Here is a 70854-nt window from a genome sequence, read left to right on the forward strand (position 1 = left end):
CCATCCCATTGAACCTTTCAAAGCAATGCAGTCACGTGGCCTGCTGAAGAAATCTTTGTTCCTCAAGGTTAAAAATAATCTGACCAAAGACGTGAAGACTGGGCGGCAGACCAAGTTCCCAGGTACAAGCACAGCAGAAATAGGAATGAACCAAGCAATAATACAGGTTGAGACACAGGGAAGTCCACCTGGGCATCTGTGATCAGCAAGCATGCGACCAAGCTCTTAAAATAACAAGCTAGAGGTTCTGGGGTGTTCAGCTGGACCTGCATTAGAGAAATCCATGATTGAACCAGCTTTTTAATTCACAATTGAAAAGCCCTGGCTTGTAGCCTATCACATTTGGACTAAGAATATCCTAGCATAGAGCACAGACCCGGCTTCCCAAAGCACTTGGGTGAAACCAAGGACTTCACAATGTGTGGGGAGTCACAGGCAGGGATACCTTCCACCAGACCAGGTTACTCGAAGCCCCATCCAGCCTGGACTTGAACACTGCCAGAGATACAAACAAGTCCTTTTCATAGTTCAGAACTTCAGCAAGAGTTTTACTTCAAACTGGAGGAGGTAGAGAAGGAGTTTTGCTGCAGGAGCCCTGAGGCTCAAAATCCTGTTCCCCAACATAACATCCAAGTTGTTAGGAAGCAGTGCATGCAGGAGGGTGGTTTCCCAGTGCCTAGGCAGACACTGAGAGTGGGATCCAGGACCAGGAATTCCAGGGAAGGGTTGAGGGAAGGTGATAACAGCCTGCGACTGCTCCACACGCAGCTACACAGATGATGGGGCCAAATTCTTCTTGATTATGGTAGATGCTATAACATGAGGCACCAGCCACAAATTGCACTTTGGGAGGTTTGGGTTGAGCATCTCCTTCAAGAGGTGGGTGTACAGCCCCAGGATGGGTACCCAGAGAGGCAGAGGAGGTGGGTTTTGAGATACAGCCAAAGACATGGCTGAGCTGACCTGGTATTGGTGATGCTCTTGCTTTGAGCCAGAGGTTGAACCAGAGACCTTCAGAGGTCCCTCCCAACCAGCATTTCTCTGATTCATCACCTTGGGATGTAGAGCGTTCAAATACCTTCATGGTTAGGAGGGAGCTGAGAAGTTTTGCATGTCCACATCTTTGGTTCAGGTGCAAAAAGCTGAAATGAGACATTTACGTCCTTACTTCTGGCAAGCTTCTAAGACTCTACACTTTATTTCCAAAGCAACTTAAACACTAAAGTACCTGCTGGCTTCCCACAAGACCTTCCTTACTGATTTTTGAAAGTGATCCATGCTTTTTCTCTCTCAACAAACCAGGTCCGTGTTTCAGGGTAGATATGTCGTTTTAACCATGGTCAATTGACATGGCCTCGTGTTAATGCAAATCAGGTACATTTTCTTTCCTTGGAAAGATAAAGTGATGTCATGTTTTAAGAGATTCTGGTGGGGAGATGTACAAGTATCCTGAACTTTGCTATTGAGATTAAGGTTATCTCACCTGCCATTTGCCCTGCAAGCCTGCCTAGATAATCATTACCTTGGCCAAATTTCATTCTGTGAGGGCTGCTTCTTCTAAGAACTTCGGTATTTCTTCACTGGGGGATATAAAAGAACATGAGTCCAACAGAACAGACAAACCAAAGAGGTTTTATCTTTCATCATTGATCAGAAATCAGTTGATTGCATTTCCAAATTTGCCAGCAGTGATCCATAGTCCGCAGTTATCCAACACACCGAAGCTGGGAGCACAGATATGTTATATCTATCCACAACAAGTAGAAGAGGATACCTGCAGAAAGCAACTTTGGTCTCAGATGTGTGTGGGGCTGTTCAGCTTGGAGAAGAGAAGCTGCGTGGAGACCTCAGAACAGCTTCCAATATCTGAAGGGGGCTACAAGGATGCTGGAGAGAGACTCTTCATCAGGGACTGGAGTGATAGGACAAGGGGTGATGGGTTCAAACTTAAACAGGGGAAGTTCAGGTTGAAAGAACCTGTGAATTATCTCATGAGTTGCCTATGAGAATGGTTTGGGTTGGAAAGGACCTTAAGATCACCCAGTTCCAACCCCCTGCCATGGGCAAGGACACCTCACACTAGACCATGTCGCCCAAGGCTCTGTCCAGCCTGGCCTTGAACACTGCCAGGGATGGAGCATTTACCACTTCCTTGGGCAGCCTGTGCCAGTGCCTCAGCACCCTCACAGTAAAGAACTTCTTCCTTATATCAGATGATAGAACAATATTCAGGTTTTGTTTCAAGTGTGAACCTCATTGCCCATCATGTGAAGAGAAAGGGCCCTGAACTGCCTGGAGGAGCAGCCAGAGGTCTAGGACATGAAAGCTTGGGAGGCACACGTGTGCTTCCATGGCCAGAGGACACGGTGAGGGGCAGGGAGGTGCCAGCTCCAGCTGCTGCCAGGACCTGTCCTGATAGGTCAGTCACCACTCTCCCCATGAAGAAGACACTGAAAAGGGACATGTGGCCCCACATGACCCCAGGTCATTCACCCAGGGCAGGGAAAACATGACATGCGGTTCCCAAGGTGATGTCATTCCTGTTGGAATGCGAGGGATGAAAGGGGTATTAGGGAAATTGCTGAATCAACCTATATTCTATGAGTGCCTCTGAACCTTCCTGGCCCCCTCCATGGTGCGGAGGGGTGATGTTCCTTATGGATACCCTTCAGCAGAGGTTTTCCCTCTCCTGCTTCATCAGTCTGCCTGGACTAATTAACCAGAAGCTGAGGCTGAATGTAGCCCGAGCAGCATCACTGGGCAGCACAAAGAGACAAGGTGGCAGCAGCCCTGGGCTGAGCCTGCAGGAGCAGGATGTGTGGCTGCAGAGGGCTCTGACAGCATCTCCAAACTGGAAGGAGATGGGTTTTTTCACGCTTATCCATGATTTCAAAAGGTCGAAGATGCTGTGAGAAGGTAGACTGGAAGAATTGCAAAGAGAAGAAGGAATGTGAGTGAAAAGGGGGAAAATCCCTGACTTTGGGAGGGAGGAGGGATTCATTCGGGCAGAGGATGAGATGGGAGCAAGAAGCTATGCCTGCGAGTCCAGACCCAGGGGATGGATGCTCAGCCAAGGGGACCGCACTGGGAGAGAAGCCCAGCCCTTAGCCCTGCTTTAGAGGAAGGAATGAGGCTCAGCTTGGAGGCTGTTGCTGGCCCTCCTTTGATGTGGCTTTCGGGATAAACATGGCTCTGAGGACCAGAATGCTCCTTCTGTGCACGAGTGACTGTGGCTCCTCTGGGGAAAGGAGAGGGAAGCGGGGTTAGTGGTGGCTCCTGGCAATAGCCTCAGTAGATCACTAATGGCACCAGACCATCTATCCACACGAAACCCCTTTCTTGGAGGCAAGGCCGTAGGTGATGGAGTCTGAATCATACTGCAGTCTTCAGGATGGAAGCCTGGATTTGATTTTGAGTCGTGTTTGTTCCTTGGGAGACAATGATTAGTGGTAAATGCTCCATCCCTGGCAGTGTTCAAGGCCAGGTTGGACAGAGTCTTGGGCAACATGGTCTCATGCGAGGTGTCCCTGCCCATGGCAGGGGGTTGGAACTGGATGACTTTAAGGTCCTTTCCAACCCAAACCATTCTATGATTCTATTCTGTTCTACCATTCTATGATTCTATGATTGTAATGATGACTTTGTGACTACAGCTACATCTGGGTTACACCAAAACCCATTGTTACAGCGGACCATGAGGCATGTGAAGGAGTGAGCAAGCCAATGTGCAGCCGCTACTTTTCATGTCAATGCTAAAGACCCAGCGTGCACACATCAGTGAATAGAAACCCCATCAGTTCATCCCCTGGAGCCATAACCATAATCTTCCATCACTTTCTTCTCTTCCAGAGGTGTGCTCGCAGGCTGCCAGCTGATAGGTGATCTGGCTTGTTCCTCTGATAATCAATCTCTTTGATCACTTTATTTCCCATTTGTTTACGGATGCCACGTTGCTGCCCCCATAAAATGGGCTCATGGGATTTTCCCTGCCCCCACGTTGTAAATCGAGGTCCGTAAAATGTACAACAATTTATCACTGACCATTGCCCAGTTTTATGTTAATGTTTGAACAGGGCCATAAAACAATTACATCATCTTACCTCTGACCAACTTTTAAGGCAAAAGGACCTTATAAAACCAAGCTCTATTCACCAGCAAAGCACCTTCTCTTGTGTTGGGGGCACAGAGAGCCTTTCCACCATGAGCTTCACTGGAAAGTATGAGCTCCAGTCCCAGGAAAACTTCGAGCCCTTCATGAAATCCATAGGTAAGTGCCTGCATGTGCTATGTGCTGCTTTGCCTCTGCAGATCACGCTGGTATTTGGGGGTCCAACTAATGCGCTGATGATGGAGACTGAAAACATCTCTTAGATTTCCTATTTCTGACTGTCTTCCTGCAGTTGTTGGGGTTTTTTTAATGCATGTGCATGGAGGTGTGGTCTCGAGACAGAAGAGAAAGCATCTCCCTGGCTGGTGGCTGGAGGCCAAAGGATGCTGGGTGAAATATACGGCTTGCAGGAAAATGGTCCTAGCAGGCTCTGCAGCTGCAGCAGAGTGCTGCACACATGTGATAGCCCAGCAGGACCTTGGTGGGTCAGGGAGACTGCAGATCTGCTCCATCAAGCTGTAATATTTGAAGGCAAGCAGGACATCGCTCAGCCCCCCATGCTGCTGCTCAGCGATGCTGCGAAGCACCAGATTCCACCATTCATCAGAAAAATCATAGAATTCCAGACTGGTTTGGGTTGGAAAAGACCTTAAAGCTCATCCAGTTCCAACCCCCTGCCACGGGCAGGGACACCTTCCACTAGAGCAGGTTGCTCCAAGCCCCTATGTCCAACCTGGCCTTGACACTGCCAGGGATGGGGCAGCCACAGCTTCTCTGGGCATCCTGTGCCAGCGCCTCAGCACCCTCACAGGGAAGAGCTTCTTCCTTATATCTAACCTGAACTGCCCCTGTATCAGTTTGAACCCATCACCCCTTGTCCCATCGCTACAGTCCCTGATGAAGAGATTGGTGAAGAGATAAAAATAGTTGGGGTTCTTTAAATGCTTAATGATGAATGTGGCTAACTACATTTCCACCCATGTCCATGCCAGGGAACATGTTCCTGCAGGGATTCAGGACGCTTTGCACTATTTCTGCACAGTTATGTGCTGGATGGAGGGGCTCTACCTGCCAGATCAGATGCTATATTTTTGGAGAAGACTTTAGTGAACTGGTTCTGAGGAACCCTGAATAAAACCCCACTTGGTTCCCTTATCCTGCCTCTATTCCATTTTTCTCTGCTTGCCAGAGGAAGAAAGAAAATCAGGATTCTTGCTATCTGGTGCTTAGGCAGGGAGGTAACTGTTCTGCTCCCAGCCAGGTCGGTGAGACAAGGGAGATGTCTTAGTTCCCACACATCAGGATGACAGTATTTGTTATTCTTCTTCCCCAACAGGCTCAGGGCCATGTGGCCTTTGGGAACCATCATCATTGCAAGGTTTTTCCACACTGGAATAGAAATCCTTCCAGTTGTGCATCACCAAATCCTGCCACATTCATTCATTCATTCATTCATTCATGGGAGTTGGAACTAGATTATATTAATAAAGGACATTACATTATATAATGTCCTTTCCAACCCAAACTATTCTATGATTCTATGATTTAGCAGCAGCAGTGTGCCTACTGATGGCTCCAAGGTCCGCCTAATGTCTCCTGTTCTTGGGCAGGGGTTCCTGATGAACATATCCAGAAGGGAAAGGACATCAAGAGCGTCTCAGAAATCGTGCAGGATGGGAAGAAGTTCAAGATCACAGTGACCGCCGGCACCAGAGTGATGCATCAAGAGTTCACCATCGGGGAGGAGAGCGAGATGGAGATACGATCAGGGGAGAAAATCAAGGTGAGTGATCAACTCCTCCTCTGCCAGGGCTGCAAGGGCTCAGGGACATTAAATTCCCTTTCCAGCCATTCCCTCTGCACTTGAGCAAAGGGAATGACCTGACCATTAAAGCTGACACAGGGAGAAGACCTGGGTAGTTCTGCAGCCTGGTTCTGTCTCTCTCAGTTTGCATGCATGATTTCATGTAATGGGAAGGGGCTAATTGCTGAAACAATGTCTGCAGATGTAACACCCCTGTCCTGTTCCCTGCACGTCCTCAGCAAGTCTCTTAGGGACTCAGTCCTCAAAATAACAGTCTATTTCTGAGCCACCTTCCTGAGAATCTCAGAACCTGAGACTCTGAAGTTCCCACCTCTTTGTTTTTACATTGCAAGCTCCCCAAGCAGCACTTCTGCAGATGAAGCCTTGCATTTCTAAATATTGAATTTCTACTTTAATTTCCAGTTTGGAAAATACTGGAAGAGTGTTTTAATATCCCATTTGTAAAAGAAGAGGAGAGATGCTTTGGGGTATTCTTTTCCGACAGCAAAAGGTCTCCAAGATTCAAGGTGGAAAAGGGTTGACTTTCTGTCATGTTGCAACACAAAACATACCCCCACCTACATTTTGTTGACTTAAAGGCAGTGCAGGAAAGTCAGCCAATAAATCATAAACCAATAAATCTCTCCCTTCAAGTCCCAGTGGCTGCTAGCGTCTCTGCTAGCTTTTTCCACTGCTTGTGCTTGCACTGGGTCAAATGATCTGACAAGGTGAGGAGTTATCACCCTTGAAACCAGGCCAGCTCCCACTGCTGGACATTAGTTTGCAATAATTCCTAAAATGTCAAGACAGTTGCCTCTCACCTCTACCTCAGGAGGAGAGGATATTGCAGGGATGGATGGAATCAGGAGGGATGATCACCAAGGAAATGCCCCAGTGGTCTCTGGGAGCTGTACTTGCTGTACCATGATTTCCAGCATCACTGAAATCCCTTGTGCATAAACTAGGGAGAAACAGCTATTAGAAGGGTTTCACTCTCCATAGATCAGCAATTCAAGGGCAGATGAACCATTATAGCTGGGCAGGCAGAAGAACAGAAGTGGTTTTGCTGGGTTATTTATTTGAGTAATTTCAGTGATCGGTGATTGCTGCCCCAGAGGTGCTAGTGCTTTTAGATGTGCAGCTCCTGAGGGGCAGAGACCCAGTAGATGTGCCTGTCCCTCTGAGAGCTTTCCAGCCATGAGATTTTGAAAGCTCCTTAGTTTCCCACCTTCACCAAGACTCCCCCCATGCTGTCACCCAGCTCCCTGTCACCCCATCTTAAAGGAGGTTGCTGCAATAGGTGGGTGATGGAGAGGAGATGAGATGTCCCAGTGTCCCAGTTCTCTCCTTGGAGGAGTGCAGCTCCTCTTGGTCTGGGTGCTGCATGAGGAGCTGTCCCAAGGAGCATCAGGGCTGCATGGAGGCACCAGCATTAGCAGGGTGAAGAGCCTTCCTTGTTCTCCTCCAAACACTCATGTGTTGGTGTGATGTCAAGGGATGCCAAGGATCCCTGCTCTGGCATATAACAGTGCAGAAGTGAGCCTCAATGTGAAGGGGAAAGAAGTAGGTACGGTGCCAAAACCACATCCCAAGTTAAAGATCCACACCCTTCTTGTGCTGTATTCACCACCAGCACAACCCTCTCTCCTCCTCCTCTCAGGAAATCCAAAATCACCAGGGAGCAGCTTTCTCCAAACAGCTTGCGGAGGGAATGGTGGCAGCTCAGTGCAGGAGAAGGACAAAATGCTGGTGTTGAGATGGTCTCCAGCAATAACATGAATGCCTTTGTCTCCTCTTACCAGACTACTGTTCACATGGAGGGTAACAACAAGCTGATTACAAACCTGAAAGGGGTCAAATCTGTCACTGAACTCAACGGAGACACCATCACCCATGTAAGTGTAGAAGAGAAGAACAATGGCTGAAGTAATGGTGCATACAGCTGTCTTTAGTGGTCTGGCCCTAGAAAGCCTATAGAGATGGTGGGGATCTTAGGGAGGTGTTGGGGATGAGCCCTCAGGCTCTGCAGCCAAAGTGATCAGTTGGCCAGGCGCTGAAGGCGGTTTTACATTATAGTCTGATATAAAAGGTACTCTTTAACACACCAGTCGGCATTGCTGGTCAAAGTTTCATGTAGTGAGGGCACGTTCTCCACAACCCGGAGGTAGAGGTATGTGTCTGGGCCTGCCACTTTTAAAGAAGAGGTGCAGCAGACTTATCCCATTTGAGGGATTATCCAGATTATCCCTACTTGTTTTGGGGTACTCATGAAGAAATCCCAAGCTTTAATAATGCAGTTTACAGGAGATAGACTAGGGAGCAGTCCTGGTTTGATTTGTAAGGCCAGATCCTTTTCAAGTAGAGTATGGAGCCAAGTACCATGATGATCCTTATGGGTTGCTTCTCATTTGAGATATTCCATGATTCTGTGGAAAGCTGACACTCTCCATTTGTTTTTCAGACTATGACCAATGGAGACATCACCTACAAGAGGATCAGCAAGAGAATCTAGAAACTCTGCACACATCAAAATCGTTTTACTGTGTAAAATGTGCCTATTAAAGTAAAATTTGTATCAAAGACCTTTTCATTATCATCAACCTCTTCACTGTTGCTATAAAGAGATGCAACCCTCCAAAACTCACACAAGCCCTGGTAGAAATCAGGCAACTGGCTGAGCCAAGGCTGTGCTGATGGTGGTGAATGGAGCTTGGCAAAGCAACCCTCTGACATGTGGTCCATGGTGATGAGTGCTCTTCCAGCCCCTTCCTGGTGCCAGCATCTTGCTGGAGACGTCCCAGTGGGTCATGCACCCACAGCTACCCTGTCTGGGTGGATGGAGGACCACTGGGAAGGGAAAGAGCTCTGTTCCCTTTCCTTACTAACATGGACAAAGTGACCACAAGGTAACTGGCAGGGCCAAAGGATGGGATGGTTTAGGTGGGCTCAAGGTAGTGTTAGTGATCCTGCCTGGAAAGCTGTCTTGGGAAAGCAACCAGCATGGAGGCAGTTTGGGTGTCCAAACCACCATCTTTATCCACACACCTCTGCAGCAGGATCCAGCCCTACAGGCTCTGGCCACTCCATCCCCATCTCCTTCCCATCCCTTCTCACTAGACAGTGTTCAAATGTCCAAACCACGTCTGATAAATTGGGTTGAACTGGAATTGAACACTTCTTCCAGGGGGAAATACAGGGGTTTTTCTCCTGGTGGGAGATGGACAATGGTTGTTCACAGGGTAGACACAGAAGGAGCACCAAAGTCACCACTACGCTCTTGTTTGATGCTGCAGATTAGGCGGAGGTGTGGTTTTCTGATGCACACAGGAGAGGAAACTCTTCTCTTTAGCTGCCTTTTCTAAGACCTGTGCTTGGATGATAACTGGGAATTGTCACTGGAAAATGGGTGTATGGCTGGTGTGATACACCAAGCTGGGAATATGTTCTTAGAACTGCTCAAAGCTGATCAGGATGCTAGGAAAACCCAAGTGCTTCCTCACCTCCTCCTGCAAACCTAACACATGCCACTAAAGGACCAATTTATCCTCACATGCATCTCTCCCATGACTCCTGTCTCCTCAGTCTTTGTGTTACAGGTCAACATAGGACAAGGGGTGATGGATTTAAACTGACAGAGGGGAGACTGAGATTAGATATACGGAATAAGTTCTTCCCTGTGAGGGTGCTGAGGCGCTGGCACAGGGTGCCCAGAGAAGCTGTGGCTGCCCCATCCCTGGCAGTGTTCAAGGCCAGGTTGGACACAGGGGCTTGGAGCAACCTGCTCTAGTGGAAGGTGTCCCTGCCCGTGGCAGGGGGTTGGAACTGGATGAGCTTTAAGGTCCCTTCCAACACAAACCATTCTGTGATTCTATGGTTGATCCTAATGCTGAGAACTGAACCAACACGGATTGTCACATTGGGCATCAGATGGGCACCCCATGCACAAATGAAAGGGCTTAGCTCAGCCGCACCTAAAACCAGATGTTGATCTCCAGTGAACTCATCTTAGATCTGGACAAACATCAGCAAAATCACTTGAGACATTTCAAAAAGGAAAAGCCCTGGTTTTGTTTTCTTGCTGTTCTGCTGAGGAACAGGTAGGGGCTTCTTGAACATCTCTTTCCATCTCTTGGCTGCCACTGACTGTGAAGCAAACCAGTTGGATTTGGAGATAGACGGGCAGACAGCAAAGACCTTTTATATCTAGAAATCCAACCATTGCCTTTAGACTGTTCCTTAGCTCCACTGGCTGCCCACTGGCAGCTGATCCATGGACTATCCATATTTTGCTCAGTGAAAAATGGATGAAGCACCTGTCTAAGCTGAAAGGCAGCACTGGAAGGCATTGGAGTCCCCAGCTCACTGCTTCTTCAGTTAGAGCAATGCACACAGCCAGTGCCCCACACCAGTGCAACTGGCTTCTGGCACAGACTCATCCTCTGCCCATCTGCTGCCATCACTGCAGATATGTTCTGATTTTTAACTAAGGAGACTCATTTACCCTTATTAATTTATCCTGATGTAGGAATTCCACTTAGTCTCACTTACAAAGCGCCCACAGTTTGATGTGGCACCAGCATCAACTATAGATGGGTTTTTCAGCAGTTTTTCATCAGAAAAACACCACTTAACACAAAACACCATCTGTGGGTCTTATTCAGTTTGCACTCAGTGCCCACAGGCATACAAGACATTTTGAAACCAGCTTCCCACATTTACCATCCCTCGGGCAACCACCCGTGGACATCACTGGAAAGAAATGATGTTATCACAAAGAACTGATGGAAAAAAAGACCAAAAACCACTTAGGAAAGAACCCATTAAAATTTAACCAAGGATTTGAGGATTAGGACTTTTGTAGAGAGAAACAGGCCTCCAATAAGAATGCAAATAATTATATAACGGGGGGGTTTGCTTTGATTTTTAATGCTAGTGGTAAAAAAAGGATGTTGTTTCCGTCAAGACCTCTTCTGCTTTGAGCCCTTAGAAGATGTTTCAGGACTCTCCCCCAGCAGCCCATGCTGTCAGATTGGTGCCACTGGAAATGATCCTTGTGGATATATCACATATAACATTCCCAATGATCAGAGGTGCAGCAGGTGGTGTTATGTCACAGGCATGAATGTGTGTCAAGCTCAGGGTTTATTCCTTCTTGTGGAAGAGGCCTGGTGAGGTCTCATTGCTGGGTTCAGGCATGACTTGAATCTTTTGGTTTTTGAGGGCAGCTTCCCTCATCTTGTAGTACATGAACTCATTCTGCTGGAACATGCGCAGCTCCATCTCCGTCTGGACACGCATGACCTGAGGGACACAGCAGGTGGCAATCAATGATGCAGGAGATGTCAAAGCAACTGAATAACACACTGCCTTAAAATGGGAACCATCCAGAGGGGTTAGAACTAGATCATCTTAAGGTCCTTCCCAACCCAAACCATTCTGTGATTCTATGTCGTAGGCAATGTAATGACTGATGCACCTTACTCTAAGCGTCCCACCAACAGGACCAAAGCCAAATGGATACAGATACCTAGTTCCATTCTCCAACTTGGTTGCCTGTGTGCTGTGAAGATGAAGAAGGCATCAGCCCTCCCTGCACCCAGCTCTTGCACAGGCTGCTGGGAAGCCTCATGCTCCCAGACCTGATGCAGGACTTAGAGGTGATGCTGTGCAGAGCCAGGGAGGGAATGTGCATCCCATTCACACCCTGGGGCTGACCCTTGGTGTGACCCAGCACTGGGGTGGGGGGCACCTCATGTGGTGGAGGAGGAGGAGGAGGATGCTCAGCCCCTCTTCAAACACATCACAGTTGCACCCCCTGCACCCCAGGATTCACCATGAGCCAAGTCATTCCTTGTGCTGCATTATAGCAGATGCTCAGAAGGGATTTTAGGAAATCTTTTTATACCTGTCTGTATATTCAGTTTATTCAACCCTTGCTTTAGGAGCACAGAGATAAGCATATGCCATATATCCACTATCTTCCTCCTAAGGTAAGTGGGAAGGGAAATATAGAAATGGAGATGCTGGGGTCTCACCCTCTGCTATACTTAGGGAAACAGTCAACAGACAGGTTGGCTTTAGGTACTAGATATTCATTTTTCTGGTGATACAGAATTGCACTAATAAAGGTTATAACTCTGCTATAATGGTTACTAGGACACCAACAAAGGATGTCATTTGGTATTGCGTAATTTTTTGGCTAATAAAAGAGAATGCTGTAGAGCAAACAGGTCACATTAGGTGAGTTAAAGGCTGAAGAAATTATAAACCCCCAGCTGGAATTGCAAATAGTTCCTCATAACTGAGCAGATGTAATTCCCTGGGATCTGCAGCTCTTGACCTCAGCTAGGAAATACTCTTAGCAGTCATTTGAGGGAAAAATACATTGCAGCTTACAAGGACTGGGGAGTGGTAAATAAAGAAGAATGGACACTGTTAAAGAAAATCACTGATAAAGAACCTCTATCATAAGTACTTTGATATAGTCAGATTGCAATGCCATCCATCTGAGAGCAGTGAAATCAGGCTGTTTGAAGAATGGGAGGCTCTGTCCTTGGGCACAGCAGTTTCAGAGGAGATTCAGGGGCTCAGTGGTCATTTGTAATGTATGTCCTGGTGCAGGATTAAAGCTATTTTTCAGGGGTGAAAACAGTAACACATTTCCCATCAGACTGGCACAATCTAGAGAACATCACAGTGTTAATAAGAAGCGGCCAGCATTGATACATCTCTCAGCTCTTGTGGATGGGTTGTTTCTATATCTTGAATGTAATTTTGCCCAGACAGACAGCAGAGACAACACAGAGATGACACCTACCTCCAGGTCTTTGGTAATTGGGTGGGAAGGTCCATGGGTTATCAGGAGAATGGCATAGGCTTTACAGATCAAGCCATGCCCAGCCTCAATGAGGCCAGCATGCCAGTGAGTGACTCCGGCCCGCATCACGGCCATCCCCAGCTGTGCGTTGTTGGGATGGTATATTTTCCTGGAAAAACATTGACTAATTTGAGTTCAAGGAAGATCCAGGTTCCCAAATGTTCCTCAGTGACATACATTTGCCAGAGAACTGACTGTTTACTCAAGTGAAAAGCCTATTGCATTTGGTGCCACTGAAATGGGCAGCCCTGCTTAGAAAGGAGCAGGCATGAGTTATACGAGGACATGAGTTATACGAGGACATGAATTGTGAAAGAGGATGAACAACCTGCAAACAGGGAAGTTGGAACCTGGGTTGGAGAATGCCAAGCCCTATCATTCCACATTATTTTGGCAGAAACAAAACCAAGATCTGACCCTACAGCCAAAATGGCATCAACTTGACTTCAGTCACTCAGTGAAGAGCCTAAACTGATAATGCAACAGCCACCAGCTTCTCATTCAAAGTGGGGAGAGAAACAGGTGGTTCCAAACCTACAGAAACGTTCATCTCATGCCCTGGAGATGCATCTCTGCCTCTGGGGACTGTCAGATCTCTCCCCTATGGTCAGTATCTAAGGTGGGAAAAGTGGAACCTGCCCTCTGCATCCAACTTTAGAAGCCGAGGCAGAGTTAGAAGCTGCTTGGACTTACCCAAAAACCTGCCTTCAAGGGCTTATTTGGCATATTGAACTGGCAGGTCTTAAAGCAAGGAAGGGAATTACTGCAGTCCTCACTCTGGTCTGAAACACTGAGGAACTAGGAGGGAAGCAATTTCCTCTGTGTCATTCAATTAGCTCAGTGCCAGGGCTGGGACATGAAGTGGCTTGTCAGGCCTGAAAGCCAGGGAGGTGACTCTGTCACCCCTCTGAAAAAGAACAAAATATCACAGGCCTTTTGGGGTAGAACTGACCAAAAATACAAGTAATGGGTATGAGATGTTTTTAGCAAGAGGGTGAATGAAATGATAAAATGGACTTTCCTCTCTTTGTCTATGGTTTCCATCATTTTTTAATTTATATTTTTTCTATTTAATACTCATCAGTCCTGTAGTAAAACCTCAGTAATAATAAAGCATATACTTTTTATTGTGAGGTATGCCCTGGATCTACACGAACTAAGCCTGAATTTCTTTATTCTCAGTAAGCTTGTACCACAGGACTTGTGTGTACTAATGAGCCAAGCCAAAAATCCATGTATTATTCAACAGTGAAGGGATATCTTGAGTGACAGCCATTTGACATCTCTTCTCTTTGCAAATTCTCCTTCCTGCAGCGTGCAGGGGAACAGACCATCCCCTGCAGTGGCAACCTCTGTCCTGTGCCCAGGCTCTCTGACTTGCTACCAGGGCAGTCCTGAGATGCTTCCAAGAAAAAACAGAAGACGTACCCATACCCAAACCATTTGCCAGTTACAGTTCAGTAAATCAAGGTGTTTGGGAGCTCTTATGCATTTAAGAAGGGGTCTTCCTCTATCTATGATTTAATCAGGTCCCAGCCTGAATGCCAGAACTGCTGCTCTGATGGGAGCAGACTAAGAAAATCATTCCTGTAACACACTGCCTAACGTTGTGTAACCACAGAGAGCTGTCAAAAACAGGGCACAGACATACATGTAGCCATCCACCATCTTCTTGGCATAGTGAGCTGCTTCCTCAAACATCTGGAGGTAGGAGAGCACCTCAGAGGCAATGCTGAGGATCCTCAGGAGGTAGATGTTCGTGTCCCCCAGCACAGGCTCCTGTTTCTTCAGGCACTCGCGGCACATCTTCACAACCTGCACCCAGAGGAAGCAGGGAGAAGAAGGGCAAATCAGAGCAGCTTCAAACCTGAAGCTGCCACACCAAAGCCCCGTGGGTTGCATGGTCCATACCACTCCTAGAGGCCAAGTCAGCCTCTGTGAAGGTTGGGGAAGATAGGAAGATAGGATGCTTTGGTTTGTTGAAACATCAGCCTAGCAAAGTGATTTATGCTCAAAGCTTTGCCTCTCAGGGTTACATTCATAAAACTAGTGAGGAAGAAGTGATGTCAGCTGCTCAGGAGAAGAAAGACTCCAGGAGGTTGTGTTTTGCCAGATACCAAGTGCCTACAGGACTCTCATATCTCAACACCATCCACCCAACATCTTACAGCGCTTAATGCAATGAATGCTCTGAATGACCCCATGGAGACATGGAGCTGCCTGTCTGCTCAGCTGTGTCACATCTGCACCTAGCCATGACCCAGTGTCTAGATTTCTACTCTGGGGGGCTTCAGCCTTTTCCCAAAGTAAGTTCAAACTCAGAGGCTGTTGCTCGGCCTGAAGCTGTTACACTCTGAAGAGAACAATTAAATACTTCCTGGGTCAGCAGAAGAGAGGGAAAGGACAAAGTGACTTGAGTTTTCTCACCCTTTGCCCTTGTGATCCTTGCTCTACGTGGGATGTGAGTCTCCCACACCCATCCTCAGCACCCAACAAATGAGCAAGATGCAGGAACCAGGAGGTGAAGAGAAGATCAACACAGGCAAACATAGTCTACGGTTTGATGTGCAAAGTCTGCTGACTGTCCTGTCCCTCTGTACCTGACAGAGCTGACTCATTACACATACCCTGTAACTCATGTTTTTTGCCTAGAAGGCCCTTGGTTTAACACTTGTGTCAGTTGAAGGTGCTGGAAGTCACCTGAATCTCCTTGTATCACCACTAAAATATAAATCAATCAGCCTGGGATGTTGTCTCAGACACGGTTGTGCTTTACATAGGGCAGAAACAGCGTCAGCTTCTGCAATTTGAGCTGACAAGAGGGCAAGGAAATACATGGGTATGTTCATGTTACAGCAGTGGGGGTTTGTTTCATCCTTAAATCATTGACATAGAGAGGGACAAGACCTGCTTTCCCTGGCAGTGCATGTACAGCAAGAGAGCAAAAGCACTGGGACTCACCTCGTGGTAAAGACCCTCCATGCGGGCCTTGTTGATCTTCTCCAGCGTGTCCTTGGAGAACTGGACTACCTCCTTCACTGTCTCTGCAGAGGGCTGGGGGCAACATCAGGAAAACCAGTGAGGAAAATGTACTTCCTGACACATGCCAAAATATCCTGGTTGAAGGGATGCTTGGTCTGCAGTCTGGGAACCCAATTCAGCTCAGTGGGATGCTTCTCACACCACCTTCCTATTGCTTGTTGTATATACCAGTGTGCCTCTCAGACCCCTCCAAGACAAGGCTGAAATGGTCCTGCAAGAGTGTTGCTCATCATGGTAATGTCCATACACATCTGGCATGCACAACTGGGTTAATCAATTCTTCACCCCACTTCTCTTCCCCTGAAAAGGGACAGAATTGACCTTGGACCTCGGAGGTCTCTCGAGATGCCAAAGAGGCAGTTGGTGTGTATGAGGTGCTCCTAGGGCAGCTGCCTTGGAGAAATGAGGGTCTTGAATGAAAGATGGGTGGAAAAAGGATAGGAAAGATAACTAAATTGTACCCACTTTGAGAAATATTGTCTTTAGGTCTAAACACCATCAGAAGGTTGACCTAAGATTTCAGCTGCACCCTGAGAGCAAAATGTGTCTTGACGCACACCTCACCATGTATTTGAAGACACGACACACGCCTGGCAAAACACTCACCAGCTCATCATTAGCTGCCTCCTCCTCCTTCATTCAATGCTGAAATGTAACATTATGATACTCAGCACCATCATTCATCTTCCTCTTTTCTGAGCCTTTCAAACTTGCCTTTTCAGACTATTCTAGCTATCATGACCTTCCTTTTTGTAAATAGGAAATCTGAAATCAGCCCAGGACTGACTGCAGGAGCTTGCAGGAAAAGCTTGGTTTTGCAAGGGACATGCAATAGAAGCAGAGCGTGCGTATGTGCCCAGCAGCCAGGAAGGACCCTTGGGTGCGCATCGAAAGCAGAGACCCAACATTGCAACAGAGGATGCAAAGATTTGTAGCCAGGACCATAGGACTGTCCTGTTGCCTTTTTAATACATCTGGTCAATCAGATTTTTGAGGAATCTGTGAAATTCAGCAAGCTGGGATAATCTCTCAGAAGTTTAGTATGGAAGGAAAACCAGTAGCTTTTCAGAGCCATATACCCCCCATCTATTTATGGATACATATGTGTCGTGGTCTAAGCCAAGAATGTAACTCCCATGGGTTGAGATAAGAACAGACAATATGTCTGTGTTATGATGTATTATTTTATATTATTAGACTGAAGCTCTCATAGCTAACCAGGTTTTGGCAGCTGTTTGAGCAGCACACAGGGTGTCCTAGAGCACAGAGCACATTCAAAGACAATGTTAATATCAGTGCAAATCAGATCGCTATGCTATGTGAGTAAAGACTCTCAGAATAGGCACTTTAAACGGCACTTCCACAGTGGCTTTGTCTAATAAACATCTTACTGCATTTACTAGATCCCTAAGTCTATTGCCATTATAAACAGGGGAACTTTCTCCCAAGTAATAAGTGATAGGATAAGATGAAACGGCCTCAAGCTGCCCCAGGGGAGGTTTAGATGGAGATGAGGAACAATTCCTTCCCCAAAGGGTGCTCAGGCATTGGAACAGGCTGCCCAGGGCAGTGCTGGAGTCACCGTCCCTGGAAATGCTCACAAACCATATAGGCAAAGCCCTCAGTGACACGAGTTAGTGGTGGCCTTGGCAGTGCTGGGGTAATGTTGGACTTGGTGAACTTAAAGATCTTTTCCAACCTGGTCGATTCTATGATTCTATTTGGAAGAAGTGAAGGACTAGAGGTCAGAGCGGCTGTTGAGGATGTAAGCTGTCAGTCCTGCATGTATTCATAGCATCGTTTCCATGCAGCTGTGAGCGTTGCTGCTCTCAGGCACGTGAGCCTGGATTCAGACAACGTAACACAGCCGTGCTCTGCACATGAGGTCAGCCTGGATACTCATTGTATGTGCAGGGAGTGTATTTTTAATAGCTGGAATCGTGCACCTTGCACAGTTACAGGCTTTTCCTGCATGAGCACTTCAGATGGTGGAGGACATTTGCCCAAAAGTGCCTGTCTTCCTGCTGTGTGCTGCAGAGCAGCTCTAATGCTCACAAAAAGGGGATGGTGCATCTCACAGCTCAGTCGGGGCTTGATAGAAAGTGTTCTGTGAGAGTCAGGATTTCTTTATGCCATCCACTGGAGGAGGTGTTAGAAAATACTTCTATGGAAAGTCAAAAATGCTTCTGCATCCGGCACTGAGCTCTGGAACAGCTTTACATTGCAAGTGAGGCACTTCAGTAGTCAGTATTAGCTGTAAAATGAAGCTTGATAATTTGATATTGGGATTATATAGCAGGGTCTTTTGCACTAAATGAGAACCTGACTCAGCAAATAAAGGGTTTCCTCAAGTCCCATGTTCTATCTCCTATGGGAACTCCCTGATACCAGTTCGATCCTGTTTCTCCAAACCATTCTTAAGGAGAGACTGCAATATCCATTCTTTCCTGGCTGCCACCTATATGAAAGCAGGGCCACAGGACTGAGCTTGGCTTTCTGGTAACTGCTGAGGCTGAGGCTTTTGTACCCTTTTCCTGGTGGCAGTGCTGCTCTGAGGTGATGGTTCCTCATCCCACCTTTGCTGTTTGGTCTTGACCCACATCAGGCCCTGAGCAGTACTCTCTGATTCACTTTGTGACTGCTCAATCATGCAGATCAATGACTTGATAATACACTAAATTACCCTGTCTCGCTTTGCCTTCCCTTATACACTTTGTAAAGCTTCCAGGAGTAGAAACCTCCTAAGCTAACGCTGCCACAGGAGACCAAAAAAAATATCAGCAATTACATCCTTGGGCTAAGGACTGTTCCAAGAGGAACCAAAAAGAAACACTTAGAGCTACCAGCACGCTCATAGACTGGAGCTGCTGGCCAAGCAACACATCCCACTGCCACCAGCAAGACACCGCCTTACAGCCTCCCACCCCATGACTTGTGAGACCTCCCAGGAAAACACGGCTTACTTAAAAATGAACAGTCAAACATGTCAATTCTTCACAGTCTGCCCACAGCAACCAGGCACAGATGTCAAGAGATGGTGCCTGTCCTTGTGACAGGCTTTTATAAGGAGGGACTGGAAGTTGAGGTTTTCCACCTTCGTGGAGCCAGTGTGATGGTACGTGTGTTACAAACCATACAGCCTCAGCAGCGCTGGTTAGTCCTGTCACCATGAATCACCTGCAACACATTTTCCTTTCTGCTGTTCAAAGATTTGATTCCTTTTCAGTTCCTCAGAGAAAAAAACCAACCTCAAAATCTAAATGCCAGCATTTTTCTCAGCTCTAGACCTGATTTTTAATGTTTTATCATTCTGCCTGTTGATGGACTTTTAGGTTAGAGCCAAAGGCAACTTTTCTGGGCTTTTTTAAAGTAAAAACTGCACTTATGTTGATAACAGGGATTATAGAATCATAGAATCAGAGAATGGTTTGGGTTGGAAAGGACCTTAAAATTATCTAGTTCCAACCCCTTGCCATGGGCAGGGACACCTCACACTAAACCATGTCACCCAAGGCTCTGTCCAACCTGGCCTTGAACACTGCCAGGGATGGAGCATTTACCACTTCTTTGGGCAACCTGTGCCAGTGCCTCACCACCCTCACAGTAAAGCACTTCTTCCTTATACCTAACCTGAGCTTCCCCTGTTCAAGTTTGAACCCATCACCCCTTGTCCTATATCACTACAGTCCCTGATGAAGAGTCCCTCCCCAGCATCTTTGTAGGCCCCTTTCAGATACTGGAAGCTGCTCTGAGGTCTCCACGCAGCTTCTCTTCTCCCGGCTTGGCTGTGCAGGGTGGGTTTGAATTGGTGTTGTGCTCAATCGAGGTTCAGTTCTGTTCTCACTTTTTACATTGGCATTAGTCAGGCTTCTACCAAAATCTGACTCTTTCCTATTGAGTGTCCCTGGGCTGAGGAACCACAGAGACACACAGAGACACATCCACCTCCGGGTTTGGACACAGCGGGACAACACATACCTTGCTTTCCCCCTGCTTCACCGCCAGCATCAAGTCATCCTTGATCTGCTTCTTGCAGTGCTCACAGGAGCAGTCGAAGTAATACTGCTTCTTGAGCTGCTTCCGCCGCTCCTCGCTCACGTTGAGGAAATCCACATAGGAAACAGACAGCTCAGTCCCTGGAGAAATCTTGCTCAGTGCCCGCAGCTCGATCCTGAGTGCAAAGGAGATGAGATGTGGACTGGGAGAAGCAAAGGTGCAGCCATAGAGCCGTCAGGGACAAATCCTGCCTCAGCCTTGCAGAGCCCTTGCCCTAAGGTGCTGCTTTAGCTCTTCAGAGAGACAATGCAGAGATGGACAGCAGTTTGGTTAACTGAATACAGAGTAAAACATGGTCACACCAGTTTCTCCTGCCCCTCTGCAAGTCCCTGGCAGGGTTATGTAAGGGTCTGAGCTATAAACAGATTATGGTCCATTACTGGGCTGAACATAGACATAAACTTCTGCAGGAGATCTGCAGAAGAAAGCCCTAAGATCAGGAATACCCAACAAGCCTTGTAAAATGCTGAGTTTGGACTTTGGGTCTTTTTTTAAGTACTGCTTTGCATGCTACCTGCACATCCCTGGCCAGAGTCCCAGATCCCAAGCTGTGCTGCCTTCAGTTTCATTTTCACTTGCAAAAGTTAAGACAAATTCCCTCTAGGTGCTGGATAAGAGATGCCCTCACCCTGTTCATGCATCTCTACATAAAGGCTTAGAAGCAATTCTCTGGAAATTGTCTATTTTTGAATAGCTCATTTGATCTGATGCCTATTGCTACTATAAACCACAACTCAATTGCCAGTCTGCGTTACTAAGCCAAAATCCATGGCAAGCCCTTTGTGACAGGCTTTTGGAAAGGCAGACCTTTGCCTCTACCTTTCCCTCATGTAATTCCCTGCAAAGGTCTTCAATAATGTGGACACTCAAAACTATTCCCTTGCTGTTTCACTCTACAGGCTAAATCTCCCAGTTCCTCTGGGCCATCTCTCAGTTGTAGGGGCTGGACAGGCTCAACTGAATGAAGAATTTGGCCAGAATGGGAAAAAATGTCATCAAATACTAACTGAGAGGTGGTGCTTCTGTATCCATCTACTCCCCCATCTACTAGTGGCTCTACCCATGGTTAGAGATAATTCACTGCACTTGAGACCAGTGATATTGGGCTCTCTGCTCAGACCCATTAGTTGGTTACACAGATTTTTGCAGGTACAAATACTTACAGGTTATCAAAATGAAGGAAGTCCCATGGTCTGATCTCCCACCCTACCATGTGGTCCATCAGTCCTGGGACTCCCTCACTGTGGGCAGCATGATGTGATCATCCTCCTGCTGAGCTCAGCAGCGTGTCTGATGTACACGCCTGCTATGAGATGGACTTGGGGGGATCTTCTGGCTCCCACCTGAACATGAGGTGCTTTAGAGGGACCCAATGAAGGTCTCACCAAAGGCATAAGTGGCATAGGACTCAAAGGTCTCACCTTTGCTACACTAAAAGTAAGTCTTTTTGGAAGGACATGACTTTTTCTGTGTGATCATATTTCTACAAAGGGATTGTAATTCCTTTGCAATTCCCTTTTCATTCCCTTGTAATTCCCGTTACAAGCTCTCAGCTCCAAGGGCGCAGCTCTGAGCTCTTCAGCTGTGCTAAAGCTGCTGTGAAAACAACTCTCTGAGGCTGGTCTTCACCTTCTTTGTGTGTTAGATCATAGCAACAGTATATTTCATACAAAACTTATCACTAAACATGCCGTCGTCACGAAGGGCAGCTCTTAGTTATGTCGCAACCACAGGAAAAGGACAGCTGGAGAAAGATGCAACCTGCTACTCCAGGAGAAAGTGCATGGAAAAGAGCAATTCCCATCAGAAAGGTTGACACATACACACATTCCTGTTCACGCTCGATGGGATCCTCGTTAAAGTGAGTCATGCAACCAGAGAAGCAGAATCAAGCCTCTGACTTTTATGATGCCCCTGATAGCCTAAGCACCACAGGTATATTTTAAGCAGCCACCCCTTGTGTGGAGGAGATTGACAGCATTTGGGATAAGCCTGGAAACACATGGCATATTTTAAATACTATAGTTAAAGAGACACTGTCAGCCAAGAGCACCCCACCAAGCTTGTCCTGTGCTCTTCCCCCAGTGCCTGCCCCAAGCACTAAGGACCTTGAAAGCACACACACAGACATAGTGTGCCTGATTGATAGCTCAAAACTCAAATTGCCTCAAAATAGCAACTCTAATCAGAACTGAAACTCATTTGCCCCTTTTTATCCTATCTATAGTGCACCAAGAAAGTGTCAGTGGTGAAGAGCACTTGGAAAGTATTTCATATCTTATTTGAGGAAATGGTGTGTTTGCTTGAAGCTAATATTTAAAGACAACAGTGTCCCTTTAACAGGGCTAACTAAAATATACCACATGCAGTGAGCTAAGCAGAGAACTTTTCTTTCTTTACATTTATTTTTGTGATTTCTTTAGTTTGGATCAGGTAACAGTGGCATCATTAAAAGGTAAAACATTAATCAGGTATTATGATAAAAGAGGATGAAACCTACATCTCACAGTACTGCTACTGTAGGCAAAGGATTCAACAGGCACTGTTTGTTGCAGAAGAAACGTGGACTATTTAGTATGTCAGTAATGCAACCATTTCTCATCCTCTAACACACAAGGGTTTATTTTGGGCTGTACGAGATTAGCGAGACCTTGTTCTGACTTTCACGCTCTTGCCGTAGTCAGGGGAGGAGAAATGAGAAGTGGAGAGGGGAAATACTGACAGGGAGGAAGCCAAGGGAGAGGATGGGAAGGCAGAGAGGGAATTCACCATAGGAGAGACAGTCACAGTATTACCACTATCGTTTTAATGTACTACAAAATGCAGAGTTAAGTGAGGTTTGGGTTTAGTGGGGCTTTACATGGGGGAGAAGTGAACCCCCTGGGGCTGTTTGCAGCTTTTCCATTAAACACAGGACATGAGGGGTACAGGGCAAGGGGGGAGGACGATGCTTTCGAGACCGACCCACCTCATCTGTGTGTGGAACATTGATCTTACAGCCTCATGACTGAAAGACAAAACAAACATCTGCAATTTACACAGGCGCAAGTACAACAAAAAAATGGGTACACGGTGTAGGGCATCAGGACATCATCCTGACAGGAGACAAGGGGTTCCCTGTGCCTGGCTCATGCTTCGTTGCATGAGAGCTTCACTTCTGCTATGCAGCTGCCATCACTGAATTGCCCATCACTGGGCCATGAAGGATTTGGTGGAGAATTGCCCCATGCTGTGATTTTAGGAGAGGCCTTGGCCAGGGAATGTGCAAAACCCACTTCTGAGGTTTGGCAGGCACAAGGGGGCTAGTTCTGCACAGAAATGTCTCCCCTGACATTGGTAGTCGTGCTCTCTAAAACACAGTTTGAAATGGAAATCAGACTGGGATAGCAGCAGCAAGGACTATGCTCTGTGTCATGAGTTTAGTGGGTCCTCAAGTCCAGTATTGTGCCTTGATAGACACAACAGGGGCTTATCATCAGGCTTGCATAGGAAGGTAAGAAATCTTCATAATTCACTTTGCCAATAACCAGATGGTCAAGTTTGAAGTCAGTAACAGGATACATGTGGGAGCTTCAACAAGCTGCCAGGCAAACAAAATGCCATTCCTCTACTTACCACCCAGAAATTCAGACTTATCACTGCTAGTTCCTCCTCCACTTCCCAGGCTGGCTGGAGAGGCTTTCCATCATCCCACTATGGATCTGATCCAGAGCAATTGGCTATCAGAGCACAGACTCCAATCTAACTTTGGATCAGACCCTGTTTCCCAACATAAGTCATCCTAATGCAGTTTTGTTTTCACTTTGCTCGTTTATCAGCTGATTGATAAACGCTTGTGTAGTTTTATCAGGTAAAACCAGCAGCGACAACTGGAGTGCACAAGCAATGTGTTAGTTCAGGAAGGGGAGGCTGTGGGGTTAACTTAGAGCACTAAGGTTTGGTGAACATGGGAATTTGTTTCCACAACCTTAGTGGAAAATCTGGATGAAATACTGTGGCTGTGCAGCTTCTGGCAAACAGTTTTCCCACAGTCAATGTCTTGAATGTGATGCAACTTGATGGATCAGCCACAGCTTATACCTGTTATGTCCTGGAGGCTGGGAAGGACAGAACATCTATCCTATGGGCTGCTCCAAGCTCTGAGAGCAGCAGCCTCCACTCCCAGCTCTGTTGAAACGTTCCTGCATTTCCCACTTAATCTCTTTCCATCTCATATATCCCACAGAAGTTTTCTTACAGCACTTGGGTGGGAATGGGGAATGCCCTGTGGCTTCGGGCATCCTGCACTTGCACGTGACTCGGTTTGAGGATAACAGTCCCAATTGTCATGAAGATCCCATTGCTGAAGAGTTAATAAGTGATTAATAGAGATGGAACACTCACAAAGATGAGGGTTGTGTTAGGAATGGTTATAAACACATCAGCAAATAGTGATACACAGATGATTGCAAGCTTCGGTTATGAAAAACTCTTGGACTGTGGACCTGATATAATCTTTAGTAATTTATTAATCATAATTGTTCCTTAAATAAAGCTTTAATATAAGGGGTAGTCTAGGCAGCTACTTAGTGCTTTATCTGCCTATTGTAAGTCTGGTTTCAAACCCCACAGAAGCCAGGGAAAAATCCATCTCACTGGATTTGGGATCAAATCTTGTGTATTTGTTTAGTGCATTGGACAATAATGAGAGAGAAAACAGTTCCTCTTTAAAAAGAAAATCCTGAAATATCTTTTTCTGAGCTAGAGAAGGAAACAAGAATGGGATGACACTGTGGAGTTAGTTGAGTCTGCTGAGTTGCCTGTTAGGATGCATCGTCACTGTGCCTGAGGAAAGAAATCCACTCACTTGCCATTGTTGAAGATGACGGTACAGTTGGGCCAGCAGTCATGGTTGACCTGGCAGAGGTTGGGGAAGATTCCCACTCCAACAGCCTGCAGTCCTCTTTGGTCACTAAGAGTAAAGCCGTTGCAGCTGATCTAGTCCCAAAACATAAGAAGGAAGAAGCATTAAAAGAGAAAAAGCTGAACTCGGCTACATTCAGGATTTCTCAGTTCCCACTGATGCTTTAGAAGAGGTATATCTGCAGCATCCCATCTCCAAACTTCAAGGAGAAAGGAGTGCCTACAAGACCACTGCAGAAGGTAGTTGTAGAAACAACATCTTTAGTTGGGATAAAACAGAATAGAAGCAACGCAGGACTCACGCAGATGGACCAACCCAGAGCAGAGCTGAGTAAATGTTGCAGAATATTTGCTGTTAATATTCATTTGGGATGTCTAAGATAACTTGGGGCTGACCATGCACTGGTTGCCTTAGATTCACGTCCTGCCAATAATGCAGAGAAAGGTCACGGGAAAATGAATTTGAGGCCATTCAAGCAGAGTCCTGGCAGAAAGCAAAGTTCACGCTTATTAAAACAGGTATCAGTTAGAAATTAACCTTGAGAGCTGCATTCAACCTGGTCATGTTTGCTGCTGGCCCACAGAGCTTATAAAAACAAACTACTACTGTTTGAGTCCCAAATCATTTTCAGAATGACTACTTTTGCATGACATTTATACCAGGAATGAATTATTACACTTTCCTATACCATGCATTATTATCACACATGAATGGAAAAGATTTTAGTCGCAGACACTGCAAAGGAAGTATTTGCAAAGGAAAATGTGATAGGATTTAATAGTGTATAATTAAAGCAAATAATTAACTTGGCTGCTAATTATTTTACTCTGTTAATAGTTTTATTTCCTTTCTTAACTGATTCTGTACTTCATCTGTACTTCCTTACTTCTGCATGGGCAAGCTGTGCCAGTCACTAGCAGATAGATCTGCCTGCACTCATTGAACTGCAGGGAGATCTTTTCTTCGCAGGGTGGGTACCAAAGGATGCTGTATCCCCTCCCCATGCAAAGCCAACTTCTCCACCACACAGCCATCAGCAGAGGTGCCAGCAGAGCATGTGTCTTGTCTCAGCTCACCCTGGTCCTTTTGGCAGTGCTGTTAGCTGTGGGGTTAGTGCAGCTCGGGATACACCAACTTGTACCAGAGCAGCTCAGCCTGAACTGGCTTCTGGGAATTTCCCTCTCTGCTACACTGAGGACAAAAGTTTGCAGTTAAGAAGTTAATAATGGATATTATTAAATATATTTAGTATATTTTACCTATTTTAAATATACAAAGTGTGCATTTACAATATGCATGTAAAAAACGCACAAAATATACAAGAGACATCAATGTATATACTAAAACAGAACTGCTATCTTAAAATACATTGTAAGTATATTTACCAAAAATATGTTTAAATATATATTTATATGTGTTTGATGCAGGTGCACAGATATATGTAAATATTTATCTCCCGGGTGAATAGAGCTGCCCAGTGGGACCTGCGGTGACAATGCAGCACCTGCAGTTGAGCAAACCACTTGCATGCATGTTTAGGCAGATCAGATATTTCAGACAATGCCTTTGCCGTGCCTCAGTTTCCCAATGTCAGTGCAGAAGTGGTGCAGATGGGGAATGGGCAGTATTCAAATCACCTGCAGCAAATGCTGGTCCCAATAGCTATGGCCTCTTAAAGGCAACAGAGGGATGAGTTCAGACATCCTCAACTCAGACTTTCTCTGGGAAGCTGGCACTAAAAGCAGCCCCCCATTTGCTCTCCCCCTCCCTCCAACATACCACTCCAAACACGTGGGAGATGTACTGCATGCCGAACTGCTGGCTCTGGGGTGGCCAAAACTCGAGGAAGCTCTGCACATCAGCATGGAGCTCCTTCTTCTCCTCCTCTCCAAAGTTGTCCACGTGGTTCTGCAGGTCATCAATGGAGACCAGGCAGCCCTCTGACAGCCCGCTGCCTTCCCTCTCTATCTTCCACATGATGCGGGCAGCCAGCCTGGCCAGAAGAGAGCACCACACGTTAGCATCACCACCCACTGCAAGGAGATGGACCAAAGGACCATTAAAATCCACTTCATGGGTGGGAAATTGTGTGCAGATAGGCCAAGACAGGCTCAGTACTGGATGGCTGATGGCTGGCCACCATCCACAGGAAAGGGAGATGCAGGGTTTTGCCCCAGCATCTATGTTCTCAACTGCAGAACATAAGCTCCCAGCCCTCTACAACGGCTCTCATTTCCTTGGGGGTTCCTCTTATTTTCTTATGACAGAGCCAAATCAATGTATCCTATAGACAAAATGGGGATGAGCCCATCTCCTCTTCCACTTTTCCAGCTACTCCCCACTTTCCCACACCTCCTAAACCACCCCAGGCAGGTTTGCCTCCCCACATTCAGCTGCAGTAGAGCTTTTGGGGCCCAGCACCAAAACCAAGAAAGCAGAAGCACGACCCTCGCACACCCCAGATGCTCCTCCAGGTTCCCATCCCCTCAGCTCAGGGATGCTCCTGCCCTTTCCCAAACCATCTCCCACCTCCACCCTTTCCACATCAGGCCACTCAGCTCTTCCTTGCCACCCTGTCCTGTCCCACTGTCCCCAGGCTCAGCCCCTGGGGACCAGCTCTCACCTGATGTTCTCGGTGGGTGCCTTGCCGTGCTTCTTGATGGCTGAGCACTCATTTTTGTGGTTGAGCCAAGCCACCCTCTGGCAGGTCCGGTCGCAGTAGTGGGCAAACTTGCACTGGCCGCAGCGGTGGAGCCTCTCCTGCCTCTTGAAGCAGGTATGACAGATGACGTGCGTCAGGCTGGAAGGACACAAGGACACATTAGCTCATACCTCAGTGAAGGGCCAGCTCCACACAGCAAGGCTCCTGCCCGCTTTGCATCCCTGGGCTCCTCACAGCCACTAAGGATGGACCCCACGAGGGATTTTGGGAGGATGAAGAAACATCCCACCAGGTTATAGAATCATAGAATGGTTTGGGTTGGAAAGGACCTTAAGATCATCTAGTTCCAACCCCCTGCCATGGGCAGGGACACCTCACACCTCACCATATCACCCAAGGCTCTGTCCAGCCTGGCCTTGAACACTGCCAGGGATGGAGCATTCACATCATTCACATCATCAGCACACACAATTTCCTTGGGCAACCCATTCCAGCGCTTCACCACCCTCACTGTAAAGAACTTCTTCCTTATCTCTAACCTGAACTTCCCCTGTTTAAGTTTGAACCCATCACCCCCTGTCCTATTGCTGCAGTCCCTGATGAAGAGTCCCTCTCCAGCATCCTTGTAGCCCCCTTCAGATACTGGAAGGCTGCTCTGAGGTTAATCCTTATGTACTTGCTCAGTGCTGTCGCTTTTCTGTCTGGCTATGCCAAAGAGACAAATATATTGTTTAAAGGAGGACAGCAATAAAGCATTCCCTAGCTCTCAGCCCTCTTGTCTGCAGCTCATCTGCTCCTCCTCAGCCCTGTCAATAGGATTCTTAGTCTGTTCTCATTTGTCCCATGCTGAAGCACCAGCCAGCCCTTTGCTGAGCAGGAAGCAGATGTCTCATGAGTCTGTGGCTCAGGCGAGCACCAGGAAGAGTGTGAAGGCAAAGAGCCAGCCTGAGAGCTTCACCTGCCTGCAAAGGCCTCTGGATTTGGCTCAAGTGAACACCCCACGAGCATTAAGGCTTTCCTGGGCCCCAAAGGGACCAGGTCACAAAATGGACCGATGGCCACCACTGTGCCCAAGGGACTTGGGAAAATGCTGGGTGAGAAGGATCAAAGAGGAGCATGGCTCTGAGCCATCCTGACTGCTCTCCTGAGCTTTCCTTAGGCACAGGCACACTGAAGGGAGAAAAACATACATCAGAAATGCTCTGCTAGTGAGCAGACCAGAGGTGTTTCATGATAAAGAAGACTGATAGATTGAAATGACTGCATAGGGAAGCCCTGGTTATATGCTGCTTGAAACCAAGATGTTTCCATGGATTAAAAAGCAGCTTTGCTTGTCACTTCTTTTTGTCGTGGGGCCAGAGGTATAGCTGTACTGGAGACACTGCACTGGGCAATTGTGGCTTTGTGTTGGAAATTACATGAGGAAGCCAACAGAACAGTCTTCTTCAAGGTAGATCTTCTCACCACAGAGTGTTTTATGTGTTCTCTTCCTTCCTTTGATCTCCTGCATGTCTCCTGCTGTCCACTATCAGGAAACAGCAGCACAGAGCCCCCGGTTGTGTTGGTTTGGGGCTCTCCTAGTCCCAGTGACTCCAGACAGATGCTCAGCATGGATTAGCAAAGGTCTGAGGCTTCCATCCGCTCAGCAGATCCCTAGGGATGAGTGCCGATGGACACAAGTGGGTTTTCAGCTGCTCAGGGATGGACAAGAAACACCAAACAGATGAAAGCAGGAAAGATGAACTCTCAGGAGCTTGCAGAAGTAGGACGTGGGGTGGGCTGGCTGTAATGCCGAGTTTAGGGAGCAGCACTTGCATTTATGCCCACCATAGGATTGTATTAATAAATCCAGGGGATCTTTCATCCTCACAAGGCTGGTATGTTGCTGAGCAGAGAACATCAATGACTTATTGACACTCTGTGATGCAGATATCAGTGATGCAGAATATGCCACCGATGGGGATGTTGTTAAGCACTAAAGATAATGATCACAGTGCTTGATGTGAGGATGTGGTCTGCTCTCGGGGCATGAAGTCCTCCCTGTTTGGTCTGGCATCAGCTTTAGCCCTGTACTCTTTAATTTACTTACAGCCTTCCCGCAGATGGGCTGGTGATGCAGATTTCTGCTCCAAATCCAGAAGCCTGACACGTCTTTCTCTGGTGCCAGCAGTAGTAAGTGCTGCTCATTGCCTATTCCTGCTCCTGGCTTTGTGGTTTAGCTAAGTGGTTACTGTGAGTTAGGCAGTCATGGGAAACACCTTTCAAAAGGAGAAGGCTTCTTCTTTGTGGGGTTCCAAACCATGTTTCCAAGCAGCATCCCACAGTTGTATGTATGTGACTATAAGACTATAAACAAGGCCAGGGAAGGAATGCAGCAAAGGATGCTGATGAAGAAGTCTAACCTCATGTCCTCCCTCTGAGAGCGTCCAGAGTCCCAGATCAAGGGGAAACCTCCCTCATGTGCCCTTTTCACATGTCCAGCTGCTTGCTCCTAGGACTTAATTCATTGGGAAGGAGGGGGAGACACTTTGTGCTCCTGCCCAAACAACACTGGGACTTTCCGCTTGCCTGATTTTGTGTCCTCAGCTATCTGCTTCTTCGGGCAAGTGCCCACTTTGTCTCTGCCTCCAGCCAGGCCTAAAGTACAGGAAAACTTCAGTTCTCATCACTTAGACACTGCTGGTCCCTCATTGCAAAGAGTTCACTGACCACAGAGGCTTCATGACCAAGGGAACACTATCATTGTCCGCAGCCCATAGTGGGGAAACTGAGGCACAAGGATCACATGAGGAGAATGTGCCGCAGGTGGGAATCAGCCCTACAGCCCCAGAGTACTCCCAGACTGCCCTGCCGCTCCAATATACAGATATATGCATATAAACATATGTATGCATATTTATATCAGAGTACATTTAAAACGCACTGTCATTCCCCTGGCAGTACTGTGTGAGCTGCTGATACAATCCACCCTGCACCTTGGCTCTTGCAGGATGAAGAGGACTGTGATTTAAAGCAGGACAACCTGCAGTAGACAAAACCATGCGCAAACACGAGGTTTGGAAAATAACAGTGAGCAATGCCGGAGGGAGCCCAACGCAAGGCAAGCGCACGGGATGGGGCCAGGGGAAGCATGTCTCTGGGAAGGGGGATGCATCCAGCTCCATTATGTCAAACGGAAGAGCTGGGCGCCAGTGAGAAATGTGAGGCTGTGCTCTGTCAGCTGTCAAGTCAGGGGGGCAGAGAGGTGCAAGAGAAATTACACTCCTTGTAAGGCAAAGGAGAGCCAGAGAGAGATGATAAATCCCATGCGGTTACATCGTGCTGGGAAGCACAGGGATATATCTTGCACAGGGAATGCGGTTCCTTCCTGCTGCCTGCATGTTTTGAGGTAGTCAGAAAGCAAAAACGCAGCTAAACAAGTTTCTTTGTAGAAAGGAATGGCAGCTTGGAGAGGAACGCAGTGCAGCAAACCCCAAGTCCTCAAATGGGGGCTTGTATCCCCTCAGCTCACTCTCAGAACAGAAAAATACTGGAATGTTGGCTTTGCATTTTGCTGTTTACGACATAAGGTGTCCAGAGCTTCCAAAGCAAACCCACCTGGTGGAACTTACTGCCTAGAAAGTCCTCTGATGCAGAAATGCACAGAAAAAGTTCTACAAAACTTTCCAGGAAAGGAAAGGAACAGTTCATGTGGTATCGAAACTGCAGCCACAATTACTCATAGGTAATCTGATTGGTATAAGAAATACAGCATTTCTCACAAAACCCTCATGGGATCCTTCATGCTCAGAAGTGGTTTAAAAGAAGACTGGATTTATTGATAATGTGCATTACCAGACTCCAGAGGCCTGGGCTCAACTCTTGGCACAGTAAAAAATCGGGATTCAGAGGTATTTGAGATCTATTGCCTAAATCTCCAATGAACATTGCTCGAGCACTGCCTGACCCTGCAAGCACCTAAATCCTCCCAGTGCCCCTAAGCAGTCATTCAAACTCCTAAGAGGAGTTGTCTAAGTTTGTTGTCTAAGAGGACCTCAGAGATGGACACCCCAAAAGGCAATGGCAAAGTGGGGCTCGCCCTTGGCCCCAGTCTGGACTTTACACCAGGCTCTGATACCACATATCCTGGAGGTAGACCAGACCAAGGACACTAAAGGCTTGCAGTGGTCCACAGCCTTCCCTCTCACCCCCTCTGCCCGAAGGACAGGAGGAGCAGCCTGAGGTTAAACCTAAGTCTCTCAGAAGGTCTATAAAACCTTCTTTGCTTGGCCTAGAAAGTGTTTAACACAACCTGAAGTGGCTCCAGGTAGTCCAGACTTCCTCTCCCTGTAGACAGAGCAGCCCATGTGTGGTCAGGGTGCTGCATGGCCAGGCAGCACTGAGAGTTTCTGGAGAGAAACCTGGGTAGGTACCTTCTGGTGTAACACCTACCCAGGAGCTCTGGAGGTTTGAACCCTCATGGACTCAGTGCTCAGCTTCCCTTGCTTTAACACAGGGTCAATACAACAGCTTTCTGCTGTGTTTGTGTACGCTATGGCCTCTGGGGTCATCTCCGTCATCTTCCACACCTAGTGAGAACTACTTTTTTCCACCCTGCCCAAATCTTCATTAGCACAGGGATGTCTCCAGCTCATCAAAGCCTTGCAGGTCAGGGATTTAGGGCTGACTTGGGGGGCAGAAACCACTGACTGACTCACAATATTTCTGGGGAGCCTTAGGTTTACTCGGCCTCTCATCCAAGCATCGACCAAGCTGAACTCTCAGGGGCTCTGAGCTCAGACATTACGTAGATGAGACGCACAACTACTACTAATCCTGGATGTAGCTACAGTCACAAAAGCAACAATTCAATGTGCCAGCCAACAACTACGAGACATGACAGAGTGTTTTCAACTAAACCAAGGCTCCCGCAAGCATGGCTCTCAGGGAAAGCAGAAGAAACAAATAGCTCTTGTGACTGCTTGGATTGGATTCAGATGGATTAAGATCTGTTGGACCTGCCAGGACAGAGGGCTGAGCACTGCCACAGGAAATATATTACACTCATCTCTGAGACATGCACAACCCAAAGATATGCCGATCATTTGACATCCAGCACCCATAGCATCTCATTCACTGATCTGGAAAAGCCAGGTGAGACGGCTATAGGGGAAAGGAATAAAGGAGGATTTCACTGAGTAGCTAATGGACATGGTGAGAAGCTCACAAACTATTTAACATGAGTTTATTCTATTCTGTACATCATAGATGATACACACAGATGACCTGGCAGTGTTCAAGGCCAGGTTGGACAGAGCCTGGGGCAACAAGGTCTAGTTTGAGGCATCCCTGCCCACGGCAGGGGGTTGGAACTAGATAATCCTAAAGTCTTTTCCAACCCTAACTATTCTATGATTCTATGACTTCACTTACACCTAAGTCCACCCATTTCATATTTATTATTGGCTCACATCTCTCTCCTCAATATGTCCTACAGAGGACAGCATAAGAATTGCCTAAGATATGGGCAAAGTCCGCTTGGCTTTCAAAGCAGATGCTGTAACACTTCATTAAACACAACAGCCCAAGGAAATCCACCAACTATTTCAGCAGTGAAAGGAAAACAGAGGTATTCAGTAGCTGAGGATACCTATAATGTTGAATTATCAGCACAAGAATGGGTTTGCTCCTTTAAGAAAAGGGTTGGAGCTTAGTACTTTTATCTTTAAATGTCGAGGATGACACATCCTAGTTTGTCTGATTTGAGTGGAGGACTTATTTCAGACCATTTTATTTTTAATCTTTCATTACAAGATTTCTCAGCCTCCTTTTAGAGGTGTGGGGGAGCTTTTCCTTAAAAAAGCCAAGTTTTCTCCCAGGTTTTATTTAAGCTTTTGAACAAATGAGATTAGAAATTAAAAAATCAAACCCCAGTAAATTTTAAACAATGTGAAGATGAACACGTCAGCTCTCAGTTCTTATTTGTATCAACTCAAAGAATGTTTCCATAATCTTTTCAGAGTCATCCTGTAATGGAAAATTCTGCATTTCTTTATCCCTAGGTCATCCCAGCTACATGGAGCTACCCTCATTTCCCTTGGAAGATGTTTTGGGCCTGCTTTGTACATCAAAAAGGAGCACAAAAATTGCATGATCTTGTGTTTTTAGCAATGTGTAGATCACTCATCAAGCAGATCTTCAGGTGATCTTGGCTTCCTACCACACGACACTGTTTGCCTTGACTACTGTCTCTCAAACCCCACTGGTTAAAGAGCAAACCTGCTCTTGATGAAGGCTCTCAGAGATATATCAGGCATCCCCACGCCCATAGGAAATGTAAACTCTTACAGCTTGAGAGCCAACTGACATGCCAGAGGAGAAGGTCACATACTGTACATTGAACCCAAGGCAATAGAAATGCCATCGTCCCAAAGGTGAGGAAAGGAAACCTTGAAAGAGAAAGTGAAGAGGGAAGGAAGGATTAAACCCCCACATGTAAGCAGAGCGCTAGAGAAAGCTTCAGTGAGAGATAACGTCAATAGGGAATGCACAAGGGCTTTGCAAATCGAAAAATGACCCCAACATAGGCAAAGAATCCCTTGAGAAGATATATTTACAACCTTCTGCATCTATTTTAGGGCAACGCAGGCCTGACACTAGTGTTTTCTCAGTGTTATTTCTGCTGATAACAGCAAGGCTTATTCAAACCCAGATCAGAGTCTGCGCCTGCACTTTATCCAAACAGCAAAATATCACACTGAGTTCTACACCCTCTTTTAATCAGTATTCACAGTCTCTAAACAGTCTGCTTTAGTTCAGGCAGAAGTAACAGGCTTGATGTAGGAGTCAGCATCGGGTAACCACTATGTTAAAGCAAAAGGTTATAGAATCATAGAATAGTTTGGGCTGGAAGGAACCTTTAAAGGTCATCTAGTCCAACCCCCCCTGCAATGAGCAGGGTTAGTTTGTGAGTCATACCCTGGGCTTAAAATCTAAGAAACTATGAGCTGCCAGCTGCCTGTAAGAACTTTCTTTAGCTTCACTTTGAGTTTTACGTACTTCTGGACTAAAGGTCTCTGGCACTGGGTAAGAGACTGCTGCTCAGATGACCATCACTGGGCTGAAGAGTACAAGCCCTACCAGCATTAATGACTTCAGGAGCCTTCTGGGACCTTTGGGGTCCCTGTGACCTTCAGGGGCTTCCAGGGTGGGATGAAGCTTGCAGATTTAGACACCTAAATGTGCTCATCTGTACCCTCAGTGCCGCAGCAGAGATTCCATCAAAATACTCAGTGGGGTCTGGAAAGTCACTCAGTTCAAAGGTAGGTGTCTGAGTTCAGTGCATATTATAGAGCAACACTGATTGTAATGAGCACTAAGGGCTGGATTCACTTGCCAGGACATAGGAGCTTAGTGTTATTTTAGGCTCTGCAAGGACATCTGGCCTGAGAGGAGGCCTGATTCTCATAAATCCTGGTTTGTACCTGTCATCCCTAAGAGGATGTCTCAGACACCCCAGGGCATCTCAAATGACATTAAACACCTACAGCAACTGAAACCTGCCTATAGCTCTATGCAAACACAACAGACCTTAGTTTTGGGTGTCTTCACTTGCAAGCTGAATCTCAAAGCATATTGCTGGACGTCACATCACCCTGTAGGTTGGTGCAGTTAAATTGATGGATTGCTCAGAGTATAATGGCTGATTATACAGTTTTGTCAAAGAAAACATTTCTCCTTTCCCTGGCAAAATACAATTCTCAGCACCTGCTCAAGCTCAGCCTCCTACTGAAGGGCAGGCTTGGGTGACAGCCTCAGGTCCAAATTGCTTCATCAGTTCCTCACATCATTATATAGAGATGGGTCTTTGCGTCATTTAAGCCCAAAGTGCAGTATATCCATACTTTCTGCTGTGAGCACCTAACACTGGTTGCCAAGATCAGTTGCTCAGGTTCCCTAGATCCCTGTACAGTCAGGGCAAAGAGGTTTTTTCTTCTGATAGTTTCTCAGAGGATGAAAGGCAGGTTTCTGCTATGTAACAGCCTATGAAGGGGTTTCTCATTCACACTCCTGAAGTTAAACATCTATAGCAGATAATGCAAATATTTCATTTCATAATGATGTTCTTTGCCAGGTCAAGTGATGATTTTATGGGGCTCCCCATTTCTGAACAGTTAACACCTCCCATCTCTTGACAGCTTTGTGCCTTGACTCAAACACAAGTTGCTTTCCATCCTGTAGTAAGGCCAAACCAAGAAAACCATGTTGTATCTCTGAAGAGCTGCTCCCTCCTAACCTGAAACAGAGACCTTCACATCACCTGCTGTGTTGCCACATCACATGAAGACACACAGGAAGTACAGTGTGGCCACTGCAGCATGGTTGCTGTCCATATACACCACATACAGAACTTGATTTCAACAGCAAAATCAGGGGTAGTATTTCAGGGCTCAGCATCCACACTGGAACCAGACTTCCCAAAGGACTGAGCTCTTCAAAGGGCTGCAAAGACCAACTCTGCACTCTAATGATTCTATGGTGGCCTTTATATATAAAAAAAGCTGAGCTCTATGGAAAATCTGGTCACGTATTTGGTGGGACCTGAGCCAAAAAATTAAACCCACCAATCACTCATACATGAACTCCATTTCCATAGTGAACATACACCCTATTTCAGCAAGAGATGAAGATGCTGAGTTGAATTAGTATGATGAAAACTGGACTTCGAGTTTCCCAATGCAGGGTAAGACCCTTTTTAATAATGTAGACTCAACACTGATTTTAGGATCTATACATGTATGTTTGTGGGCAAGGAAAAACACGTGCCTCTTCACTGGACTCTCCATCCATGCAGAGGCAACAGCAGCTCTTGCTGGGCAAAACCAAGCACCATGGCCTAGCATGGATTTATCTTTGCAGATCCTATAAGGATGCAGGTTATCCTGCTTTGATAGCAATCAATTCAGTGGGGTTTTATGCTATTGATTACCCTGGGACAGCAGCAGAAGTTACCTTCAAAACCAAAGCCCTGTGTGTTGGGGGAAAGTGTCAGGGTAGTTTTCACAAGAAAAACGTGTGTTTCCATTATATCCCCTGCCAAGCATTAACCAACCAGCATTTAGTTGGCACTGTCTGCTTTGGAGATTTTGGGAATTCGTTTGTCCGCTGACGTATACGAAGTGCTTTGAGATGATGTGCCACGGGAGGGTAAGAGTCCATTACTATTGAACAAAGAAGCAGCAGAGAGATAAGAATGACTGAAGCCATCCCCTCAAGACAGAGAAGAGATGTATTTACTTTGCCTTCTCCCTGCTCAATGTCTGGACCTGCCCTTTGGGAGCTAAACAAACCCAGCCTGGGGAGGAAGGGAAGCCCATCTCTCCCATCCCAGGTCTTTTGTTGGAAACCCAAGCTAAGACACAGCCTGCAGTGTAAGAGCCGATGTAGTGATAGTTTCTCCCCTTAGCTCCCATTACACAAGTGACATTTGAAAACGCAGTGAAGATGTAGCTCTTCACCATGGGCAGCTCTACTCTGTGCATGATGCTCGCAACATTTCACACAGAAGGAAAGCAAATTCCCAACCAGCCATCGTAAGTCAGAATGGTTTCAATGGTTTAAAAGATAATGAGTAATTTTAATAAGGCATATGGGAGAAATAATTGTCCTTATGTGCTTCTGAAGTAAACGGTATCACAGTAAGATTCCAGTTAGTGACACAAGTGAAACTGAAGTACAAGACTAAAAGGACACGTCAAGGAGAGATGGTTTTGTCACTAACTACTGTAATTAAACTCAGGGTTAAGAATTCAAGAACTTAACATTTTAAAATGAAAAAGATGACATTTTTAATGTGAGCTCTTGAAATGATGAATTAAAATCAAAACTAAAAAGTGTCATTGCTGCTATTGTAAAGATTCATAAACACATTCACCCAGTGACAGTGGAAGGGCAAGGAAAAAGTGAATGAAAGACACAAAAGGAACCTTATTTCCTGCTCTGCCCATTTAATCCCCAATTCTCTGCTATTGCCAGCTCACACAGCAGCACGAATCAGCTTCTGCTACAAGATGACCAGGATTAAAACAGCAGCATGAGCTCTGCTTGCACTCCAGATGTTGTTAGAGGAGCTGATCCCATCAGGGAAAGCTCAGCTAGGCAGGATCACCCACTGCCTATTTAGTGTGCAGAATATTCACTAGTAACTGGCAGTTTAGGCAAAAAATCAGTCTCAGGACTCACCATGACACCTTTCAAGAAAGCTCATAAATATGCTAAGCCCTGAATGAAACCTTCAGCTGACATCCAGCTCCTCGGTATAAAAGTTTGGAGCAAACTGTTCTCAGTTAGTGCATTTTAAGGGTGAACAAATTCCATTCATGTCTGAGGCTTTATTCTAGATTTATTCCATGGGAGATTAAGATAGAAATCAGTTCTCTGTGTCTTTTAGTTTTCAAGGTATTTAAGTGAATCTTCCACTGTTTTGAAGGGCAGAAGCAGGCACCCACCAGCCACATGAGCAGCACAGGTTGATCAGATGTTGTTCATCCTTGAGACAAGCAGTAAGAAATAAAAATGCATTTGCACCGGAATTCGTTTTCTGGCTACACCAGTGTGAACAAACATTTAAAACCAGTCTCGTGCAAGAATGAAAGCAGAAACCTGTCTGCTGTTAACTCAGCTAGCTATAAATATAACATCACTTTAACACAAACAGTATCACTCACAGATCCCCACTAGCTTCTAGTTTGAAGACAATAGGCAATGAAGCTGCGTGTACAGCTGGGAGGTGCTAGAAGTGAGCAGAGCACAGTGTAACTCGACTTTGTCACGCATCATGCATTGGAGGCTTCAGCAAAGTCAGTTTGGGATTGCTGTACCTGAATTCCACCAACTCCTGGCAGTACACCAGAGGGTAACATGGGTCTGGTTTGGTGTGACACTAAATACACACAACTTTCACCACGTGTGGTAAAAGCTGATGGCACTGAGCACCTTACAAGATCACATCCTGGAAACAGATTGCACCATATTGAATGCAAAAAAAGCTGATCTGAGCCCTCAGAAGCACATTCACTGGGAGCTCTGAATGTGTGTCTACAGAAGTGCTTCTGATTCCCTTCACACCTTCCTCTGACATTGTCCAGACCCTTCCAGACTTTTACACTCCCGGCCAGATGAAATTCTGCATCAAGATTCCTTTTGGTCTTTGTTTTAAAAGTGCGTTTTCTCTTACCTATCAAACACCACGGCTGCATAGGCTGGCTCCGCAAAGATGACATCCCCAGGCAGGAATTCCTTCTGGGCTTTCAAGCCCCTGCCTTTGCCTTCAGACGTGAACACTTCAACCGACTCCATTTCCCCTTTGGTCATCCCAGGGACCCCAAGGCTTGGAAGTGGGTATCTCGGAGCAAGCCAAATCTCCTGTTACTCCTGTCAACTTCAACGTGCTGCTAGACCACGCTTATAAAAGGGCTGGGCTCCCCCCACCCCTGGCCACACCGTTTCCCATAGGAGGACAAGGGGGTGGGAGCAGGAGGGGCAGGAGGAGAAGATCCTCCACACAATGTCACCAAACTACGCAGGGAATGCACAGGGCTGGGACTTGTGCTTCATTAGGAAACCCCTCTCTGAAAAATGACGTTTGGAATTGTTTCTCCCAGCTACAAGCAGTTGTATATGTTACGGCTCGGATTAATTTATACTCTCCCATTGGAGAGGGAATATATTCTCTTTGCAGGGTATTTTTAGCAGCCACATGCTTCTGTCTCTCAGGAAGCAACAGCTGAGGCAGTGGGACGGGGAGGGCTGGTATGCATATTTCCGACCCCTTTCCACTGTCATCTGGCTTTTTCCAGAAATTAAACAATGCTGCTTTATTTTTACCCTCTAGGAGATGGAAAGTGTGTTAAGAGGCAGGGATAAGAGTGAAACACATGCCTTGAAATCCTCAGCATCATCTGTCGCCAACGGAACCTGGAAAAGGGGAGTCACTTCCCAAATGGCAGAGGGTGTATGGAGCAGGAAGGACAACAGCAGTTCAGCACAGGCTGCAGAAGCAAGCAGGACATCTTAGGTACTTATACAATTCTGGATGCACTAAACCTTTGCATTTGAGAGCTCTCCCCATCTCCAGTGCTCAGCTGTGGAAGAAATGGGAGAATCTGAGCCACTTGAGTGGAAAAGGAGGGTCCACTGAGACCAAATCCATGAGAAGCCAGGCCCTGGCTTTGCTCTCTGCCCCCAGCACTCAGTACAAGTGTGGGGAGACGCAAGGGAAGGCCTCCACGTGTAAGAGAAAACCTCAAACCCAGCCCAGGCTGTCATTCAGCATTTCTTTATCATTTAATAGCACTTTGCAGGGCTGGTTCCTGTTAATCTAACCCTCCCACCCTTAGGAAACCTGATGCTATTTCCTCCTGGATCTCTAAGCACCACACAGATATCAGCGTTTACAAATCTCTTCCCAAACCTCTCTGCTCCACAGAAAACCTGTCTGATTAACAGGGAAAGTGAGGTGCAGAGAAAGAAAAGGTAATTTCTTTCACAGCCAAGGGCATCCCATGGCTGGGAAAGAAACACTTCGTCTTGCCAAGGCAATGGGAAGGATCGCTGTGCTCTTCAAGACACAGAAGTGCTCAGTATCTTGTGCTATAAGCTTCTGGCAATTTTCCTTGCCTGCAAATGAAGCACAATATTGTGCTTCAGCACAAATATCCTGTGTTATAGTTTGCCTGTGAGTGCCAAGCACAAACGATATCAATCCACAATTCCATAAATTCAGGGTGATCCGGGTCTTCATGTGGTTATGAGCAATCCTCTTGAACAACCAGACTCCTCACTTATCCCAACAACAGCCAGAGCTGTTGCAGAGCCATCAGCATAAACCTCCCAGTGCTTATGCTGTTCAGTGTAGAAAAGTTACTACAGGCAATTAGCACCTACATGCAATTACAGTTTTAATGTCAAGGATCTGCTTGTGTGATATGTGATGTCGGGATGCTCTGGTCTCATCTGTCAGCCCTGTTTAACTTCCCCTGGGTATAAGCGCCTTTTAGATACGTATATTTGCCAGTAGTACTTCAGCGCCTCAAAATTAGATGCTGCTTCTTTTTCTCCCTCAAAAAAAATACATTCTGGAGTATAGCTGTATTGCACCCAGTCATTAATCACACTAAAAACTGTTTCTAATTCCCATAACGAAGAGAAGAGAAGAGAAGAGAAGAGAAGAGAAGAGAAGAGAAGAGAAGAATAACAAAGAATATAAGAATATATCTTTTCAAACTAACCAAGTAAAACCAACAGATTTAAGTCTTTCTAGGACAGAGTTACAGGAGACCAGGTCCCTGCATGGGCAGACACCTGTGGTGTACCCAGTACAGTGCACACCTCATGCTTTCATATCACAAAATCCCACATTTTGGCTGAGATAGAGTGTAATAAAAGTGTCATTTCTTCCATTCCAGCCTCGTGAATGCCACGGTGGTGGGTGCTCAGCCAAGTCATATCAGAAGAGATCAGCTATCTGGTTTGCATCACACCCTTCGTACCACCAGGCCACGGTTTCAGACCCAGCTATGTGCATAAAAACAGTGGTAAAACTGTCGATCTGAAAATAAACCCAAAACCCAACACCAGGAAAGTTGGAGAGGGGCTGGATAATGGGGATTCCTGCTTTTTAAAGACCAGTTTGGAGCAGTGAACCTACTTTCAGCCCTTGGAAACACTGAATTTCAAAGCCAGTGGGAGAAGTATATGTAAGTTTTGGAGCGCCAAGCAAGGGTGACCCTTCAACATCAGGTTCTTCTGTGCACTGGGTCTATCTGCATACTGGGCTGGAGGAGCAACTGGCCCCGTCCACCTGACAGGAGAACAAACAGCACCCTCTACTGCCCTCTGAAAAGTCATCCAACGCACACTTCCATCAAATTTAATCACTGCAGCTTCGTGCTGTGTTGAGCGGTACTCGGACCAGCCGTGAATTAGAGACAAAAAAGAAGGGAAAACTCCTGTGTCGTGCAGGTGCTCCTTGGACTCACCCTGTCACTATAATTGAACTTCAGACATTAAATGGGATCTGGATGAACACCCTTTTTGGGGTGACAGTGGGGAAAATTTGGGGAAATGGAGTGTAATGGAAGCAGAGAGGAATTCAGTTACTAGGCAGATATTAGGCAGTTACTAGTAGTTACTAGGCAGGCACTAAGCTACTAGTCTAGATACTAGACTAGTAGTAGTTACCAGGCATTTACTACAATGTTACTAGACTCTTACTAGTAGCTCCTGAGCAGTTACTAGGCAATTACTATGCTTTTACTACTAGTTACTGGGCAGTTATTAGGTACTAGTAGTTCTGAGGCATTTACAAGGCAGTTACTAGTAGTTGTGATGCAGATACTAGACTAATACTGGTAATTACTAGTAGCTATTGAGCAGTTATGTGGCAGTTACTAGTAGCTGTGAGGCAAATACTAGGTTGATCCTAGTACCTATTGGGCAGTTATGAGACAGAAGGAGTGAGGCAGATACTAGGCTGATACTGGCAGTTACTAATAGCTATTGGGCAGTTATGAGACAGTTACTTAGCAGTTGTGATGCAGATACTAGGCTGATACTGGTAGTCACTAGTAGCTATTGGGCAGTTAGGAAGCAGTTACTAGTAGTAGTGAGACATATACTAGGCTGCTACTGGTAGTCACTAGTAGCTATTGGGCAGTTATGAGACAGTTACTACCAGTTGTGTGGCAGATACTAGGCTGTTACTGATAGTTGCTAGTAGCTATTGGGCAGTTATGAGGCAGTTACTAGTAGTAGTGAGACATATACTAAGCTGTTACTGGTAGTCACTAGTAGCTATTGGGCAGTTATGAGACAGTTACTAGCAGTTGTGTGGCAGATACTAGGCTGTTACTGATAGTTGCTAGTAGCTATTGGGCAGTTGTGATGCCCATACTAGACCGATACTGATAATCACTAGTAGCTATTGGGCAGTATGAGGCAGTTACTTGTAATAATGAGACATATACTAGGCTGCTATTGATAGTCACTAGTAGCTACTGGGCAGTTATGGGACAGTTACTAGCAGTTGTGATGCAGATACTAGGCTGTTACTGATAGTCACTAGTAGCTATGGGGTAGTATGGGGCAGTTGCCAGCAGCTATTAGCAGCTGCAGACAGTTCCAAGCAGTCCCTCCTCAGCCTGGCGGGCTATGGACCCTGAAGGGAGGCCGGGCCGGGCCGGGGCAGCCACAGAGGGCGGGTCCCGCTGGGTTACGGTGCCGCAGCGCGGGGGGCGGGTTGATAGGGCCCGCGGGGCCGGGGCCGGGTGCGGGCGGCCCGCGGGGCGAGCTCGGGGCGGCCCGTTAAGGTCGCAGCCGGCCGCGGGGCCGTTCAGGGCGGCTCCGGCTCCGGCTCCGGCTCCGGCTCCCAGCCGGGGCCATGGCAGCGGAGCGGGGTGAGGAGGCTCCCGCCCGCCGCAAAGGTGAGTCGCGCCCGGCCCGGCGGAGCCACGGGGGCCGTGAGGGGAGGTGGTGGCAGGGGTCTGTCACCGTGTGGTGGCGGTGTGCTACAGCCGTTCCCCCTGTGAAATAACGTGTGTTCTCATGGTGCCAGCACTGAAAAGTGATGGGAGTGTGGTGCCAAAGGAGCAAAATGCAATCGTAGAATCACAACAGTTTGGGTTGGAAGGGACCTTCAAATGTCAGGTAGTTCCAGCCCTCTGCAGTGTGAGCCTTGTCTGTGTTTTCATGTGGAAGGAGCAGTATGGTGTCAGCAGTAGACCCAAACTGTTTGGTATACAGCTCATAAAAGTCAGTCTTCTATTTAATTCTATAGGGCAAAGAGAGCTTGTTATATCCTCATAAATTAAACATGGCAAATAGGTTGTTCTTATATACCAGAGCTGTGATGCTGAGCCCTGGAATTGAACCTTAAAGCAATGGGAGCTTTCCACGTCCTCTCCTTCCCAGATAGGACAGGACATCCTCCTGCTGAAATCCAGCAAATAGCACCCCAAAATAAGTAGTGAGCTTCCAAGAATGCCGAGCCATTCAAAATGGGTATAAAACTTCATGTTGAAAGACTTTGGTCAATGGTTTATAAGCATTATCAGTTGGAAAATGAAAATCTAGTTAAAAAAAGAAAAACCACACACTTAGCAATGCATAAACATGGGGGGTTTTAGAACAAATATGTGAAACATCCATTAACAGAGGTTTCCCCATTGTCTGTTAAATTTAGTAGTACTGTTGAATAGAAATAACTGCAGTGGAATTAATCACTCTCTCTAAAACACTGACAGCTATTTTAAACAGCTTTCTGGAGGGAAAAAGCAGCACAAGTATGTGTTCTCTTCAAAAGAATATACTGGAGGCAAGTTAGGAACCCAGTCTTGCTGTGTTTAGGTTTTCAGTTCCATTTTTCACACCTATTTCTTCAACTGGATGTCATGTTCCTGAGCTCCAAAACGGGCTTTGGTGCATTAGCAGCAAAGCCTTTAACTTTAGAAGTATTCCGTCCTCCTGGGAATTTCAAGGGAATTTAAAGGTCTGGAGGTTGTGTTTCTTAAATTCTTATTGTCCAGAATATTGTCACACCCTTATTTTTAGTGCACAGCTAGTGCAGGTTTTGTCATGAACCAGACACAAAGGATTAGTGGCTATGCTTGTCGGTTCCTACCTGTGCCAAACAGAGCTGTGGAACTTAATATATGGTTTGATAGCTTGTTGGGGAGGAAAGGTATCCTTTTCTTAAAGAAAACTGACAGTAACTTTTGGCTTTGGAAACTTTCTGTGGCAATAGTTCTTGCACACTTTACACACTCAAGCCCCTTGGGGTTTTTTGTTTGTTTCTTGTAGCCTAAGGGGTTTCTTTTGACTCAGTGGCAACAAGATAAAAGCCCTCGGTACCTGTGAGAGTGTAGTTAATCTGTAGTTACAACCATGCATCCTTCTTCTAGACTCAGTTTACAGTGTGCTCATGCTATAAATGACTAATTTTCCCCTCTTCCTCCTAGTCTACACATCATCACTAATGGAGGAGGGGTGGAATAGTAGGGTATTAGTTCACTGATTATATGTTTCTCACCCCACATTCCACATGCCCCTCTTAAATAGCCCTGAGAGTAGGCTGAGAAATAACATTGCACAAACTACTGTCATACAATTGTATGGGAGCATTTATACGTCAGGAGGGAGCTGGGCAGAGTGGTGAGTAACTTCTCTTAACCTGCCTCAAAGAGTTTACAAAGTGGGCAATGGGAGGTGTATTTAAGTTCTTAAGACCCAAGGAGGATTCAACCACGGCAGAGTGGAAAGGGAGAAGGGTGTTATCCAACAGAAATAACTTGATGCCTGGCAAGGAAACTAACAGCTCATCCTGTAGTGTTTAATAAGGCTAATGCATTAGAGTCTTCTTCAGAAGGAACCAACCACCCAGCATAGATTTAATCAGCCTTTCAGTTGCACCCTGTTCACGTTTTGATGTGTGTTTCAAGAAGTAAAGTATGGCTGGATCAAACTATGCTCACAGAAATAAAACAAAACCCAAAGGCTTGTTTTCTGAAATCCTGAGCATTTTATTGCAGTAAAATGATTTGGCACTTGAAAAAAAATGCAGCTTTTTTGCTGCTAAAAGCAGAATAGCTGATGTCAGTCTGCTTCAGCTGTGAGAGGCTGGCCCAGCTCAGGTGAGTGTGATGGGATGCAGGGAGCAGAGGTCAATGTGATGCTCAGCACGGACAGAGAAGCATGGAAACAAGAGGACTTGGACCAATAAGGAGAAAAATGAGGAGGATCAAGGAACTGTGTTGCATATTATTGAAGGTTGATTCGATTTTAATGCTTTAAAATACTTTCTGTGTCCTGGCTGAGTTCAGAGCATTAAGAGAGCAGGCAAAGTGTCCTGTTGCTTGCTCGCCTTGGGCAGAAGGGGGAGCATTGTTTTCACATCAGCTCTAAGCTGCTGTGTGAGTCAGAGCAGATCACAGATCCATTTATCAAGGCTTTTAGCACTGCTTTGGTTTAGTTAGTACATTTGAGAAGGTTTGGGCAGCGCTGGGTTTAATCCCTGTTTTGGTGGTGTAACTGTATGCTTCAAAGGCCTCCTGTGTCTGTGCAGGCTTAGGCATATGTCCTAGTCAAATCTGTGATAACATGTAGTATTCAAAGATGCATATAACTGCTTGTAAGTTAACTTGTTATAGTATTCTATGGGGAAAAATCTCCTCATTTGAGTGATGAAACTAGTTTATGGAAACATGCAGTGCTGGCATTGACAGCATTTGCTTCCAACCAAGAGAGTCCAGTTTGGCTTTTCATCTTTCTATGATCACTTGAGCTTTGAAAACAAAACAAAGAATCATTCAAAAGGATATTAGTGCCTAAACTCGCTGAGAAAATGAAAATTTAGTGCTACGACAGTGTTGTTTCCTTGGAGAAATATCTTTTTACCTAACAAATCAAAATCTCTCTGGTTCAGCCTCCCTCATACAGGGAATACAGAGCTGTAAGACTGCAGCTCAGTGTGTTTGATAAGGGATTTAAAGTTTGTTATCTTTGCCTGCCCTTTCTCTAAGTATCCGTGGATACCTGAGGTTATTTCTGAGACTGCTTTCTGATTCCTATTGTACAGTGACCGTGCTTTCCTGCTGTACCACAACCAAAAGTGACTGGATTTCAGGGATGCTGTTTGCCCACAGTTTCGGACAGCTGATCCTCTATAAGCATTCAAGCTCTTGTTCATCTTTCATCCTGTTATGATTGATTGCCTGATGGCAAGCAGTAGGGTTTGCTCATCTTGTGGAGTTACAACCAGTCAGCTGAGGTAACTGTGTGCAGGTTCCTGCCTTTCTTGCTTGCAGAATAAAGCAAATTCATATAGTGCACGTGATGTATATTAACCTGTTTTACTTTGCAGCTGGGACAGGCTTCAGCGTGCACCCTCAGTCACTGTGAGGCTGACAGGTAGTAGCCTGGTAAGATGCTCTAACCCCACTGCTTGTGCCTTGAGGACAACCACAGGAAAGGGCTTGTAAAGTGAGGAAAATATGTGGGTCAATATTTGCTCTTGAGGACTTGCAGTTGTTGAACTTAATTCATGTGAATCCATCCATTTCTCATTAAAATGCTGGTGCTGTTTGAGGGCAGAATTTAGCTCTGTCATTTTGTGGGTTTAGTACCTTGAGCTTGAAACTTTATGCCTTTGCCTTAAGGGCTTTGTCTAGCCTAGACTTTTCTTTACTACATTGTTCTGCTTTATGTCTTCTCTACCCTCAAGAATTGGGAAAGAAACATTAATAATAGACTAAAGCTTGGAGCATTTCCTTTTTAATCAAGTGGTAGAAAATCCTGGGCTGAACAGGCTTTTTGAAATTACCTGGTTTCTGACAGTTTAATTAATGTTAGTATTTTTCCTACCACATTTATACCGCCCTGAGGAAAGACTTTTTCTTCTCCCTGCCTTTCCTACATAGCATACCATAAAGATTCCTCTACAATTAACTTAGCAAAAGCAAGAAAGCAGATAGCAAAGGTGTAAAGTTGAAAAGACATCCTTGAACTTCTCCCAAGTAGTAAAATATGCAGGTACAGTAATGTTCAAATGTCTCTGAGACTTCTTACATCAGAGCTTTATTGAATTGCTATGCCATTGAAGACTTAACAAAAATAAAATACATGCAGGATGTGCTTCTAAGATCATAACAGAGAATCGAGAAACAGCAAGCAAATCATTATAGACTCATAGAATCGTGGAATGGTTTGGGTTGGAAAGGACCTTAAGATCATCCAGTTCCAACCCCCCTGCCATATAACCAAATGAAATCACCTTGTCCCATTTCTCTGCGCAGAGGCATAAGCTATCTTTCCATCTTTCTCCTCCCTTACTTTCTCCCACCTCTGCCTTCCTTCCCTGATAGGGCTCCATAGCCTCTTCAGTGTATCTGGGATTTGACTCTGATTGTAAAGCAGCCCGTTATTAAAATGCCCAAGTATCTCAGATGAGCACCATAAATTGTGTTACAAAACCAAGGAGAATTAGTAGTCGAAAAGAATAATCAATACTTGATTCCTTTCTTTGAAAAGGAAATGGAAAACTTCACCTGTTTGTCTAGTTTTTCCTTTGGGACTATATTGGTTTTAATACGGATCATCACTAAGGGAAGCAGTTGTCTGCAGGGTCTGATTTCTTCAGCTTTTGCAGTTGAACAACAATAATATTTTCTCTCTTTTGTGTGAATATATCCTTTTCTAAGGGTAGCTTATAGATAGTACATTCATGGAAGTCTAGACTATCATGTTTCCCTTCTGGGCATACAAGTGAAGCATGATGAAACAGGAAATGTTACCTGGTTTATTACTGGATTTTCCCCTTTGTGCCTGGGTGGTACTTGAATGCTCATTTCTCATTCCATCTAATCAGCTTTGACAGGTACATTTCTCAGCCCGGTTCCCTCTGAAAAGAAGTATTTCTTAAGAGCTTAGGAAGGATAATGGAGCAAAGCAAATGCTACAGGTGAGGCAGATGGTGTGTTGGTGAGCTGATAATTTGCTTGAAGTAAGAAATCTCTGCATACACACAGCTAACACGTGCAGCCTCGTCTTTCTGTAATTGTCCATTCTCATCCTGGCTCCTTTCTGTTTGTGTGCATCCTTTTGCTGTGGTCAGTGCCACTTTAGATCAAAGCAGAAGCTTCTTTTCTCTTCTTTTAATGCTTGTACTATACCCACTAGAAGTGGGCTTTAATCACTCTTGGTGCTTCTAGACACTTGTAAATCCAGCACTGCACTCTTGTTTTTAGCCCTGTGTGGTCACTTATCTACATGTAAACAGAAACTTCAGACTACTGAGGCCCCAAAGCTAATCATTTTAATCTACCATATGAGACCCTATGTCTTTTAGTGACAGCCTTACCTGATGCTAACATCTACAAGCACCAACAAAGTGTGGATCATCTGTGCTTTCAGAAGCTATGCTGCCCAAGACCAGTCATTGCTGTGAGGTGACTGAAAACAAGGCTGTTACTGAAAAGAGGTTCCAATCCGGTGGGAATTCTGAGCCCAGAAGCCAGAGGGAATTGTTACACTGCTCCACACTTCCCATGAACATGGATTTAAATCCTTGAGGAATCTTTGAACTTCCTTTAATGGGAACTTGTGATTATCTAAGGTTAATTAGCTGTGCAAAAGTCATTTGCAAAGCTCTTCTTAGCATTTCAGTGGGATCAGATTCATCCTTTGATTGCCAGAAACTCCTTTGTGCTGCTTCACTTTGTGCATCCTTTTTAGATACATAAAGTGCTGTTAATATTTGCTGTTACTATAGTATGTCTTGTCTTAGGATGTCAGTGGAATTCACAGAACATGAGATGTCACAGCATGGCTGTGGCAGTACCAGGTACCACAGGGTTCATAATACAGCTGAGGAAACTGCAGCAAGGACAAACCTAAAACCTACTAAGAATCATAGGAGAAAATATTGCCCTTGGGTGATTAGTAAGTAGGAGGTGTGGGCTGGATTAATGGCTCCAGACACTCCAGAGACCTGTTATTCCTCCAAAGTGTGGGCCGTTGACAAACAGGTTTTTTGGGAATAGCCTAAAAATAAAGGAAAAGCCACACTGAAAATGACTGATTGATTGACTTAATCACGCAGCATGAATGTTTGTATCTTTATTAAAAAAATAAAAACCAGTCTCATGTCTTCTATTTCTAAAACATTTTTACCCGCATCCTTTTATTAAGGAGCAGTCCCTTTGTGACAAACAGCAGTTGGTCTGTTCTGCAGTGAACCATTTAACGACAGAAAGTTGATCCGAACAGTTGCTCCGAATTCATGATACCGGTACCTCTATTTAAACATTTTGGAGACATAAAAAAGCCAGTGTGGCAGTTCTGCAAGGCCACTGCTGTTGCTTGATTCTCTTTAAAGTTTCTGGTAGCACAGTTGCAAACTGTAAGAGAAACTATTTCCTTTACAAAAGTTTTCTTAATTGCCAGGAAAGATGTCTTGTCAATCTGAAGACCTCAAGTTCAGCTTAATATTTACAGAACTACTTGCACACAGGCAGTGGTAGCAGAGATCTCTCCATGCTTTGTCATTTCTGCGTGTTGCAAATGGTCTTGAGGCACAGATAAAAGGAGAAAAAGCAGACTGGTTCATGACCCTTCTCTGGAAGGGAGCAGAGATGTGTCATTTAGCAAAGAGGGCTGTTGATGTGTGGGGTTGCCATTGGGAAGGAGCCTGCAGTTGCCCAGACCAAACTGAAGACCATTTACAACTCGCTGCCTGGTTGGGATTTGAGCGAGAGACACATCAGTTTATTCCTGAACTTGTCTCCATGCAGTTTGTCAGAAAACTGGGTAGAAATACATTATCCAAGGTGTATGTATGTGCCTAAAAATCCACTAACAATATAGAAAATAAAAAGCAAAAGGCTTTGGTTATATGTACAGGTTTTCATGTGGTTTGAGGCTGAAATGATCAGATCAGGGTGTTTAGAAGTGGCAACCCAGCATTTTCAGGTAGCTGTGCTCCTGACCAACTTTGCTGGCAGCCGCTGTATCCTGCTTGTAGATCAGGATGTTCTGGCCTTGTTTGCCTTAAGGAAAGCAGGTGAGGTTATGCTGCACTTGGCTATACCATACTGGCAAAGCTGGAGCTGAACTCCCATCTATTTGCTAACATAACAGCAGATGAATGCCAAGAGCTGCATTAAAGCACGTTACGTTCCCATGCTCACGGGGCTGGTTTGTGTTCCACAGCCAAGTTATTGTTTGGGAACCCTGCCTGTTTCATGTGATACGTGTTAACAGTAATCTTGTGACCATGGAGAAAAATTGAGCAGAGCAAATCTTTAAGGTCCAAAATGAAGGCAAATGTTGTGAACTTTGTGTCTTTATTTTTGTAGATATTTTTCTTTTGGGGGGAAACCAGTTCTTGGGTTTAACAACTCTACAAGTGTTAGACTGAAGTAGAGGGAAACTTCACTGAGATTATGGTAACTGTATTCATCACTGCTGACCCAGCTGGAGTAGCATAACCTTACCTTGAGAAAAGACTGAGCCAAAACGGAGAGATGACATGGTTAAGAGGTGAAAAATGGAAAGACTTAATGAGAAACAGAAAAAAACCCACTATGAAAAGAGGACTAAGATGTGATAAATTTCCAAAGAAGAATCTGAAGTCAAGTCCTGTCACCTTTTTACAACATTGAAGAATGAAAATGGCTCTGGAAACAATGAAGAGCAATATTTGAAATGTCTCTAGAATATATTTTAGTGCAATTCATCAGGTAGTACAAAATGCCATTGAGGACAAGGACACAACAGGGTTCAGGGTGGCTCCAAGAGGCACAACAAAAGTTACTTGGACAACCAGACTTCGTTCCCTGTAATCCAAGCTTTTCTCTGCAGTGGTCAGCCAAGAAAGAGCAAGTTTTATTTCACATTCTAATGTTTTTAATTTTTCATGTTATTATGTTTTAAGGGATTTTTGTAGCCAGCATTTGGTTTGCTTTTGTCCACCAAGAAGGCTGTGGAGTTCCCTGCTAAGTCAAGGAAAACACACTTGGAATAGTGTCCTGAAGTAATACAAAGAAGTCTGCCTTTGAAACAAAGATATGTTTTACAGTGAGAAGCTATGCAAATTCAAATAGAGTGATAATAGCATTTCATAGCCTTGTGCCTGGTTACATTGCAGTTCCATTTCTCTTTCTCTAGGGAGCTGTTTTTACAGCTCACTACACTTGAGCAAACTGGTGTAACATTCCTCTGTAAGTGGCTTTTTCTGCTTCAGACGTTGGCAATTCATGTGTTTCGGGTGCAAGATGGGCTTTCATCTAATTCCCGGAGCAAAGTCATTGGATTTTCCTGTGTGGATCAACTCGAGTTGTTGTGTCTATCCTTCATGCTTGAAGGGGCTAAGTTATGTGAATCAATAACTAGAATGTTGAACATTTCTGGGTGGGTCATACCACAGAATACAAAAGCTCTAAAGGACAAGGCACCTGGTCTTTGTACCTCATGCAAATAAAGGTTCTATTAGACAGTGAATTCTTTCATTGGTACACCATGACAGACATTGGTAAACCATGCCAGACAGTGGCATTTTGATACCCAGTTTTCAGTGCAATCGCAGCCAGAAGCCTCATCAGAGCCAACTTTATTAAGATGTGTATGTTAAACGTTTCACTTTGGGAAGGCAGAGTGGGGTTGGCCACGCACACAGATCTCTGTGTCTGCCATTCCTCAGGTTTTCTCAGTGCCCACAGAGCTGCTGGTAGATTTTTCAGCTGGTTGTGGGTGTTAATGTTGGCTTGTCAAAGCAGTTTGGCATTCCTTGTTTCGGGCTTCCACTGGAGCTACATTCCTGCGGTGATGCCAGCTCAGTTAAAGTATGTATGCAGCTTGTACTGAAATTCATGCTCTGTTTTTTAAACAGCCTTTCACTTGTGCAAAGGTGGCACTTGTGTGTTGTCCCAGGGGACTGGGTAGACTCTAGTCCTTCTTTAATCATTTGTTCACTGGTCATCCCACAGCTTAGCACCATTATTTAGAGTTATAGGACACAATACACAGTATTTTACTCTGTTTTTTTAATGTTCCCTTGCACTTTCCTTTGGCAAGGGGCCCAGAGAGCAATCTTCAGAAATAATGGTAAAGGCTGATTGCCTTTATGGGCTTCTAGATACCTTTTTGGCACTGAGCCTGAAGACCACAGTGCTCCAGGCTGTGTGCAAAGCGTGGAAAGCCAACTGCTCCACACATGGCTTCCAGGATGGACCACTGAGTAGACTTAGAAGGTTGAAGCTCAGCTATAGAATCATAGAATGGTTTGGATTGGAAAGGATCTTAAGATCATCTAGTTCCAACCCCCTGCCATAGGCAGGGACACCTCACACTAGACCATGTCACCCAAGGTTCTGTCCAGCCTGGCCTACCAGGGATGGAGCATTCACCACTTCTTTGGGGATCCCATTCCAGCGTCTCACCATCCTCACAGTAAAGAACTTCTTCCTTGTATCTAACCTGAACTTCCCCTCTTTCAGTTTAAACCCATAAAGTTAAGACATCACAATACTTTCCCCAATATTTTCTCTTCAACCTCAGCTTCATTTGAAGAGCATGGTTTAGTTGAACTGTCTAGTTATGTGGCTTCCTTTGGTTTTACTTTAAACTGTGGCTTATTTTTAAGAGCAGGGCATGCCAGACATGGAAATTCCAGCTTAGCTGGAATTAGTGTGACCTTCTAGGGATGAAAAAGAAACAGATAGTCTTAGAGTTTGTCAGCACAGCAGCAGCTTTGGTGGTGTAGCAGTGTGGGTAGACTTGCTCCCTGAAAGCATAGCCTGTACTAGAGATGTGTATCAAGCTATATAAGTTTAACTGGTCTCTCTAATGAACTGAAGTGTGTTGAGAAAACAGGAGTGGGGATGTAGCTTTATCTTTGTGATTGATGGCAAAATCAGTTAAATTGTAGGGTGCATGGGTACCACCTCTCTAAGCACCTGAGACCTTCTGGCCTTTCTCTTGCAGAGAGCTACTGCCAGACTTTCTATAAATCTCTTCTTTAGGGAATGTTCCCATGTGTAACTAACTGTGTGATTTAGTCCAGTTAAAATTGTTCTTTTTAAACCATTAGTCAAGTATTTCTGACATTGTGACCTATTTGAAATAGACTGAAAACCCAATGCAGAGTCTTTGTTTTTAAAGCCCAGGTACTCTTACAGTAATACTTTATACATCCATGACAGCAATACTTTGGTAAGTAGGAAGGTTCAGGTGGCTTTACAGCATTTGTTTGAAGCCACAGTGAGGCACTGTGTGAATCAGTGGTTCCTTCATCCTCTGCTGTGTGTGGATGTTGGAGTGGTTGATGTTCTGTGTGACCAAAGACATGAAAATATATCTTGTCCTAACAACTGCCTGAGTTTTGTCTTTTGCTTTTTCCATATAGGTGACATTTTAGATGAGGCAACAAGGAAAGACCTTTTCACTGACACTTTCTGTAAGGTTTGCAGGGCAGTGCTGCAGTTTGAGTCTGAAAGGACATCACACTACAAGGTAGGCTGGGCAGGATTTCTCCTAGCAAGCACTGGGGCTTTGGTTTGTTTGGGATTTGTACGTAGTGTTACAGAAGTCTTTTTATAGTGTGTTTCTCAAGGCTTATGCTTGGCTTGGACATTAACCAGACCTGAATGTTGTGCAGGTTGTGGGTTCAATCACAGTGAAGGGCAATCACCTGCATATTGCAGCGTGACTTCAGAGGGAACTGAGCAGGTTCAGGCCATGCTATATATGGGATTGAAGCAGATCTGCACCACATGAGCCAGGACATATGTGTGGCATAGAGCAGTGCTATAGAGGATCAAGATCATGCTCCTGATGCTGTCACTTGCTATTCACATGATTAAAACTCAGGTCTTGCAAGGTGGTGTATTTACTCACTTCAATTTAACTTAAGCAGCAATTGTGCTGTCAGGACTTGACAGGGTTCAGACCCTCCATTTGATGTTCTGTTTCTTTGCTCCAAATCCGGCTGAGGATAACAAAGGCAATTATAAAGTTACCTGATTCACCATTACAAATCAAACTAATGGAAATAACTGACTTTTTCTTTTCCTCACTTGTACTAACTAGCTGGGTGTGATAGGACCCCTTCCTCTTTGATAATACTGTTATAATATCCTGCATTGCTCTTTAGAATCCTCAAAGGACACCTGAAAAGCATCAGATCAGAGAAGGCAATTCTTTTGCTTTGTAGGTTCCCACTGTATAGGTTGGCATTAGAGTGTGTTACAAGTGCAAGAGTTTGAAGGTTATGGGTTGAGAGAGCATCTAAGACTTAAAAAGTAATTGCCTCTGAGGGAAGAATACATTAACACCCAATGTTAGTTACCTGGACTATTGTATCCTCAGTAGAAAGGTGAAGGAATCTCCACAGGCTGACTCCAAGCTGGAGACAGGGAAACCTGTTTCTCTCCACTGACTGTATGGGGAGGTTAGACTTCTCAGGTGAGTCACTGCCTGTCATTCTTCTGTGTCAGGACAGGGGACAGCCTTGATGCCAAGCCCCCAGGCTCAGTGGTAAAGCAGCACAGCAGACTGGCTTTGTGGCATGGCTGCATTCCTTTCCTTGCCTATTTTAGCATCCCTGTTTGTAGGGGGACATGTCAGGATTTTTGATTCCCCAAAGAGCTGAAAGTAAATGACTCCAGAGGCTGCTTGAGGCAAAATGCTCTGAGTAAGGCTAAGTACTATATTATTGATTAAAGTATAGTATTGTACCATGAGCTGGCATTTGTCCACTTGTGGCTCTGCTTTATACAAATACAATTTGGCAAATGTTGAAAGTAAGTTTTGATGAATAGAGTCCCAGTCACTGGGATATATTATTGTGTGGATCCTTATTACTGAAGCAGTAATTCTTCTCTTCCCAGGGCAAAAAACATGCTCAGAAAGTTCATATTTACATCCAAATGCATGGCGAAAAAGATAAGAGGCAGAAGAAAGCAGATGGTATCAATTTTCAGGTGACTGTTCCTCTTCATTGCTAAATAGAGCTTTTCCTTGTATGCTTCAGCGAATGCTTCTAACTGTGCTTGCCCTTGTCTGCTTTCAGATGGATGGGAGTGAAGTAGTGGACAAAAACAAGTACTGCAGTCTCTGCAACGTGTTGTTTACTTCCCCAGTCGATGCTTTGTCTCACTACTTGGGAAAGATCCACACTAAAAAGGTGAAGCAATCCTCAGAGGGAGCCCACATGCCAGCACAGGGCATGCAGATTGTTCCTGGTAAGGACTAAAGAGTTTGCTTTGCATGTGTTTGCCTGTTACTCTCTGAAACAAATACAGGGAAGTATCTTCCTACACTTGCCACCTCTCTATGCTTTGCAATGCTGCCAACGTTGTGGAGCTGTCTTGTGGTAACTGTGTAGGTGAATAAACAGTGATACTCCCCTGCACTGAAGCTCTGAAGCCGTGGAACCTTGCTTTCAAATTCCCTGCCTTTCATTGACTGAAACTAAAGGCAAATATTTCTGATTTTTTATTAATGAAAGGTGATCATTGTTCTGAGAATTCACTGCAGTGCCAACAAGAGGTTCCTCTGATAAATGAATATGGTAAGTAATTAAAACAACAGTCCATGAGCAACACTGAAGTGGTGTTAGTCCTGTACAAGTTGCTGAACTGTATTTAAGGATGAAGCATAGTTCATGTGCTCTGAATCACCCTTTGCAGGATTCATCTCACTTCTTGGACTGTATAAGGACTTTAGAGTGACCAGCCATCAAATACAGCTGATTTTTAGATATCTAATGGTGGGGGTTCTGAATACTCCAGGATTATGTTCCTTATCAGTCTGTACATTCATATCAAGGACTAAGATACTTTATAGTCTCTTACAAGTAGTTCAGCACCCAGCAGATTGTTGTTCTGCAGTCACCTGTTTTGTTCCTTGGAATTGTTTTAGCCTTCCCTTTGCTGTGCTGTCAGCTGATTTATCCTCTACTTCCATGTCTCCAGCTTTACAGCAGCCATCAGCTGAGAAGCCCTTGCAGCCTTCAGGAGCTGAAGAGTCTTCATCATCCTCCGACACAAGGTTGAAGTTAAATGATCCAAACAAGTTCTGCAGGCTCTGCTGTGCTTCCTTTAATAATCCACTTATAGCCCAGCGGCATTATAGTGGTAAGAAACACAGAAGAAACGAAACACGGAAAAAGATCCTGGAGGAACTAGGAGACAAAGCTGTCCCTGCAGAATCCAGCACAGGGGGTAAGGAGAATGTGAGCAAGTGTTGCAATCTCTGAGTGTAGCTTGAGTTGTCAGTTCTGATTTGTGCAAGGAAGTACTCTGACGTGTGCAAGGAAATGAGAGTCTTCTGTGCTAGGGAACAAGTTCGTTTTTTCCTTGCCATTTGGTCTGTGAGCTGTTAAAAGTTCTGAGTTCTGCAGCCAGATTCAAAGGCTTATAGAAAGTACCTCAGTCCCCTAAATCCAAGGCCAGGATCAGTTGTATCTGTGTCATTCTTAAGACGTTCATCCACCTTGTTCTTAAAAACCATTTATGCTGGAAACTCTACAACCTCCATAGGAACATGTCCCAGGCCGCCTTCTCAATGTTAAAACCTTCTATTAACATTGAACTCAGATTTCTCTGACCACAATGTATTTCTTCACTATGCACAGAACAAGAAGCAGGCACAAGAATTGAATCATTTGTTTCCTTTTTGTCTCATTCTTTAAATAATTCAAAACTGGTGTCATGTCTTCCCGTAATCTTTTATTCATGGAACTGGTTGTCAGAATTATTTCAGTCTTCCCACATAAGGAAATCTAATTCCTAACCAGTCATTGTTCCCCAGCCTCCCATCAGGACTGTCTGCAGCTCAAGAACTGTGTCCAAATCCAAGGCCCTGTTGCTGTGCAACTTCCATTAATTCTGAGAGGGCATTATCTGGTGCTGTGCAGGAGAACTGTCAATGTTTTCTTTAGTAAGGAGCTAAAATACCTACCTGATAGTCAAAAGTCATTGTTAGTATAGAACAGTTCTCATTAAGTCCTGCTAGGATCTAAATAATACATTTTGATGGAAAGCAATAGCCCATTGGAATTAATGCTGCATTTTGTTAATGGATGAAGCTCTTGGGCTTGCATGGGGAAAAGGGTTGCTCTCTGATTTCAGAATACGTAGGTCTGTGGATGACAGCTTGTAGGAGAGGAGAAAATGACAACCTAGAAAACACGAGGTGTTTCTTCATCTGATCTTATGTTATATTTGCCTGAAGCTCCATGCACCATATTCATAGTTTACTGTATGAAGAATTCCCTCTTCTCAGGGTTGAACCAAAGCTGCATGAACATTTGGGCAGGTAGTGTTTAAACTGATCTCATTTTAGTTAATTCTGGGCTGACTGGGCTGGTACCTGTTGGTGCTTGCTTTGGCTCAGGTATTTACAATAGTATTGAAGTTTTCAGTCCAGTTCATTCTCATCAGCACTTGACAACAGTTACTGGCATTATCTTGGATCACTCCAGTCATCAGAAATACTCTTTGATAATGTTTAAACCATGGTTACTCTGCATGTGTACACCTTACCAGCTCCCTTCATAAGTATTGTTCTAGTGTAAAACTGCAGCAGAGACTCCATCTGTCCATAAATGCTGTTTGTGTCGTTATATGAGGACTCTTGCATGGGATGGGATCATGATGTGCTTTGACTTCTGCTTTTCAGTTGCAGTCTCTCAAACTTACATCTTCCTTTTTTTTAGTAATTGGAGCTGGTTATTACACATGCTCCATATGTAATGTCACACTTACTTCTATAGAAACATACCAGTCCCACCTGCAAGGAAAGAAGCACCGGATTAGGTGAGTCAAGAAGTCTTTTGTTACTATTCCGCTGTAGTTTTTAGTTTCAAACTTTTCCATTAGTCCTTTTGCTTGCTGTTAAGTGACTTTGATTAGTTTGTGGGGGGTTTGTTGCTATTGTTGTTGGTTGGTTTACTGGTTTTAAGGTGCACTGTCCATTTGAGCATCATACTTGTGACTGAAATTCAGTCTTAGAGTTCTCCCAGTTGCATCTTCAATGATAACCCCCAGGAAAAGTCCTGAAACCTGTCCAGTTTCCCCACTCATTTTGCTGGCTGGGGATAGCAGCACCTATTTTGGTACAGCATCTTCAGTGCTCAGTCTAGAATGAAATGGTCTGAACTTAGATTCCTATTCCAAAGAAGACCATAATCCTGAAAAGTGCCAAGTCTCCATCAGTTGTGTAGTCTCCGAAGACAGAAGTGTAGGAAACTGCTACAGGCCTGTCTACAATTTAACAAAATGAATGTATAAAGCTGGTGAATTAAGACAGAACAAGATACATTTAAGGGATGGGTCTTTGGAGCTGCCCTTCAGGGTGTATCTTTGTCATCTAACACGTTATCTTCCAGCCTGAGGAAAGGGACAGTAGATTATAAACTGATAAGTAGTTTTGCCTTGGGGACCACATTTATCTTGTTGGGTTTTAGCCATCCAGGTTGGTTGTTTCTGTGGAGTCACACAGCTTGCCTGAAATCACTGTACTGCAACTGTTCAATAGAATGGATCTCATAAAGAAATTAGTAACTTCATTACTTGACAGTATTTAATGTAATTGCTTCTTATCTGCAGCTAATTGGAAATTAGTTCATAAGAGAGAATATGAAATTTGGAGGTTTAGAGGTAGTTTTAAAATGTATGCAGTCATTTTAAAAGCATCTTATTCTTGCAGCATCTTAGGTCAGAAGAAACTCATTTCCTGTCTTCAGGAAGTTACTCTGGATTTTTAGTTTTCACAAAGAGTAGAATTTGTGCCCTGTAACTTCAGCTTTACAGATACAATCATGTGTAACATTGCCCATGTAGTTATACAGAACAACACACTTGGAATATGTTCTTTTTCTACCTCTGGAAATGTGACCTTTTTATTTTAACTCAACAGATGCTAATGAAACGGGTCAGTATTAATAACTTAAGACTTTTCTGTCCAATTTATGCAGAGAAACAAAGCTGGCCAACCTCGTGAAGAAACCAGAGAAAACCAATGACTCCTTGCAAGAGGAATTAACAGATTCCATGAAAGTTCAGGAGGCTAAAGATCAAGAGCCAAGGAGGTGTTTAGTAAAAGCAGAAAAGGAATGGATTCAAGATACAAACATTGAAGGTGAAAGTGACCTTGGTGAGGTTCCATCTTCGAACTCTAAACAAGGACATTCCAGCCTTATCTCGAACACCCAGTCACCTACAAATACTGGGGAAAAGAGCTCACCAAGTTGGCCATCAGCACGTGAGCACACAGTAGAAACACCTAATTGTTGCTATAACAAGGGATACTGTAAAGAAGAGCAATCTGAGGTGGCCATCATCAGTGATAAGAGCGTCAACCTGTTGGCTGCAGATCCTACAGACTGCTACAACTTTACACTTGCTGAAACTTCTACCAACTCCTACAGAAAAGAACAGAAATCTCAGATAAAACATTTCAAGGAGGAAGAAGAATCCATCAGTGAAGAGCCGAAGTATGAAAAAGAAGCCCCAAAGTGGAAAAGAAAGAAAAGTAGTGAAGGTGCAGATCTTGGAAGAGAAAATGAGAAGTTGAATGAAAAACAAAAGAGAATGAAAGTTGAGCTGGGCTTGGTGAAAAAGAAGAAATCAAGACCTTACAAAGACAAAATACTTAAAGAGAACCCTGCCGAAAAAACCAGCAAAAATCCCAAGAAGGATAAAGAGAAGCCACAAAGAGAGGGCAAAACAGAAGAGGAGCTACTTTGGGTTGAATCTTTGGGATATTGAGAAAGGTTTTGCTTAGCTTTAAGAAGTTGATTCTGTTTGTAGACTCACCCATTTTGTACTATACCATCACTTTTTTGGGTATTAAAGCAAAAAGTTTTGTTCCAATCTGGGAGTGAGAAAAATCCTGTCTTCTGAAATGTTGGGGCCATAGTTAGGAGTCAGTTTTAATCCTCTAACACATACAGTAGCCATTGCAGTTATGTGAGTTTAAAAGCTTGTAATCTCTTCTGGAATATATCACAAATAAACAGCAGTAGTTTAGAGAATACTGCTGGAATTTCACCAAAATGTATATGTTATTTCTAGTGTTAATGGTGCCTACTGTTGAGGTGTCTGTTACTCTTCACTACAGTGTTCCCAGCCATGTCTGTCACCATTTCTCTGCCAGAAGGAGAATGTGAAAGGCATTTGATTCCAGATCTTACTTGCTGTTGGGTCTTTGTGGGGGTTGGTTTTGGTTTGGCTTGTTTCTGAAGGGAAAATGAGTCCATTAAACATGCAAATGGTTGTCAGATGTACATTGTCTAGTAGTTTTTTCTCATTGTATTCCTCATGTTTAGTTTCATTTAGGAAACACAGAAAAGGTGCAGTATGCACAATGAAGTGCTCACACGAGGCTATGTTCTGCTTCATTCACTCAAAGTGATGCACAGAAGGAATGTTAGAATGGAACATCTGAGACCCAAGGTTTGTGATCCAAACCATATCCTGAAAAGTCAGTAACAGCTTTGTATTCCCATTTTAAATGTCATATCACCACGCCTTCATTCATGGATTTGTGTTATTGTGGAGTAAGCACTGATGTCCTCCTTATGTGCAATGAATTGAGAAACTCAGGTGATGGGCTTCAAGTTCTTGTGTTGCTCCCAACACTCTCAGATGAGACCATCAGTAAGCCATGGACACTGGAAATGCAGCAGTCTCTGTAGAGGCTGGGGCAGGCAGGATGCCCAAGAGAAAGAGGGGAATTTCATGATCTCTCTGCACTGTTGAGCTGGGATTGTGTAGAGGATTTGAAGCCTGTTTGATGTCTTACTGAAAGCTGCTGGACTGAGTAAATATAGTTAAGTTCTGACAAGTGATCATTTAAAAGCTATTTCATAAGACACCATATAACATCTCTCTTACTGCCTGCAGGTTGCAAGAAAGGTTTTTCTAAGCCTTGATGTGGGATCTCCAAGCCATCACGCTGTTGGTTTGCACCACTCAGGCTGCACTTTCCCCTGGGTTAGTCTGTGTGTAGAGGCACCTGTGCTGAGCTGCTGCTCACAGTAACTGTGCCCAACTGAAACTTTCTGTTGTGGGTTGTTGTGGTGTGGGATGGAGCAGAGACCAGGGCCCTCAAGCCTGTCTGATTTGTCTTAGTTTTGGTTTTGCAAGGATAAGAAGTAGGTTGAAAAGCCTCGAAAACAATGTAGTGTGCTTCATTTTTTCCAAGATTTGTTTTTTGTGGTTGATTGCAATCTTGGATTTAGGTTTTTCCTGCTGCTGCTGAAGTTGTAAATCTGAGTAGTTCACATCTGAGCCATCAAGTAGCTTAGTCCATCGTCTAACAGACAAGCTTAGCTAGATACATGTGCAGCTAAACAACGCTGAGGAGGGACATGTAGGTGCCAATATCAATTCATTGCTCAGGAATCTCAGGAACCTGAACTCAGAGCTCCATGGGGATTCAGCATCGAGTTTTAAGTGTACATAGGGTCCTTGTTCTGGTCCCCTTTCCTAATGTCTCCTAGTCTTTGAGGCTGATGATGCCTCTGCTTTCTTCAGTACTCTTTTTCCTCACTTAGAAGTTACATGCCTTTCTGTATCTTTCCAAGGAGTCTATTCCTGGCTTTCCTTTGCCTTTGCTCGTTTGATGAGGGAGTCTCAAGTCACACATTAATAACTGCTTTTCTCATTGTTTACGTGGGCAAAGAGTGGGTTCAGTCATCATTTACTTAGGCTGTTGATGGCAGTTGTGAGCTGTTGTAAGTTGCCAACTGCAGGCTGCTTGTACTGTCCTACAGTGTAACTGGGGAGGTTTTCAAGCGCTGCCTCCTCTATCTACTCTTTGCAGTGAGAATAACACGGGCAGCACTGCAGCTTGCTCCTGTGTAAGACAAATAATGACTTCCTCTTCTCTCAAAACATCTAGTTTAAGGCAGTGTAAGATCTCTTTGCTATTTCTGCCACTCTGTCAAATAGGGTTATACAAATACAGCAGTGTCTTCCACAATCGTTGGTAGGGAACCCCTGCTCCATATGGTCACATACACCTCTGCGCCTTAGGAAGTCAGTCTAAGAAAACAGTTAGACCTTCAGCAGACAGAAAGGCCACAATGTACTCCACTTATACCAGGGAAGGGAAATAAGTACCAATTTACTTGCTTCTGAAGTAAGAGTTGCACTTTTGGAAGTCAGAAGGAGATTAACACCTCTGAATACCTGATAAAAGCATGAATTGGCAGAGCAAGGAGATGGGTTTGGTTTTCTCAGTGATCGTTCCCAAATCTGTGCTTGAACTCCACACCTTCCTCACTCACCATTGGAAAGTGGTTGCACAAACTATGTAGAATAGCTCTAAACGAATCTTCCTGGTATCAAACATGAAAGGTAAGATCCCCAAAGAAGTGTTCTTGCCACATTTTGAGTAAGAAGTGATTAATCTCTGATGTAAATGCTGCGAATGAGCCGTAGCAGGTTCTCATCTAGCAGAGGTGACTTACAGCTCTCATTTAGATAAGTGATATCCAATTTTCTAAGGCCATAAATAACAATTATTGTTCCTGTGTTTCCTGATTGCCTTATTCCAAGCCTTTCACATCTGTGCCAGTAGTTATCTACATGCTACACATTTTACAACACTAGGCACAGAGATTGATGACGTTACTTACCCTTTACTGTAAATATGTCTTTTTCCACTTCTTGCCAGCAAAGAGATCCACAGTGACTGTAATAAAGCTAATTCTGCTCATCTGTTCCTCCCATTAAAACTGCCAAAGCACAAGAATTCTGGCTGGAGAAATAAATTAAGCCACAGATCTCTCTGAGCAGAAAGACTTGCAAATCTGCCTGGAGACCCCTTGGGGTCAATGGTGTTTTATCCAGGTTCCTCAGTGAAGGCCCAACAGCACTAAATGTGATATGTCTCCCCTTTCAGTAAACCCAAGTGCTGCTTGGCTTTGGGAGAAAGAGCAGCTGTGTGTCAAAAAGGCAGGTTAAAGCTGTGTGCATGCAGCAGAGCACAAAACCAAGGTTAAAACTGCTGTTACAGGTTTAACTGCTGCTAAACTGCTGTTTTAACTGCTGAGCTTAAATGAGGGCTCCTGTATTTCAAGTTTGGCTCTGTCCCTGCTTCACCAGGACGCCTGGATCAGGTATTTAATTCTTTTAAGGCCTGTTTTTTACCTACAAATGGTGCAGAAGGGGACTCTGGCAGATTTGTCCTGCCCCTGCTGTGCCTCTCAATCATAGAACCAAAGCTGACTGCTGCTGCCAGTTTCCCCCTTGTCCTGTCTTGAGCTGTATCTCAAATTTGCCATGTACCTGTGGAATCAGAGCACAGTGCGAAACAGTTGTTTGAGGTAGTTATTATTACAGTTTAACTAAATCAAGGTATTTCAGCTCTTGGCCAGGGCTGCCATCCAACACGGAAGCTGACAGGGTGCTTGATGGTTGTATTTATCAGCCAGAACATGAAGATGAAAGCACCAGGGTGAGGACTGGGAGGTTTGGATTCCCTTTCCAGCCTTTCCACAAGCTTCTGATTTACAACTTGCCATGAACATGGTGCCAGATGAGCTCTTCCAGCTGCTGCTTTTTTAACCTTAACATGTTATAGCTGCTGGTTCTTCACATTCACTGGTGGAAATGACCTGAGGGAGGAGGTTACAGCCCTGTCAGATCTGATGGTGACTTTCCATCTGTATCAGTTTCCTATTCTGCTTATATTTACAGATGTGATAACCAGTTAGGCACAATATCTTTTTAACCCTGACCAGCTGTAGCAGTTCTTGACTATTCCCTTAAACCGGTGATGAATGCAGGTACCACAAAAACTGATCACAAAAAATGAATTAATAAGAAACCATAAATAAGTACAGAGCCATAAATCTGTGGCAAAGCTTTGGAAAAGGACCAGCAGTGATCCTCATCTCCAAATACACTCATGCCCTTTATTTCTAAGGGCTCAACTTACAGTTGAGAGCAATGAAGTGCTATTTCAACTGGTTATTTCTGGCAAAGGGTTAGGCATTGGTTCCTATTAACTTTAAGGAAACTCTGGTTTGATTTCAGAGTGCTGCAGCACACTGCCTACCTGACTTGCTCCTGGCAATCCCTCCTGCTTGGGATGGAAGAATTAGGCATAAATCCCAGTTTCCACAAGTGACTGACATCTGCAGGAGTCCTGATCACCTGCAGGAGCCTGCCTTGTACAGCGTGCCGAGTACCACTTATCTCACAGTTGGCCTTCATCACAGGATTGATGCTCACCAACACCAAGCAAAAACATAGACCCTCAGGTCCCAGAGCTTTTCTTCTTGCACTGACAGCTCAGGACTTTTCTATTTCTCTACTTGAGGTATGAAAATCTGAAATAAAACTAGAATCTCAATAGGGGGAATGTGGAAGAAGTGGGACATTGTGTTTTGAGGTTTTTTTTCTCCAAAGGCTGTGGGGAAAAGTGAAAATCTGTGTGTGGGAGGGAGGGGAGATGTAAAAGAAACTTTTAAACTGAAGTAGGATTTCCTAGAACTCACAATGAAACTGTTCACAGCAACGTCCTGAGCACTCACCTAACAAACAGCTGAAATAAAGCTGTTTTCCCCAAAGCTAAGTATTTCCAAACTATCTGCTTTACAAATCCAAGCTCCACAGGCTGAACCACAGTTACTGCTAATATGGTGCTGTATGAGAAGCATATTGGCTGTGATACCTCTTGCTCATAGCTAAGCTTCTTCCCTCTTAATGTTTCTTTTGGAATTGCATTGTATCAGTCTCTACTGATGCTATTTCTGAGCCACAGTGGCAAAATTGTTGTTCCCTGTTGTAGTCAGCAGAAATGATGATTTCTGTTTCACTCCGCTCTCCCATGTCAGTGATACATCAATGGTGCATAACACATGGATGTACCATAGTGTATATGTACAGGTTCTCTCAGTGTGTTAATCAAAACTCTCAAGTCTGTATCTTCACATTTATTTGAGTTCATGTGCAAATGAAATCCGTGCCTCAAGAGCACAATGGGAGAAGCTGTGTGGGTTTTCTGCTCCGTTCTTCCCTACCCTGCCTTCAGCCTTTCTGAATCCATCTCTTCCGCTTAAACATAGATCACTCTGCTTTGCTCAGCTTCACCCACTAATGCTCCCTGTCTTGCTTTGCACTCCCGTGTTGCTGCAACACCAAGATGCTGGTTGTGACTCTGGTCATGAGTCACGCAGGGAAGGTGTTGTGTGACCACTGAGATGTGAGACTTCCCAGCAGCGTGCAAGGGTTGGCTCTTTGACCACTTCTTAGAGGTCAGTACAAGTTCTGGTGCTGTAGTTCATGCAAGTGCAGATGAAGGCACCGTGCAGGATGCACTCAGCTCAAGTGGGTTTCCCTTCAGCAGCAACATCTGTGCATGCACTAAGGTTCCAAGTAGCTCATGTCAGTGGTGCCTGTGATGCAGAGACCTCAGAGCCCTTCAGAAAGGCACCTTTTGCAGGTGTATTGTGTGTTGTGTTCAATTTGGGATGTGCAGCAGCAATTCCTTCACATGTGAGCTCCTTCCCTGCCCCACGCTGCCATGCTCAGGGTGGAAGAGGATACCTGGGAAGCTGATATGAAATCAAAAGCATGATAGCAGGGTTGCATCCTACAAAGCAACATCAGACATAAACCCTACCCTATGAGGTTCATATAAAGTCTGGAGTTTGGGACCCTTGTGAACGGTTAGCAGTTAGCATTGCTGGCGTTTGTGTCTGTTGAAGCACTTACAGTTCTGCGATAGATTTTGACAACTCTTGGGATGAGTGTCTCCTCCCTGCCAAGTCATTTCATGTCACTCTTTGAGGGTATCTATCTGTACTCACAGCCTAAGCAAGGAGATGTGCTCATTTCCTTAGAAATACTCTCAAAATGAGACGATTGTATGAAAGGGGCTTTGTTGTACCTCTCCAGGCTGAGAGAGCTGGGCTTGTTCAGCCTGGAGAAGAGAAGGCTCCTTAAGGGGAGACCTTAGAGCAGCTCCAGTGCCTAAAGGGGCTACAAGAAACCTGGAGAGGGGCTTTGGACAAGGGCCTGTAGGGACAGGACAAGGGGAATGGCTTTAACCTGCCAGAGGGGAGATTGAGATGAGCTCTGAGGCAGAAGCTCTTCCCTGTGAGGGTGCTGAGGCACTGGCACAGGGTGCCCAGAGAAGCTGTGGCTGCCCCATCCCTGGCAGTGTTCAAGGCCAGGTTGGACACAGGGGCTTGGAGCAACCTGCTCTAGTGGAAGGTGTCCCTGCCCGTGACAGGGGGCTGGAACTGGAGGAGCTTCAAGGCCCCTTCCAACACAAACCATTCTATGGTGATTCTATGATTTAAGACAGATTCCTCTCAAATGTGACAGAGAAGGTGATGCTGCTCAACTCCTGCCTCCTGGTTTGTTTATATCCCATGTTTTATTCTTCTTTTTTCTGGCTCAGCAAACGAAGAAATGAGCCCGCACACACCACCCGTGCTCATTTAGCAGTGCTGCTGTGCCGACCCGGCGCTGTGCCTGCGGTCAGGGTGTTGTGTCACCCAGCCCAAGCAGAGCCGGTGCACTGCCTGTGGTGAAGCTGTGAATGGGGGTCTCTCTGTGTGCTGGTGCGCAGCCTGCCTTTCATCTTTCTACACTGTGCTCAAAACAGCAAGAAGCACCAGTTGTGGAGAAGAAGAGGTTGAGACAACGCCCAAAAGTTGGTGTTATAGAATCACAGAACCCCAGACTGGTTTGAGTTGGAAGGGACCTTAAAGCTCATCCAGTTCCAGCCCCCTGCCACGGGCAGGGACACCTTCCACTAGAGCAGGTTGCTCCAAGCCCCTGTGTCCAACCTGGCCTTGAACACTGCCAGGGATGGGGCAGCCACAGCTTCTCTGGGCACCTTGTGCCAGCGCCTCAGCACCCTCACAGGGAAGAACGTCTGCCTAATGAAGTCTTGCATTACTTCTAAGGATGCTGGGAAGAAAAGGAAACATAGTTGAAAGATAAGGGGGATTTTTCCCCCCCTATCTTCTACCTGTGCTGTTCCAAGTAACCTCATGTATTCCTGTTCCCTTCCCAGGTACCAGTGACTCTCATCCACTGCTGAGAGCAGCTGGAGGAACAAGGGCATTTTGATTGCCCTATGCTGTGGAAGGCCTAATTCTTAATTACAGTCCTGTGTTAGCCTTGCCAAACATCAAGCTAACAATGGATCTCTCTTGAAGCTGGAAATTGTTTCTAATGTGTTTCATTTTTCAAGAAAATGAGTGAACCCATAAGAATTCTTTGCATTTCCCTCTGCAGGATATAACATCAGTCATTCCATCACTCTTAGGCATAAACTAGCTCCCTACCGAGTTATTCATGAGTAATTCTCAGCCAGGCTGAAGTATATCTGATCGCTTCCTGAGGAATAAATCAAGCATGTCCCTTCACGCTGAGTGCTGGCACATCACACAGTTCTCTGGGACTCTATAGAGCAGAAAAAAATCAACCCAAGCCCAAATCTGTCCCACATCCCCGATGAGCTTGGTTTAGCTCTCAAACCAGCTCCCCTCACTCTGCCTCTGAGCTCTGATGCTCTTCTATATTCCGCCTCCTAAAACTCATTTTTCCATCCTGCCCATACATAATAAATCATGATCAGCCAGATTATAGCACACTGCACTGCATCTCTGTCTGGTTGTATCACTCCATCCCTGGGGCTTTCTTGCTCTTCCCTTCTCACTGTTCTGCTATACTGGGTCGTGCCTACAGCAGTTTTACAGATTGTAAATAGCTGGGGCCAGTATCCAGCTTCTCTGTGAATCACTTGATGTACTCTGGGATGGAGTAAAACACTTGGGAGCAGAAGGAACAGCTTGTACTAGGGGGACTGGTAGGAGTAAGATGTTTGTTCTCAACCTAAAGGTAGCTTACAGAGGGGTCACAACGGGAGCTCTGCAGCAATGGTGCATCGAGATTGACCCCTCCAGGGTATCAATCCTCCTGCTACTACTTTTGCTTTGTAGGATGCCGTTGATGTGCTTACAAAATGCATGAGGTTTGAAGGACATCAGCATCAAGAAGTTGTAAGCCAGATGAATCCACTCTCTGTGAATGTGCAGGTACCTTGTATGTGCTGGCTGAAGGAAGAGCTGCTCAAAGCAGGGAGGCCTGAAGGATGATCTGGAGTGACGGTCGCACTGAAATAGCAAGAAAAGTGGTGTTAAGGAAGGTGGGAAGCACCTGGTAGAGGAGGGGGATAGAAGTGGGAAAGAGGGAAGAGACAATGGGGAGAACTGTGGCCAAACCTTAAGCCTGAAAGGGAATGTTCACACTGGAGAGTGACATGGGTCAAAATGATGATGTGTTGGGCGAGGCAGCTTTGACAAACACACAGACAGACAGACAGACAGGAATCTGCCAGCCTGGCCCTGTCTGAGGAGGTACAAAATGAACCTTGACAGGCTTCAGGGCTTTAGAGGCAGAACCCCCCAAAATTCCGAGCTCTTTTGAATGTTTTCATGAGAATACAATGCTGCTAACCTATCTGGGCTGGGAAATGGAAGTCTCAGCTCTTTCTGAGCAACACTCTCTAGTACAAGCCTAGCCCATGGCAGGAGGTTCGAACTAGATGATCTTAAGGTCCTTTCCAACCTAAACCATTCTGTGATTCTATAAAACCAGGCTCACATTCCTTCTGCATTTGGTTTGAGCCAATATGGATGTATAGGTGGCTATACCATCGTCCTGAGGCCAATCCTTTCTGTGCCACATTGTTCCAATCCAAGTTTGGGGTGGAAGAGTGGATAATGTTAATTATCTGTGGTTTCTTTTTCCCCAACAGGCTCCCAAAACAGAGTAGAGGGGTAAAGGCTTTGTATAAAGGCATTATTATTCACAAGGAAATGAATTCTCATGAAACATGTAAGCTGTTAGCAAGTAGGAAAGGTGCTTTAACCAAAATAACAATGTGTTTTCTGTGAGGCTTTGTTATGGGTGAAATGAAGGGAACAGCACAGTGTAGAGCCCAGGCCCCAGCCCTTTCCGGGGGGATGGGAGGGCTGGGGGGAGAGCTCAGCCTCCCATCCCAGGGGTGAAGGGGGTGTTTTCATGATGCTTGGAGGGGGCAAAGGGATTTCTGTGGGTTTAGACAGTGATTTATTTATTCATTCACATTTTCCTAATGTGAAAGTTTCCTAATTTTCCTATAATGTGTGCTTGTTAAGAAGTGTCTTTATCAAACCCATATAGTGAAGTTTTGCTTTTCTTTAAGATCAAGTATACTGTGGCAATATGCTGTTTCTTTTGCACTTCCCAGCCCGGGGATGGTGAAAAGTGAGGTTTTAAACTCATTTCTCGAGCTAGCCCAGCAGTTCCTGCTGGATTAAAGGCCAGTTCTTTAATATTCTTATTTCAGCCTGGATTGCAAAGGGCTTTTTGTCTGTGAAACCCCACATTCTCTGAGATGAGATCAGACTCATGGGCTGGAAACGAGCTGGTTAATAGAGTTTTTGAAATTCCTAATGATTTTAAATTGTTTGAGACCCCCTTTATATATTTTAAGGCTCCTTCTGGATTTAGTGGCAAGGCAGTGGTGCAGGTCAGGAGAGGAAGGATGAAGGAGGGGAGTGGGTTTGTGCATGGCTCAGTGCACAAGGAGGGGAGTGGGTTTGTGCACACTCTTCAGCCCAAGGCAGAAATCTTTGTGTTTCAGTGGACATTCTGCAGACAAAAAGCAAGTGAAGGATTTGGGCCTATAAAAGGGGAAAAAAACCCAAACCTACATCTTTTCTTTCCACCAGAATTTCTCTACCAGTGTAGCCAAAGGCATAAGCCTGGGTAGGCAACGATTGAACAGAGAGATTGAACATCCTCTAACAGGTAGACTTTATTGAGTACATGCACAACTAAGCAAAGCAAAGCAGTGATGTCCAGGCTCCATAAACAAGATCTCACCAATGCGTTGGCCAGACGTACTGGGAGTCTTGGGAACCTGGAGATAGATGCTGCAATGGTCCGTGTGGATTCAGCTCCTTTAAGTCCGAGGTGATTACAGGGTCTTCCGTTCTGCTCATCTTTTATCATCTTTCCAAGTCTTTGAGGCTGGTAACACCCCTGCCGTCTTCAGTGAGTGGTTTTCCAAGCTCAGGCATGATGTTCCCCCCTCTCTTTACTTCCAAAGACACAGTCCTTGGCTTTCCTTTCCCCTTCTCTGCTTAAGGAGTCTTAAATCACACAAGAGCAGCTTCTTGACATTAGCATTTGAGGATGGGAGGTTCAAATACAACAGTTACTTATTATATTATTATTACTTATAATAGTTACTTATGCTAACTTTTGTTTTTTTACTGTGAGGGTGATGAAACACTGGTACAGGTTGCCCAGAGAGGTTGTGGAGTCTCCATCTGTGGAGATAGTCAAAACCCAGCTGGATACAGCCCTGGGCAGTCTGCTTTAGGTGACCCTGCTTGAGCAGGGGGTTTGGACTAGATCATCTCAAGAGGTCCCTTCCAACCTCTACCATTCTGTGATTTGTGCCAACCGCAGGCTGCTTGGCCTGCCCTTCCCTCCTGGATGGCCCTCTTATAACAGAGGAGGCCATCCCTCACATCAAGGTCTGGCATGGCATGTGTCCCCACCGCTCAACGCCTACTGGGTTGCAGCCAGCAGCGGAGCTAAAGGTTCTTCTTGGTGGCAAACACAGAGGCCAACCCAGTCTTGCCCTTGACTATGGTAGGAGGCTTTTGGCCAGCCTCAGTCCTTGCACCTGCTTGTCAATGCAGAGTTTCACCTGCCTCATCCAGTAACAAGTCATTACCATGGCAAAGCACACACAGATTTGCATTAGCAGTATAACTACTACAGGGTGCAGCAGCGCGTTGAAGATGCTGGTGGCAGTGGGGGACCAGCCAAAGAAAATTTCC

The 70854-nt window shown here is 45.2% G+C and overlaps 3 protein-coding genes across 4 annotated transcripts; 2 read left to right on the forward strand and 1 right to left on the reverse strand.

Annotated features, from left to right (window-relative positions):
- Positions 1-2910: 2910 nt before the first annotated feature.
- Positions 2911-8494, forward strand: FABP1 (fatty acid binding protein 1). Its single transcript, XM_030492292.1, has 5 exons — positions 2911-2950; positions 4156-4267; positions 5719-5891; positions 7715-7807; positions 8374-8494. Exons 2-5 carry the CDS (start codon positions 4201-4203, stop codon positions 8422-8424), a joined length of 384 nt encoding a protein of 127 aa, XP_030348152.1. The 5' UTR covers positions 2911-2950; positions 4156-4200; the 3' UTR covers positions 8425-8494.
- Positions 8495-10822: 2328 nt separating this feature from the next.
- SMYD1 (SET and MYND domain containing 1) lies at positions 10823-38804 on the reverse strand. 2 transcript variants are annotated; one of them, XM_030492093.1, is made up of 10 exons: positions 38668-38804; positions 27414-27590; positions 26570-26783; positions 24734-24864; positions 22856-22894; positions 19810-20002; positions 15751-15843; positions 14441-14604; positions 12730-12898; positions 10823-11213 (listed from the first exon to the last, which is right to left on the reverse strand). In XM_030492093.1, exons 1-10 carry the CDS (start codon positions 38802-38804, stop codon positions 11055-11057), a joined length of 1476 nt encoding a protein of 491 aa, XP_030347953.1. In that variant the 3' UTR covers positions 10823-11054. The 2 variants fall into 2 exon arrangements, with proteins under 2 accessions (XP_030347953.1, XP_030347954.1); XM_030492094.1 differs by lacking the exon at positions 22856-22894.
- Positions 38805-42835: 4031 nt separating this feature from the next.
- On the forward strand, positions 42836-60267 carry LOC115610502 (zinc finger matrin-type protein 1-like). The gene is made up of 7 exons (XM_030492116.1): positions 42836-42913; positions 53386-53492; positions 54869-54961; positions 55051-55222; positions 55955-56203; positions 57700-57799; positions 58960-60267. Exons 1-7 carry the CDS (start codon positions 42871-42873, stop codon positions 59750-59752), a joined length of 1557 nt encoding a protein of 518 aa, XP_030347976.1. The 5' UTR covers positions 42836-42870; the 3' UTR covers positions 59753-60267.
- The last annotated feature ends 10587 nt before the right edge of the window (positions 60268-70854 follow it).

The sequence above is a fragment of the Strigops habroptila genome, chromosome 7 (assembly GCF_004027225.2).
Source record: "Strigops habroptila isolate Jane chromosome 7, bStrHab1.2.pri, whole genome shotgun sequence".
Classification (NCBI taxonomy): domain Eukaryota; kingdom Metazoa; phylum Chordata; class Aves; order Psittaciformes; family Psittacidae; genus Strigops; species Strigops habroptila.

Bases quoted from the DNA above. Each gene is read 5' to 3' on its own strand.
- FABP1 (XM_030492292.1), top strand. From the start codon at position 4,201: ATGAGCTTCACTGGAAAGTATGAGCTCCAGTCCCAGGAAAACTTCGAG. The intron at 5,892-7,714 runs GTGAGTGATCAA...TCCTCTTACCAG, and splicing joins GATCAGGGGAGAAAATCAAG to ACTACTGTTCACATGGAGGG. The intron at 7,808-8,373 runs GTAAGTGTAGAA...TTTGTTTTTCAG, and splicing joins ACGGAGACACCATCACCCAT to ACTATGACCAATGGAGACAT.
- SMYD1 (XM_030492093.1), bottom strand. From the start codon at position 38,804: ATGACCAAAGGGGAAATGGAGTCGGTTGAAGTGTTCACGTCTGAAGGC. The intron at 27,591-38,667 runs GTAAGAGAAAAC...GTGTCCTTCCAG, and splicing joins GCAGCCGTGGTGTTTGATAG to CCTGACGCACGTCATCTGTC. The intron at 22,895-24,733 runs GTGAGTGGATTT...TTTGTCTTTCAG, and splicing joins GTCATCTTCAACAATGGCAA to TCATGAGGCTGTAAGATCAA.
- LOC115610502 (XM_030492116.1), top strand. From the start codon at position 42,871: ATGGCAGCGGAGCGGGGTGAGGAGGCTCCCGCCCGCCGCAAAG. The intron at 42,914-53,385 runs GTGAGTCGCGCC...TTTTCCATATAG, and splicing joins GGCTCCCGCCCGCCGCAAAG to GTGACATTTTAGATGAGGCA. The intron at 53,493-54,868 runs GTAGGCTGGGCA...TTCTCTTCCCAG, and splicing joins AAAGGACATCACACTACAAG to GGCAAAAAACATGCTCAGAA.